Genomic DNA, 69,805 nt, shown 5'->3' with positions numbered 1-69,805 from the left:
GCCAGTAGTACATAGTAGCACAGATGTGGTTGCGTGTTTGGTGAAGGTGCTCGGTCAATGCCAGTTTCCTCCATCCTCTTGCCTACATTACCCCTTAACCAGGAGACTTTACCCTGATCAGCCACCAGCTGATCTTCTGAACCTGTTTCACACTCTTTTATTTGAAATTCTTCTTAGACCAACAGAGCCCATCTGTCCCACTGTCACTGGGCGACCTGGAAAGGATCCACTTGACACAGAGGGCATCCTCACACCTCAGAACCAAGAATAGGCGTTAGGAGACAAGAATAGGATCGTGGGAGCAGCTTTGGATGGGGGTGATGGACAGAGAGGTGGAATAATCAGGTGAGCTTATTCCTGTCTCCCCAGAGTTCTATCCCTGGAGGAGATAAGGAGGTAAGGACAGAAGGGAGGCCATGCAGAGGGGCCCAAGCAACGTGGCACAAAGCGCACTGGCGTGGCAGGAGGTCAAAGATCACCAACTAGCTAGAAGACAGTGGGCCTAGATAGGTGCTCCCAAGCTCTCGTCTGTCTGTCTGTACACACAGACAACATTACCTGTAACCGCTTCCCGGGGTCAGGAAGGTCATGAATGGGAGAGGGATTCTGGCTGCGGTTCCCTCAGCCAGAGGGGCTGAGGCAGACACTTACTTGTCTACCAGACCCCTGTGCTGGAGGATGCTGTGTAGCTCCCGGGCTGTCTGGGGCCCCTGCAGTTTCTGCCCGTTCAGCATCTCTTTCTCCAGTTGCTCGATGGACTGTGAAGAAAACAAGATGGGCAAATGGAAACGGGAAAAGAGGTGGAGGTGTGAGGTGGAGGGTCTGGGACTCAGATGAAGGTGGCGTCTCGAGAGAAAAGAAAGGCTGGGCGTGTTCACAAGTCTTAATATTGGTGCTTAACAGGTGCCTTGAGCTAAGCTCCTCTACCTTAATGCCTGCAGGTCCCACCTCCATTCTCTCCAGGACCCACCTTTCCTGTTTTGGCGAAGGCCTCGGCCACCTTGCGGTTCCGCCCTCCATAGCAGGTAGTGATGAGGTCAGCAACACCGCAGCTCTCCAGGAAGGTCTCAGAGGACACAGGGCCACTGCAGAAGAGCTTGGCAAAGGCGATCATCTCCATGAGCCCCAGTCGGATCACCGCTGCCTTGGTGTTGTCGCCGAAGCCCAGGCCATCACAGAAGCCGGCACCTACAGCCACTATGTTCTTTGGGGAGTGGAAGTCACGGGTGAGAAAGAATCCCTCCTGGCAGGCACCACTTGTAGCCTCATCACCTACCTCATACTCTTTCCATCGGCCATGAGGTGCCCCCTGAATGAGCAAAGTGCGGTGGGGAGGCTCCTGAACTGTCTTCACCGTTTGGTTGTTTGACTTGCTGGATCCCCTTCTTCTACATGGGCCTGTGCTTCCTAGCCCCCCCCCGCCCAACCCCATTCTTCATCCTTGAGGCCATTTCCCGAAAACCACTCTTGTCTCCAGCTGGCTGTCCCCTCTCCATCCATGACTATCCCTGTTCTCGATCCCTGAGGTTCTGTCCAGGATCTATAGTTCTGACCATTATCTCTCAGGGTGTCCCGGATGTCTTGTCTCCAACTAGCCTGGGCACTGTCCCTTGGGCCCTTTCCTCCCCCTGGACTAGCCCCTGGAGTCAGGGAGAGGGATAGCCCACGAGGGGTTGAGGGAGAAAGGGCTGTCGGCCCAATGCCTGATAGGGACTAACCAGCAGACCTCTATGACCTTGGCCTTACTTCTGCAGCTCTTCCTGTGTGGGGGCCTCGGTGAGGAAGGGGAGCAACTGCCCAAGAGGGCAAGCAACCTTGCCTAGCTAAGCCAGGCCCTGCTTTGGGAACTCCCCAGCCTACGGCTGTCTCTGTGCCCCTCTCACCTTTAAGGCCCCGCAGATCTCTACTGTGTCCACCTCTTGCACCACCGTGATGCGGAAATTTGGTGTCTGCATCAGCTCCTTCAGAAGCTGTCCCTGAGCCAGGTTCTTGCAGCCTAAAGTGGGGGGGGGGGTCAAGGCTTTGTGGGGGGACTGTTCTTCCCTAAGCAGGACCTGTAATCCTTTCCCATGGGGTGTCCCAAGCTTCCCTCACCTCAGATGCTTGGGTTTTCTTCCTTGCCTGCCTTATGGGAAGAAGATGGTAAAAAGTATATGTTGGGGATGGGGGGGAGAGTGGGGATGGGAGGTAATCATAGCTGCGCTGTGTGTGGGGGTGGCGGAGCACTCACTGATGGGTGCTGGGTCACTCACCGATGGTTGTCTCACAGAACTTCTCATCAGCCACCTCGCTGGCGATGTTGGCTCCCATCAGCACACTCATAGGGATGCCAAGGCGTTCTGCGATCACTTCAGAGATGAGCTTCAGCCCGTTGGGGCCCTCGTCCACTCCCTGGGCACAAGATGGAGCTCAGGCCTGTGCCCTTTATGCCCAGCTGGGGGCTTCCCACCCAGAAATGCTGCACCTTCCAAGTGCGCTGTTCGTCACTGTCCCTCCCCCAAGGCCCTGCCCCATCCCAAGCCAGGCAAAGCCTGTGGCAGGGAGAGTAGACAGAGTGTGAAAACAAACCCCTCTGAAAACTCTCCTTCTGTATCCCCTCAGCCACCCGCCTCTCCAAAGCAGCATATCCCTTCCACATCCCTCAACAGTGCCTCATTCTCCAAATCAACCTCTGTCTTGGCCACTGCTCCAGACTATCTTTTCACGCTCTTTAAGCCAACCTGCTCTCATAACCCCCAGGCAGCCCCGTGACCCTCCTAGACTCCCAAAGACACCTCTTAGCCATTCCCAAACAACCTCCCCAACACCTCCTGCATCGGAATATTTCTCAAGACTCCCCAAAGCCACTCCTCTTCCCAGAAAACTTAGTCTACTTCTGTCATTTTCCTCACTTCACCCACTCTAAGCCCCATAACAGTGGCTGCATCCCACCCACTTAGAGGAGTCCCTGGCACCTTGATAAGAGATATGCCAATGGTGTCTGCCTTCAGGTTGCCCTTGAGCTGATCACAGATCTTGCCGATGAACTGATGGGGCACCACAAAGATCAGGATGTCAGCATCCGCTGCAGCCCGGACCACATCTGGGACCGCCACCTGTGGGGTGATCAGTGCTCATGGCCCTGATAAACTTCTCCTAGCTCCTGCGGAATCCCATTCAGGAGATCTCGGAGCCAAAGAGTGAGTCTGGTGGGGGGAATGGAAGGGCAGTTTGGGGACTGAGTCTGGCAGAGCTGAACTTGGAGGAATAAGACACTCTCTTCCCTCCCCCTAGCCGTCACTCCCTCTAGCTCCAGTTGTCCTGGGCTCTTGAGGACTCCTGGAAACCTCCTTCCAGCAGCCTCCTAGCCCTTGGCTGTGGGACAGTGAGAGAGGCCAAAAGAGGCCTGGGCTTGGCAGGAGAAAGAGGCCAAGTAAGATTTCATCACTCTACTCCTTCAGGCCCCCAACTGGGAAGTGAAAGCTCCGTCTTCCTGCCATCTTCCTGCTCCCCTTTCCAGGTGGGAGCAAGTCGCATGGATTCAACCAAACCTGAAGTCCAAGGAGCAGCATGTAAGTCTACTAGTGACCCAGTGAATGAGTAACAGGATTAAAGCCTGAGGCAGGTACTACCCAGATCTGGGCGCTGGAGAACCTGTCTTGGGTTGCCACAGAGACCAGCTTCCTTGTCCTCTCCCCCTCCCTGTGCTGTCTGCGAGCCCATAAGTAAGGGGGTGCAGTCAGGTTCTCCTCAGTCCTAGAAAATGCCCAAGGGAGCAGTTTGGTGGCAGTATCAGGCTACCCTGTGCCTGGAAGAACCCTCCTGTGGTGCACCCCAAATGTGGCACCTGACACACCTCCCTCTCAGTAGGTGGCACCCCTCCGCCTCCCTCTCCCTCCCTTGTGGGGTGTTGGAGCTCACCACATTGGGGGGCAGCTTGTGCCCTGGCAGGTATTTGACATTCTCATGCTGTGTGTTGATGATCTCGGTCAGCTTTCTGCCCCCGACATCTTCCTCAAATACCCACATGGTCACCCGTGGGTCAAAGCGTGCCAGCTGGGCTGCATTGTTGCCCACAATCTTGGCAATGGCTGAGCCCCTGGCAGGACGGGGAGCACAGAAAGTGGAGGAGCGGTGGTATGACTAGGGGGTGGGGGCTGAGGGGAGGGGGCAGTGCTGCACCTCAGGGTATCACCAGATTATTTATTCTCCATGTTCCTCATCAACCCCATCCCCATGACAATTTGTCCAGAGTGAAGGAGACATAGTCTACCTCACGCTTTGCTGCTGCAGAAGGGGAGCAACCTTCTGATCTCCTCCCCGACCCCCAAACCCAAGCAGCCTTGGGGCAGCACGCCTTCGCAGGCTCCCTTCCAGCAGAAAACAGGTGCGGCTGCCTGGGCCGGCCAGGGAGAGGTCTGGGCACCGCTGGTCCTGCGGGGGTGGGCTCAGGAGATCCGGCGCGTGCAAGAGCCCCGGGGAGCGTTTCCTACCCACGGGCTACCTCCTGCCCACTGAGCCTCCTCCGCTCCCCCCGCTGTGTACTTGGGGGTTGCTCCCCTCTCCCCCGGAGCTCTTAAACAGAGCTGCTTACCAATTGCCAGAGCCTACAATGCAGACTCTCTTGCCGGCCATGGTGCGCTTCTCTACTGGAGCCGGCTCTGTGCCACGCTCCCCGGCGCCTGCCGGCTGGGAGCTTTTAACTCCGCCACACGTGGGTGCAGCCAAGCCCCGCCCCGGGGTGGGTGGGGAGGCGGGCGCCAGGGGACCGAGTGTCTGGCAGAGTCAGGGGAAGAAAAAGAGAAGCAGGTGGGGAGCAGGGATGGGTCTGAGGCCGGGTCTCGCTCTCCCTCTTAGGCTTACTATAGGGTGACACTGGCACGCACCTTCCCTAGTCTCAGCTCAGTTTCTTGCTCGCCCACCCTCCCCCCCAGCAGAGGTTTCATTTTGAGGTCTGCCAAGAAAGGGCCCAGATAAGGACCAAGTGGCCCAGTCTCTTTCACTCCCTGATGTCCCCGCACTAGAAGCAGATACAGGAAGGCTTTCTTTTCAAAAGCAGGAATCGCTGTGTTTACCGCCCCCCCCAGGACCCCAAAAACTGCCATGTAGGTTGGTTTTTTTTTTTTTTTTTTAAATACTTGAAGGGCAGGTTTATTAGGGAAGGGATAAAACAGTAAGACACTTGCAGAGACACAGCAGGCAGGAAGAGCTGCCCCAGTAGGGACAGGTTTGCTAAGAGAGGCCTGCATGGTCGTAAGGCCGGTGGCCTTGACAGGTGACGGGCAGGCAGGAAGGCTGCTGCCCTGCAGAGGGGAGAGTTGGTGAAGAGAGGCACCTGCATAGTCACAGGTGGGCAGTGGAATTGTTGCTGTGAAGGTTGATTCTATAGCAGTAACAGAGACCACATGTCACTGGCCCTATATTAGCTCCTTGGGGCCTCCCTGGTAGATACTGAGGGAGTGGTAAGAGCAAGTAAGAGATGAGGGCCTGCTTTGGGGAGAACCCAGCCCAAGGATAAGAGATGCCAGGAACCCCAAGAGACAAGGTCACCTCAGGGCCTTGTTAGTGGGCTTCTCCTACCTGTAAAGGATCCCCACCTGAATGTCTTTCAGGGCGGGAGGATGAGAAAGGTCACAGTTAGAAGCGGTGATGCCAAGTGGCCTACAATTGCACTTTTGCAAACTGTGGGCTTAAGGAGGAAGAGGACAGGAGAGAAAAAGCAGCCAAAGTGCTGTCTTTCAGAGGCTTTGAGGTTTCTTCAGTCCTCTCTCTTGGGTTTCCAAGCTACCACACTGGAGGGTTTCTTGGGCAAGCCATAAAGGGGAAGCAGAGCAGGCCCTTCGGGCCTCCCTTGTGGCACAAGAGGTTAAGCGTCGGTACTATGAAGCTATCCGCAGCCACTGCAGCACAAGTTCAATCCCCGGACAGGCAGCTGACCCACATGGCACAGCAGACCTCTCCTGACTCGCCTGCTGCTCCCCTCAGCAGTGTATTTCAGTCAGTCTGCCTGTTCTGTTCCCCACCGTCTCAGGTGAGTCCTCTCACCCCCCACACCTCTGGCCTATACCTTTGTACCTCAGTCCCTGTATGCATAAATACATCTTAAAAAAAAAAAAAGAGGTCCTGAGGCAACTGTGACCTCTGAGGAGCTTGGTGGTCTCAAATGTGATTGAGTTGTGATTGAGTAGGGGGAAGAGCGACAGGGAGTAGAAGGCCCACATTCAGCAGCACAGAGCTCTACACTGCCCACACCATCTGTTTGACTAAAAGGGGGAGCTCTGGTTTCTAGACTGGAGAGTGAGGCAAGAGGTGCCCAGCATTCCAGCTGTCTGTGCCCCTTGGCCTAGAGGACAGGCAACACTGTGTACACATGCTGACCTCTTGGCTTGGCTGACTACTAAGTGGGTGTTTCTATTCCCTTGGGCCACTGTTGACCCATAATAGTGATAAGCACTGGGCCAGAAGGGAGTCTGTATACAACCACTGGGTCAGGGTTAAGTGGGCAGAAGGTCAAGACTGAGAAGAACTGGTTTTCTAAATTCTAGGGTTTGTTTAGGAAAAGCCCACCATCCTCCTAGGGAGTCCCCGTAGGGAAACATACACGAAATCAGTAGTTACCCTTAGGAAGAAAGCTGTACCTACTGCGGAGCCAGCCTCCCACAGGTGACTGGCACTGTGACAAAGGCACGAGTGCGAGGCTGCCAGTGGGGTGCATTAAGGTGAGAGAGGAGAAAGGATGCTTCGGTCCCCAGGGCATATGGAAACCCCAAAGAATGAATGAATTTCCCCCTGAATGTGTCCATCTCACTTTGCCACTACAATTACTTTCAGTGTGGAGACATTTATACAGGAACAGTGTGCAGACTCAAGCAGAATTGGCTAGTCACAGGTTATCGATACCACTAGAATTCTTTTCCCAAGAGCGAACTGTAGATTTGCTTAAAATTAAGAGGTTCATCAATTACTCATTATGCACGTGGTTAGCCTGAGTAAGAAAGGTGCCACTTCAATGTCGTCTTGTTGAGGTCGATTTTTTTCCACTCCAACCCCCAAGTTCCAGACTGGAAGGCCTTATATCCTCGAAGTGCTTGACTGCAGACAGGCAGTAGAGTGTTCTCATCCATGGAGGCGAAGGGTGTTGAACTACAACTTTAGCAGGTGGGCGCACTAGGTCCTAAACCCCCCTTTTGGGTAGAACCAAGCTAGATAACAGCACAAAGGAGGAGTAATTAGCCACCAAGTGGGAAGCAGGCACATCACGATGGCAACTGCAGCAGCATTTCATGCTTCTGCTAATGGGAATGCAAACTCTGCCAATGAGGGGGTTGTCCATTCATTGTATAACAGCCATTTCCACTCAGTTCTTAAGAACAAAAGTCTTAGAGCATTGAAAATGGAACCTTAAAAGAACAGCAGGCAGAGAGAACAAAAACGTCTTTAGCTGTGTAAGCCCTGGCCAGTGTCTAGACAGGAGCCCTGAGGAGAGGTGGAACTTCTTTAAAGACAGTGCCCTGGAGCCAGCGGGTTCCCTGGGGTGTTCAGGATGACACCGGACAAGATGACAGTGCCGTTGGCTTCTTTCTTAGTATCTTCCTAGCGGAAAGTGGGGACAAGATTCTAAGATCCCAATAATACTGACCCGTTCCTACCCCATGTTGACAGACCAGTAGGGTTGACCGAGCAAGCTCTAAAGTGAGAACCTGAGAGCTACAGGGTAGAAACCTTGTTTCCCACCATATCCCAGCACCTGGCGCCACAGCTGACACACAGCAGTGCTCGATGTTTGCCACATACAACGCACGCCATGAGCATGGTTAATGGAATTCGAGGAGAAAGAGGCAGGGACGCACTCTCCCCCAGTAGGGAGGGGGCCAATCCTTCGGAAGATTTTTATTAAAACTGGCTGACATTGATAAGGGGACAGTACAAAAAAAATTTTGGTCCATGAAAAAAAAAAAAACAATAATTCAGTTAATAAAAACAGTTATCTTCAACAGGGACGCTGCAGGAGTGCGGAGCTTCCTTCTCCGGGTTTCTGCCCCACGGACAGAGGCTGCCCAGTGTCACTGTGGGGAGAACCTTTCAAGGGAGGGAAGGGGCAGGGGCAGGAAGGGGAAGACGGGGAGAAAACCCTGCCAGCTCGTCTGGAACAGGCAGGGCTACAGGGCGGGGGGATGTGCTCGCAGGAGCCTGAGGAGGGGTGGGGAAGCAGGGGCTTTGTCAGTTCTGTGGGGTTAGAGCCCATGCTGAACGGAATCCCCCCTCTGCACCCGGCTGTCTCCCACCCTGCTGTGTTGAGTCTGCGAGCCTGGGATATGCTAACTCGGAGGTGATGTAACCTGGAAGAATCTGAGGCTCTCCTGGCAAGATGCAAAACCATCTCAGTTCCAAGGGGCCAAGATCCCAAGGTTCTGCTGCTACCTGAGGGGCCTGAAGCTTTGAGGGCAGGGGCTGGGGAGTCACAATCCTGTGAGGCAGGGGGAGGGAAGAGTCACAAACCCAACTCAGAGCTATACTCCAGCCCTAGGCGCTTTCACTCCTCAGTGCCCTAGAAGTCACCAGTGGGTGATAACTGGGCAGAAGGGACAGGAAGACAGGGATGGCCCAGGGATTTTACCCGTTTGATTTTAGGCCTGTTTCTCGATGAAGCAGTGGGGGAGACAGGCTGGAGTGAATGAGTGAGTCATACCTCCAAGCAATAGCAGAAAGAAACAGCCTCCACTGGCAATGATGGTACCCCAGGTTAGATCCCTGGGACTCCAAACAAGGAAAGGCTAGATTCCTCCACCCAAATGCCCGGGGTGAGGACACACAGGAGGGAATCCTAAGAGCAGCTGTAGAGAGCGTGCTGGGAGGGAGCAATACAGAACAAACTCCAATACTGATGTGGACCCCCGACCAGGGAGTAAGAGCAGCACTGAGATAGCAGGCCAATCCAGAGGGCTGCGACTGACCTGGGGCTCAGTGGTGCCCAAGAGCCAGGGATCCTTTAGCGCTAGAGGGCAACAAGTGAGGGAGAGTGCTCCAAACCTGTGGAGGGAAGGAAGGAAATTGGGTTCTGTTATCAGGAGAGCCAAGATCAACTAGCTTATAGAGAGCCCCCAGGCCTGAGAAGGGGCTAAAACTCCCAACTTCTGGGTCTCAGAGGGAATAGCTGGTCCCCTGAAGACCACTTGGCCTTAGGCCCAATCCTTTCTGAGCACTGATTACCACTACAGGTTCTCTCTACCACTATCTAGAGGTCCTATGTAGACCAGGGGAGGGTAGAGGCACACGGGAACTTTGTGGGGCAAAGGGAAGCTGGGGGTAGGAAGGGATGGGGTGGGAGAAGAGGGTATAGATGTCTTGTGAAACAGAAATGTGAGACCCTCTTCATTCTGGTGTTGTCCTTGAACCAACAGCATCCCCTGAAAGGCCCCAAGCAAGACCAAGGCAGGTGCTATGAGGCAGGCAGCACAGGGCCCAAATAGAGAATCGATGCAGCCAAATCAGGGCTGTGGGAGAGGCCCTATGTGTTTCGGATTCCCAGGGCTTGTTCTAATTCTTGTCGTCTCTGCTGCACCTAAAAAGAAAATAGTGGAAGGAGTGGAAAATGAGATATATTGAAAGCTGGTACCTAACATCACTGACCCGTCAGGGTTGCAAATCCTTTGTCCTTTGTCAGATTCCCGGGGCATCCAAGCGCTTACCTTGGAGTAGAAGTATCGGCACACGGCCTCTTGAGCCCAAGGCTGGAAGTAGAACTCAGCTCGGCGTTCTTCCTCGGGGTTACCCACCACATCTGTCATGGTCTGAGGGAGGCAGGAGGGAGAAGAGAGGACAGAATTATTTCCTTCCTTCACAACTGTTACTGTACCCCTCTTCCCTCCAAAAGATGTCAGGCTCCTAAACCCCTAGTACCTATGAACCTGGCCTTATTTGGAATCAGGATCTATGCAGATCATCAGGTTAAGAGAGGGTCATTAGGGTGGGTCTAATCCAATAGAAGGCGGGTGTCGTTATAGAGGGGAAACGTGGGCAGACAGATGCTCACAGAGACAACAGTGTGAAGACCGAGGATGCCCTCTATACTCCTAGAAATGCCTGAGGCCATGGGAAGCTAGGAAGCTAGGAGATGGGCCTGGAAGATTGTCCCTCACAGCCCTCAGAAGGAACCAATACCGGCTTCTTGATTTCAGACTTCCAGCCTCCAAAACAACGAGACGATTTATTTCTGCTGTTTAAGCCACCCAGTTGATGGAAATTTACAGTGGCAACCCTCGCAAACTTCCAAAGTCACCTCCTGATAACAGGAAGTCACATCTGCTCAGGGATCCATTTAGATAGCCCCTGCCCCTGGCTCCACTGCTCAGCCTCTCTATGTAACGGCAGTCACAGCCACCACGGAGAGCAGAGAGCATTTTCATATATTTTGTGCTCTTTCCTATCTACTTGACTGAGCTTATGGTGCTCCCCTCTCTGTGAAATACCTCCAATCTCCAATTTTCCAGAGAGCCTTCCCCAGCTATTCTAGCCTCAGCCCACTCCCTTCTCCTATGAATTATCTTATTGGAACTGGTGAGTTCCTAAAATGTCTTAGCATGGTTTACTACTTTTATTTTTTATTCCTTTTTTTTTTTTTAAAGATTTATTTTATTTTGGTCCCTTACTTTCCCTCTGGCTCTTTCACCAGACAATACAGAAACAAAGCACATGTGTGCCTCGCTGACCCAAGTCCCTCTGCACCTTTCCTAGGTCCTTTACCTTGAGGTCGCGGCACTGAGACTGAAGCCAGTCGTTGATGAAACCCTGAGGGTCTCTGGCAAAGCTCAGCATGAACTCCCGCTGGGTCTTCAGCTGATTGATAGTTTCTATTGTCTCATGGATCTGTAAGGAAGACAGCAACTCATAAAATTTCCGAATTGGGGCAAAGCAGAAATACATGGCAGACAGTGTCTGACATCTTCATGGGCCACCACTGACCCAGGTACAGGGTGCGCCTCAGAAATGACACCACTGCCCAAAGCCCCAACTGCTCTGGCACTGGGCAATTCTTTCAGCAGGGACTTTCTCGTCTCCATATCCCCTACCTAAGGTAAGTTTTCCTTTTAGTTTACACAGTGTCCACTGTGGATGAAGCTACATGGTAAATCCTGAATCCCGAGCACAAACGGGTTCCACTGTTCCCACACAGAAAAGAGGTGGTGCAGAGGGCTGCTCAAAGGCTGTGCTTCCTGGATTTTGTTCTCTGCCCTCTTCTCATTCTCCATACTCTTTCTGGCAATTTCATCAACTTGTATGTCTTCCATTACCACTGGTAAGATAATGAACTCCCCGTCTGCAGACCGGATTCATTTTCCGAATGCCAACCTATCTGCTTGATATCTCATGGCACCGTAAACTCTCCGAAACAAAATTCATTACCTGACACGTGCTTCTCCTCTCGCTTCCCAACCCAAGTGAAAACTACCACCCACCCGAGTTAGATACTTGAGAGTCCACATGATGCCTCCTTCTCGCCTTGCCCCACAATGCCCACCAAACTAGTCTACATCCCTTCAATTCCTCTTTGACACCTCTCAGATCTAGTTACTCCCACTCTCGCTGTCAGTACCATTAAGTTAAGACCATGTATCTTACATGTGTTAGGGCACCAGCCTCCTAACTGGGTTTCCTGGCCTCAAATCTGCCCCTCTTACAATTCTTTCTTCATCATTCTAAGTGCAAATAACATCAGTCCCTCCAATCTTGGGGATGGCGTGTGAAAGCTGCTTCATGATTAGGCTCTTGCTTTCCTATCAATTTCCTTTCCCAAAACTTGCCAGCCCCTCAGGCACCTTTAGCTGTATCTATCTAGCACTTGTATTTCTTGAACACGCCCAACTGGCCTCTCTCATCTATGCACATTTACATACTGTTTCCTCCTTCTGGGTCTTCTGCCTCCCACACCCCTAACCACCACTCTCCTTTCTCCTTTTTTTTTTAAACTCCCCCTCTCTTCTTCAAGATTTAGTTGAGGCATCAACTAAATTGTTTGACAATGTGTACGATCACAGAAACCATAGGTGTAGCCATCACCATGTTTTTATGTGCCAGACACAGTGTCCTAACTTTACACAGTGTCTCATCTAGCAACCTTATAAAAAATAGGATTTAGAGTACATATCTACTATTAGGTCTCTATTTCACAGGTCAGCTACTGAGGCTCAAAACTTTCAAAAGGTATGGCCAGAATCAGAACTCATGTATATCTGGCTCCAACAAGCGCCGAGCACAGTACTTGGCATACACTGGCTGTCATTATATTTTGAATACCAATAATCAAAAGCAGCCTAGAACGGTGATAGAAGGTTGGTGATATCCAAACTACTAGGGCAGAGACCCTACCTTGTTGTCTAGAGTAGCAATCTCCTGCTGGCTGGCAGTAGACAGCAGAAAAGAATTCATCTGAGTCTTCAAGGTATCATCCACTTCCACATCAATGTCATAACAAGCTGTCTTTTTCTGATCATTTGGGTCAACACTGGGGAGGAAAGCAAAGAGGCCTGGTGAAAGGCCTGTCCTCTAAGACCTAATTACAGGGTCAAAAACATGGCCCAGAATGAAGAGAAAGGGGTTGATTACAAAAGGGCACAAAAGAACTGGGTGTGACAGAAAGGTTTTGTATCTTCTGTGCACTGATGGCTAAGTGGTAAATACATTTGCTGAAAGTCATCAAGTTATACTTTAAATGGGTGTGATCTATTGTATATAAACCTCAATAAAGCTGATTTATTTTTAAGTTAGGGGCAAAATCTTAAAGAGCAGAAAAAATAACCAATGATGAGTTTCTGCCTCCCTATAGGAAACCACTACTGCAATCTCTTATCTTTCTTCCTGTTAAAATTGACCCTATAAATAAATAAATAAATAAATAATTGAGGGGCCTCCCTGGTGGCGCAAGGGATTAAGCACAGCACTACAAAGCAATCCACAGCCTCTGCAGCACATGTTCCATCCCCAGCCGACCAGGGAGCAACCCACATGGCGAAGCAGACCTCTCCTGTCTCGCCCGCTACTCCCTTCAGCAGTGTATTTCAGTCAGTCTGCCTGTTCTGTACCCCACTCTGTCTCTGGTGAATCCTCTTAACCCCGCATCTCTGGCCTGTACCCCAGCTCTTGTATGCATAAGTAAATAAATCTTTAAAAAGAAAAAAAAAGAAAGAAAACATACCCCACAACACAGAAAGATTAAAAAATGATTTAATTTAGCAGACACTACCTGCTCCCTTGCAGGGTATTTCAGTAAATCTGCTTTTCTGTTTAAAAAAAAAAAGACTAAATTTTATGCACAGGAGTACATCACAGACCAGCTTCTAATGGCCTATTGCATAAACTGTAGGAGTTATGATTAACTGAGTCATAGTTCAGAATCTAAAGAAAAGAAGGGTCTTTTCGGAATTGCATAGAAAAGGGGAAAGAAGGCAAAGATATAAAATATCCCACCACAGAAACATGCTGCTTTGAGAAATAAGTGCCCTCCTTCAATCCTTATCTGCCTAGAAATGCCTCTTTCACCCATCTTCAGTACAAAAAAGTTGAAGGGAGTGGATTTGGAATCTCAGATTGGAAAGTCCTAACATCCAGAGACCAAACATCCAGAGAAGAGGTGGTAGCCTACTGCTGGTGCCACAAAAGATGGTAACAACTGCCTTCAAAGGAGGAAAGGAAAAAAGCTCTGATTTGTAGCATTTGCCAATTTCTGTGGTTTAAATATTTCCAACAAATATGTCACTGTTGGAGACTTGGGGGAGGTATGTATTATAACACATCATTAGGTAGTTATTTCCACCACACTGTTGTAACAGACATAAGTAACCTCAAAAAATAAATACCAGTAAAATAATTAGGGGATGAGTTTTGTGTATACAGTACCTTCTTTTTTAATGGAATGTTATTCAGTTCTAAGTTTCTATAACTTAATTTTAAATAATGGCTCTTTAATAATAATGTTTGCAAAATTCCTGCAAATCTGACAATTGCCTCCTACAAGCTGGTACTAACCAGCTCCAGCACAGCACTGTGTCCTATACACACGTTTACCTGATAACATGATTAATAATGATGGGCTCTGGTGGCATAAGCAAAGCATGGAGCCGTTGAGGGATCTCTGAAAACTTCATACGTTGTGATTCAAAGATCTGCAGAGAAGAGAAGTGGCTAAGAAGTTGGCATTTTGAGCACTAGTCCCCCATCAGACTCTAGCAAAAAACAGGTCCTTTTCTTACCTGCTGGAGGTACTTGTCACAGATGACAAACTCTCGTTCATGAGGGTCCTGGAGCTTATGCGTCTTAATATATTGCCACAGTGCTTGGATGATCACTGGACGGGTCTGGGTATGGATACCCAAGAGCCGGGCCAGGCGAGGGTCTAATTTAAACTGGGGCGGCTGCAGAGAACCAAAGATTATAGAGATGAAGATAGTGACCTCAGTCTGTATTCATTTTGGGGTGCTTAGCATGACCATACCGTCAAGCTGTAGTATTATAGTACTTTTTTCTGGGTCAGAAAAATATAAGGAGGAACTCAAGAATGATTAAGCTCCCACCCTAAAGTCTGGTGGCAAATTATCCACAACTTTGTTTAAACCTTTTAATGTGAGACTGCTGATGTGACGTGGCAGTGAATATTGGATCCCCTCACAGTACCACAGAATACCTGGTAATCCAGCATCAGCAGGACAGTACACCGGACGTTCACATCTCCTGGCCGCTTCACCTGGAAGCCATCTGTCTCCTGGGTAGTGGCGGTCCTGTGCCACTACAGAGAGGAAGATGTCAGGGGGTGCTCTCCCAGAGGAAGAGCTGGGGCGGGAGGGAAGAACTTCTGTAACGACTGAATATTCAACTTTGATTACTGAGGCTATTAGAGAAGAGCAATAGCATGAAACATTTTAAAAGATGGTGCATGGGTCTGGGATTACTGTCTGTGTATAAGTGGATCAATCTTTTAAATCTGTTTAACATCACACTTAAATTAGTCTGCATTTCCAGTGATCAACTTATTCACAAAATGGACAATATGTATCTATATCATAAAATACGTAGCTACTGTTTATTGAATACTTACTATATGTGAGATTATTCTAAGACATTTACTTGGGTCGTCTCATTGAATTCCTACAACATCCATACACGATAGGCAAAGTGAAACCTTCTTCACAGATGAGAACACTAATGCTTAGAAGAGTAAAGTGACTTGCTGAAGGCAAACAGCTAAATAAGTGGTGGAACTGAAATTTGAACTTGTGTGACTGATTACAGTCCATGTGTTTAGCCACTATGCTCTACTGCTGTAAGTTAAATATATTTACAAATTGCTACTGATTCTATGACTTACTTCCCTTATTAGATGATAAAGACCTTCCCATGTCTCTTAGTGGTTGAGGTTAAAGGGCTGCAGCTACACTAGCAACGAAAGGAGCAGGTGAAGTTCGCTTGGAGAACTGGACTATCTCATTATGGTTTTGATCGTATCTCAAGAACAGTGTAGTTACATCACCTTCAGAAAACTGTGTCATGGTAAAGGATTTCTATGCTTTGGAATGTGAATTGAAACAGAGCATGGACCCAAAAGAAGTCCCAGCTCTATAAAGGTAACCTTGGCAAGTTAACCTCCTTAAACTATAGCAACTGCTATGCTACCAGGTAAAAGCATGAAAGGCATGTGGATATCTATGCCTCATCATTACTAAAAAGCATGATGCAAAGATGGCCTGGTAGGTATTAAGAGGCCTCCACTAGAAACTCCCTTGAAAGTAGGCGCAGCAAACAGGACTGAAACATGTAAAAGTTGGATAAATTAGGCTGCAAGAGCTTTTGGGTCCAAATAGCATAAGAACTAAACAAAGCTAGTGCCACCTGGAGATCAGTGTGTAGACTGCAGTAGTGGTACTGGATACCTGGGGGGTAACCCTTTGTTTATACCTCCCCACACGCTAGACATTAAATGTTGGTTCCCAGGTCCATCACATCGAGACAAAGTCTAGAAGGCAGAACTACTCACTTCTACCAGATGGTTGTCTGGACCATACAGGTCTTTGTCCAGTTCGATCACCAAGGACTTAAAAAAGGAAGAGAACTTCCTCTTTTGTTTGGTGGCATCATATTTGGACAAGGCAGACTAGAAGAGAGAAGAGAGATCATATTAGAAAAGGCCAGAAGAAAATTCTCCAACAAAAAGTCCCATAAAAAGGAAACCTACAACAGCAAAGGGAAAAAACTAAAAAACTGAGTATCGCTTAGGAAATAGCAAGGTCTCTGTGATTAATAAACAAGTCATGGTAGCTACAGCACCCTGAAGAAGTAGCCCATAACATACACAGGGTCACTGACTTACCTACCTCATTTCCCAAGGGGAAATGACGCAGATTAAGCCAAAGCATTGCACAGAATAAAGTGAGAGTGAACGGAGAAAAGTCTTACTTTAGAGGAGAAATGAGTCAGGCAATAAGCAGCCAAACAAAACCAGTTTTATTTATTTTTTAAACCAGTTTTATTTGGATGGAATGACAGCACCAGCAGGTGGACTGGACCTATATTGAAGAGGCTCTGACACTGAAAAATGGATTAAAATTAGCTTGCTTGTGAACAGCTAAAAATAGAGACCCAGAGAGGGTAGGGGAATGAAAGGTGAGCTTCCCCAAGGAGCTTCTGGGGTGGGAAGTTTAGGGGCTATCACCTGTCAGCTGATGCACCCCATGAAGCAATGAAGAACCTGTCACTTAAACTGTGAGATGTCTCCATTGAAAGTAAGGGAAATGAGCCTCCTTGGTGGTACAAGGGGTTAAGTCTCAACACCATGAAGCTATCGACACCCACTGCCACATGAGTTCAATCCCAGGCCAGGGAGGTGACCCACATGGCGCAGCAGACCTCTCCAGTCTTGCCTGCTGCTCCCCTCAGCAGTGTATTTCAGTAGAACCCCCCTGTTCTGCTCCCCACACTGTCTCTGGTGAATCCTCTCACCCCCCGCACCTCTGATCTATACCCAGTTCTTGTGTGCATAAATAAAAATAAATCTTAAAAAAAAAAAAAAAAGGAAGAAGAAAAAAGGGCCTCCCCGGTGGCGCAGTGGTTGAGTGCTGGGTTGTGAAGCTGCCCGCAGCCTCTGTGGCACCAGTTCGATCCCCAGCTGCTCCCTGGCCACCAGAGGAGGGTCCCGCATGGCGCGCAGACCTCTCCTGCCGCCCGCTGCTCCCCTCAGCAGTGTACTTCGGTCCTTCTGCCTGCTCTGCTCCCTGCTCTGGCTCTGGTGAATTCTCTCACCCTCCCACGCTTCTGACTGTACCCAGTGCTTGTATGAATGAATGAATGAATAAATAAATAAATAAATCTTTAAAAAAAAAAAAAAGAAGAAAAAAAGAAAGGGAGAAGGAGATGTCACAGTTGAAGTCAAGTACCTCAATAACTCAGAGAAGAAATAATGGCTGCAAATGGTAAGTGCAAACTCAGTTGATTTAATAAAGAAAAGAAGAAATCGCAAGCGAATTATCTGCAGATACTGCTAAATCCAATGGCCAGCAGCATCAGGAGGAAGGTAAACAACAAATCAAGTCCCAGGACAATAAGGTTCTTGATATGAGACCACAGTGAGGGCCAAGCCCCGGGAGCCAGACACAAAGAACCATTGTCTCTCAGTGCATGGAACACAGTGACTCTCTCCCTGCTGTCCCCAACAGGAGCTGTGAGCACCAGCCAGGCTTCCTGCCAACCAGACAACACTGCTCATTCCCAGCAGCTCCCACCCTAGACGCCCACCACAGTGGACCTTGAACTCACATCCTCCAGGAGCCGTCCTTCTACCCGAAGCTCCCAGGAAGCCACCGTCCCTTCCCCATCCTCGGCATCTGACTTAGCCGGATTGAAAGTGTTAGAAATGAAAATTCGCAGCTTCCGTTTTTGCTGAGGGAAGGCAGAAACAAAATTGATGGTGGGGATTCAGTAGTTTGATGCTGACAACAAGGGTCTCCCCAAACCCTAAAATTACTCCTAACAGTGTAGCTACTGTTTACCCAGTGCCTGGGGTGGATGCATTAATCTAGTACCGGCCACCGGCCTGAATACAAGTGCAGACACCAGGATACCAGGTGGACAGTCATACAAGTGCCAGTTTCCCACGGTGGCAGAACAGTTATAGCAAAAACATGGGCAGGGTATATTTCTGGTGCAAGAGAGATCAGCCCCTCCCCTTTGCTGTTCTGTTCTTATGCTTCTAATATAATTCTCAGTTTGTAGGCGGAAGGGAGAGATGTAATTTAAATGCCAAAGAGAGCTGTGCTGTGCCTTTGATTTCCCATTCTAGGCCTGCTGAGGTTCGAGTCCTCTCCTTTGGCTCTCTGCCTAGCATTCGTTCTTTCGTGTTACCTTGATGGGACGTTTTAAGGCTTCCTGGATATCTAGCCGTTTCCTCATGATAGTCTGGTCCAGTTTCCTTTCAAATGCCAAGAGGTCCATATAGGCCTGGGATTCCGGTACCAGCTCACGAATCTTAGGAACAGCAAGATAGCATTGGGATCCAGAACTGAGTATCTCTGTTCTCAAAGTCACCACACTCTCAAGAAGACCTACCACCCAGACTCACCCTTTGAGGTAGAATTTTGTCAGCCATCTTCTTTTTCTTTGCACTGTTCAGAATAAACACTGTTATCAGGTTGGGATGGAACTAGTCAGAACATGATGAGGGCTGTCAGCACCTTCATTTACAGTAAAGTGAAGGAAGTATGAATCAAGACACCTTTCCCCACCCCCTTACCCCTGCCTCCCTCCCCATCCCCACCACCTCCTCCCATCACATGAGGAGTTCTCAAGAATGAGCACTGCATGCTCACAAAGCACCACCTCTTCTTGGTTTAGGTACTCCCACCACCTGTGTCCTCACAGATCCCCCTCCCTCAACCCCACCCCACGGGTCCTCTTACTTGTGGTTTCGGTTTTGGACCGCCTGCTGCTGGACCTGCTGGATCTGCTGAGGCGCAGGTCTCTTGCGGGACTGGTCCATTCCTGACTGGGCCAGGCCAGGTCGGACTGAAGGGTTTCCCCCATAGCCAGGGGGTCCCATGGAAGGTCCCTGAGGTGTCATTCGGCTGCCTGGCAGCATACCTGGTCTCTACGGAGGGGAGAGGACCCAGAAATGTCATGGCCTCCTCTATTAATCCCATCAAGAAAGGGATAGCAGGAGGGGGGGGAAGCCCAAGTTCTTTGACTGAAACAGGCTGGAGGGTGAGGTGAAGGACAATGGGAGGAGAGCCCTCTGGCACTTGAAACACAGACTACTGGAGCTTCCTCTGCTCCTGTCCTGGTTCCATAGGAGAACACGGCACAAAGGCCACGAGACAGCCAGCTTGTACTTAAATTCTCCCCCGTCTATTTTGTATGAGCCTTAGTTCCATCTCCTCTGGCTCCCCGTCTACTCGGTGCTGCCAGCTACTTAGAACCGAACTCATCTGCCACGACACCTTCTGTGCTCCTCTGGGCACTGGGGCGGCCCGAGCCCTGGTGCCCTCCAGCCTCGCTGATCCACCCAGACCACTTCATCCCGGCCCTGCGCCCCGACCCCCGGGGAAACAATGCCCCGGGCGCAGGTGGGGATGCTGCCTCCCCGCCCTCCCTCCGCGCCGACCCCCGCGCCCTCCCCAGCCCAGGCCCGGTCCCTCCCCGAGTCCCTCCTCCTCCCCCCACCCGGCCGCTCACGGGCGCCCGCCGGCCCCGCCCCCGCCCGCGCGCCCCTCCTCCTGCCCCGCTCACCGGATAGGCCGCTCCCGGCATCGGGGAGCGGTACAGCCCTTGCCCCGGCGCCGGGCCCATCCGCACCGGAGGCCCCGGAGTCCCGCCCGGGCCCATGGCAGCCGCCGCGCCCGCCCCTCCTGACGCTCCGGCGCTGCCGCTCGGAGCCACAGACTGGAAGCCCGCCCGGGCCGCCATCTTCCCCGGAGCCGCCGCTGCAGCTGCACAAAGAACCGGAAGCGGAACTCCCCCGGCCCCCCGCGCGCCCCCCGCGCGCCCGCCTGTCCGCCCGGCCGGCCGGCCGGCCCGGGAGGCTGAGGGCAGCGAGACTGCGGGCTAGAGGGGGGCAACTAGCGGGAAGAGCGCGCTGACCACTCCCTCCCGCCTTCTGGGTCCGGGAGGGAAAACCATAGAGAGGAGCTCTGGGCTAGAGAGGCCCCGCGAGCGGGCGCCCCCAGGCCGACGGGAGGAAGACGGTGACCTGGAAACCGGGCGCCCCAACCCAAGCCTGTGATGAGAGGTGCTGGAGTGCTGCTGCTTCTAGGCTCAGTGCGTTTAACTTTTCAGAGCACTCTGCTTTTCATTCCCGCTCTTGGTGATGCGGCACTGTTAGCTCCGCTTTACACAGCGGGAAGCTGCCCTCGGAGAGGAAATGACTTGGTAAAGGGCAGCCAGCAGGCAGTGAAGGCAAAGCCTAGAATCCAGATCTCTGGTTCCTAGCCCAGGGTTCATGCCACAGAGAAAATGTCTCAATAACGGGGCCTCCCTGGTGGTGCAAGGGGTTAAGCACCAAATTGTGAAGCAATCCACAGCCTCTGCAGCACGATTTCGATCCCCGGCCCCCCCAGGGAGCTACCCACATGGCTCAGCAGACCTCTCCTGTCTCGCCAGCTGCTCCCCTCAGCAGTGTATTTCGGTCAGTCTGCCTGTTCTGTTCCCCGCTCTGTCTCTGGTGAATCCTCTCACCCCCCCCCCCCACCTCTGGCCTGTACCCCAGTTCTTGTCTGTAAAAATAAATAAATCTTTAAAAAAATATCAATAACTACTTCATGCTAGAACTTCAACCCAACGTCATCTCTGACATTTAACCTGACCTTCCAGATTTCAAGTTCAGGTTTGTTTTGAATTTTGACCCTGTCCCATCTCCAGAGAATCCTTTGAGATCTTTGTTGCCTTTGACCCCTCCCTCTTTCCGTGCCCAGTGGTTTAAAGCATTCCTGGTGTGACCGCCAGTCTGCCCCATCCAAAGATCACCAGCGGGTCTCTGCTCAAGCCTTTCCCCTGATTGTTTGGTCCCGCTTTCAGCACTCAGTGGGAAGGACTAAGTGTTTTTAAATAAAAGAAGAACGAGACTGAGAGGAGATGGTTGAAACCCAGTTTATTAGACCAGAGGCATGCGTCACCCGTTGCTCTGCCTACTGTTCCCCATCTGCTGCACACCCTTTGGCCTTGTTCCTACTTCTCTCTGGAGAGGCGTGATCTCTAAGGAACTCCTAGGAACCAAGAGTTCTCAAAGATCCTGTTGTCTCACTCTCTAGCTCCAGGTCAATGCACCAGTGACCGGCCACAGGTCCTGTTCTGGGGTTGGAGACCAAGAGACAGCTGGGCAGAGAAGGCCTGGGAAGGGGCTGGGCTCTGGCCCTGGTGCCTGGTGGGGGTTGAGGCAGGCCTTCTACTTCATTTGGCTCTCTTTAGGTAGGAAGTGACAGAACAACAGAGCTTTCAACTTCTACTCCAGACCTGTCTCTTTCCACCCACAACCAAACCCTACCTCACCAGAAAATATCAGTGGCGGGCTTGGCTCTCAGGTGAAGAAAGGGGGTTGGGTCCTTAGAGAGGAGGGGAAGGCCACTGACTGAGATCCTCAATTTCTGCCTGTCAGCACCCCGCTGTTCCAGCTGTGGGAGTCACCAATCCACCATGCCCTCGGTCTCTGACACCCTTAGCTTAGCACACAGAGCAGATCTCTCTCAGCCTGACTAGGGGCTCTCTCTGTAGCAACCCCTTCCCTAGGGAGGCCACAGTCAGCCAAGCAAAGGGCATGGGGGTGGGTGGAGCAGGGGAGGGAATGTTAAGGCTCTAGGGATGGCAGACCGTGCCAGGTTGGGGGAAGAGGGTGAGGCCAGAAACAGGCAGAGCTTGTGATTCACAGCTTCCTTTATGTCGCCACCGAGACAGTGCGAAGGTTACAATGCGCGTGTCGTCTCCTTGTGCTTCTCAGAGGGATGTGTGTACACAGTACAGACACCAGGGGAGAGAGTCCAACTCTTTATACAGGCGAAGGCATTCAGAGACCAGGGAGGGGGCAGAAACACAGAAAGGGGAACTTGGGGGGGAGGATGGTTCTCAGAGACAAGAGGGGATGGGGTGAAGACACGGCTGGGGGAGAGTATATACAGAGGTATAGCAATATAGAGTCTGTATCATATAGAAATAGAAAATGCAGATGAGGTTGTTGAGAGAAGCAAATGAAGTTGGGGGAGAGGATTTGGGAGAGTTCCATAAGAAAATTTATGGATGTGGCCCTCTGCAGAGGCCCCTGGGAGAGGGACCAGTGAGGTTAGGCACCAGTGTCCCTCTCCCTGCGCTGGAAGCCAACCAGCTGGATCTTTTATGGGATGGCAGAGAAGGGCTGCCTCTTGGGATTTCTCTCCAGCAGCTCAGGGGTGGGTGAACTTGCAGGTGTCAGGATGTGGTCTACAGCACCAGGGCCATATCTTGTCCCCATACCCACTTCTTCAGGGCTCCCCCACTCCCGCCTCTCTGGAGATTTCACATGGTAATGGGGAGAGGACTTAGGGTCTTAATTCCTGTCTCGAGATTTGGGGTTGGGGGGGTCACTGGGCTGAGAGGGTCTCTTAAGGCTGGGGAAGCCCCCCCCCACTAGCCCTCCCCTTCAAGGTACATTCTCTGGTTGGGGCCAAATTCCAGACCCCAGGATGCCCTTCACCCCCCACTGGGAGGGGGCTTTGGTGACTGGTGGCAGCAGAATGTAGGTGGACACTCATGACAGACAGACAGACAGACAGACAGAATTCAGGCTGGGAGCTGGGGGAGGCAGCATGGAGCAGAGAGGGGCAGACTGAGGTCATGTGCCCCATTCTCTCTTTTTTAGTTTCTTTTTAAGATTTGTTTAGTTTTGTTAAAAATAAACAAGGGGTAGGAATCTAAGGTCAAGACTCCTTCCTTAGCAGAGACCGGAGGAAAGAACTGCCCAGGAGTGAGGGGCTGCCTTGGGAGTGGGAGTGAGTCCCCAGGGCAGGTGTTGGGGCCTGGAAACTGGGGGTCTCTTTGCTCTCCTAGCCCTCCCCATCTAGGCCTTTGGTACAGTGGCCGGCAGGGCTCAGCAGGTAAAGTCTTCAAAAGTGCCTCGGGCTGGATGGTGAGGTAGGATGTTGGCGGCATACGTCATCCCGGCAGGATGGCCCCGGAGGCTCTCACACGGATTCTGGGTGGAGGGCACAGGACAGGGGCTGGTTATTCCAAGCGCCACTGTGGCAGCGGGGCGTGGGGGAAGCAAAGGAGAAAGAGTGGCAAGCGGGGTGGTCCCGGGGTTGTGGGGGGACGGGGCAGGGCTGAAAGGAGTCCTTCTCTCGCTCCCTCACGTGTCTCTTGACGTCGTCCAGGCTGAGGGCTACGCCCTTGTCCGCGCTGCTCCTTTTGGTCTCCTTCTGGCACTTCCCTCTTCGGCACAGCTTGTGCTTAATGACCTGGGACAGAGGTGCGGTGGGGGGTGCAGGGGGTGAGCGGGCGGGGAGGACCCCTCCCGCGGCCCTGGCCCTTGGCCCCGGCCCTCTCACCTCGTAGGCATAGTCGAAGAGCTCCAGCACGGTGAGGATGCTGGCCCCGATGAACAGCCCCATCTGACCCCCAATGTCACCTGCGGGGGGAGCGGGGTGGGGGTGCGCAGGGAGGTCAGTGGGGTCAGGACACCGTGGGGGCGGCAGAGCTCCCTGGGATGGGGCACAAGTTATATTTGCAAAGTGATTCACAACCTTCCTAAAGAAGGAGCACAAAGCGATTCTGCACAGTTTTCCTTTCCTTCTCTGCTTTCTGCATTTTTCTACTTTTCGAAAACGAATAGGTATTATTCAGAAAAAAAAGTTATTTGTAAAATAACTCAAAATTCTCCATCCCTGGGCACATTTTCAAGGGCATGTGAAATAGTTCCCCGTTCCACTACCTACCCCTGGTCTTCACGATAGTCCTGTCTCCACTTGGCCCTAAGAGAAGGCTCCATCCCTCTCCCACCACATACCAAGACAAGAGAGTTTGGGGCCAGGTCCCTGAGGATGGAAGGGGGAGGAGTGTGTGGGGCAGAGGTGAGCAGCAGAGGTGTCAGGCCATGCCCATGGCATGGGAAAGGGTCAGGTGCCATCAGCAGCTCACCCAGGAGCCCTGCAATCTCATAGGCCTTCTTCTGTTCAATGGTCTCATAGTTGAGAACTTCAAAGAAAATGTCCAGCACCAAGATGTTCTCCCTGCAAAGGGGTTGGGGGAGGAGACCTAGGTTCAAGTCATATCTCTGCCCCTTACTAGTTAGGTGACCTTGCCAAGTTATCCCGGAATCTCAGTCTGCTTGTCCATGAAATGAGATGCTGAGGGGGATACCTGCCTTATGGGGTTCTTGTGAGGATTAAACGTAATGGCTTATATGAAAAGATATTTTGCACATTGGCAAGTTTGAGGTGATTCCAGTTACAGCAATGAGGATGAAGAGAGAGGATACAGCAAAGAGGGGAAGAGAGAGAGCTGCCTCCCCTGCTTGCTCCAGCTTCATTTCCCCTCCACACCCAGCCCAGATTCTTTGGATGCCTTCTCCGTGTTATCTCAACTTCCTCCTGCCCCATCAAAGCCCGCACTGCTGCTCGTACCCTTCAGAGTCCCAGCCCCAGGGCCCCGTCCTGCACGGTCACATCCCTTACCCTATGTACTGCTCAGACTTGTTGAACTTCTTGGCCAGATACTTGGCTGACGCTTTGCTGGGGATCTTGACCATGGACAGCTCCTTGCCGTAGCGAGTCAGGTTGCAGGGCATTTCACACACACAGTACTCCTGGTCCTTCTCCACCAGGAAGTCTGTGCCCAGCCAGGTGAGAGCCACCAGTTGAAAAGCGCCCTTCTGCCAGCACCTTCCCAACACAAACATCCTGGCCCTGCTCATGGGAACCCTGGGCCCCCTTCCCGGCCCAGGTACCTGTCCTTCACCTTGTGCTGGTCCCACCCAGCCTCCCCATGGATAGTTCCTAATCCTTGGGAGTCAAACAGCTGAGGTGCTGATGAGAAGGGCGGGGGGGGGGGGCTCCTCCAGTGCCCCCTGCTCATTTGTCACAGGGAGTCCTGGAGATGCTTTCCCCAGTCTTGCTAAAGTCGGACACAGGGAGTGCAAGCTTCTCTTGAAACTTTTGGGAACTTGGTCTGAACCCCTCTGCATGTGACTGGCAGCACCTCCTTCCCTCCCCTAGACTGCTCCAGGACAGGGGCCCTCACCCAGAGCAGGATCCGCACACTCCTTGTACTGCTCGGGAGTGCAGTATGGGGCATCCCCTACAGAGGAGAGAAGACATTGGTGCAGGATGGAGATTAAAGGGGTCTTGTGATGGTGACGATACCAAAGGCTCAGAAACCGGAAGCTGGGAGAGGATGGAAGGGTAGGACTAGCCAGTGCCAGTCTGTCCTAGGGGTGAACCACCTCCACAGCCCATCCCTCCTGGAGCTTTCCCACCCATTCCAGGGGTACAGGGCAGGAATTGAGGTTAGAGAAGCAAGGGAATGGGATGGGGCTGGAACCAGAGAAGAGAGAGTCCCGGAGGTCTTGCATTCATGTTGGCAGGAGGCTGATATGCACGGGGAGCTGGTGAGGGGCACCGCTGGGGGGGTCCCAGGATTATTTGGACCGTGGGGCCTGACCTGGCATGTGCACCATGCGACAGTTGCAGTTCTCCACCAGGTAGCGTGTCTCACAGTCGATGCGGCAGGCGGTGATGCTGTAGGAGTCGAAGAAATCCGAGTCCATGGTAACAGCTTTGCAGGTGCCCCAGGGCGGGGGCAGGTAGATGAGCTGCTGGGAGAGCCAGGGAGCTGGGGGGTGTGGGGACTTCTCCCCGAGTCACCTTGATGGACTTCTCTGACAAGACACGGAACTCAAGAGTCCTGGCCCCTCTCCTCTCTGTAGCCTCTGGGGTCCCAGAGTCTGTAGACCGTTCCTGTTCTTTAGATCATTCATGCTTCGGACTAGTGAGGGGCTACCCAGACCCTGGTCCACATGTCCCTCCCAGTATGGGTTGCCCACCTCTCCATCTTGACGCAGCCAAACCCCACCCTGGGACTGGCCTCTCAAGGCCCTCTCACCCGCTGTTCCTGGCAGGCCACAAAGGTCTGGAACCCTGGGGCCACTCCAAAGCCCAACTGGTCGATGAAAGGAGGTTCGTCCTGACTGTGGATCTGCACCTTGATGCCTGCTTCGAAGGACGTCTCGTCTGTGGGAGTGAGGGGTGTGTGTGTTGGGAGGCCTTCTGACTCACTGGGCCTTTTGAGACGGGGGGCACCTTTCATACATTAGGATGGGGTGGAGGAAGTTTATGGGGCCCTAACCTATGTCCAGCCTCCTCCTGGGTTCACCAGCCCAGTGCTGCCCTGATGATCCCTGCATTTTAAGCAATTCTTTTTTTTTTTTTAACCTGGCTTCAGCCCTGCATTAGGTGTCTCCAGTTCTTTCTCACCATCTCAGACACTCCTTTCTCCCTTCTCCCCACCACCCTGTGCCCCAAGCCCCCTCCCTTAGACCAGACAGATGGCAGGCAGCCCCAGAAGAAAGGGAGTTATTTATAGAGTCAGTGGCGGCCACTGATGGATAAGGATGGCTGGTTACCTTGGAGAGTAACTGAGCCAGGAAGGGGGAGCAGGGAAATGCGAGTGTGGCAGTTAGGTAGAGTCAGAGATGGAAACAGCGAGATGCCGGGAGGGAGAAGCACTGCTTCAGGTCCCACAGTAGAACCCAGGAGTCCCCAGTAGAGGTTGAGGGATGGAACCGTGGGGTGGGGTCCCCTGAGAGAGGTGACGTACCGGTCTCCCCCCAGACAGGCAGGTACTCGTCCTGCTGGATGTCCAGCATGATCTCCAGCCCATTGCCCGTTCCACCCTTCATGGTCTTCAGCCGCGGCCTCCCATCTCGGCCCGAGTTGAATGTGTAGCATTTTCCGTACCGCGTGAAGACCTGGGCAGAGGCAAAGTGGACAGCCTGAGAGTCCTGCCTGCACCCCCTACCCACGATATGCCCGGACCCCCAGCTGCTGGAGTCTTAACACACTTCAGGAATGATGCTTCTTGTGTGGCCCAGTCTCCACTTGGTCCCTTCCTTGCCCTGGAAAGCTGCTCCCTGGGGGGTACACTGCCTGGGCCCTTTTGCTACCTGGATGGGCTTCCGGTTGTGTTTGGCCAATGGAAGGCATCAGTAGGGAGCAGAAGGCAGAAAGAGGAGAGGTCAGGTACTTAACCCTTCTCCCCCCGAGAATGTTCTGGCAGTGGCTCAGACCCTCAGACTACAGATCCTGCTGGAGTGCTCCCTCACCGGTGCAGGATAACAACTCCCCACTATTGCTAGGTGACACAGGTCCCCTTATAGTTTTCCTTAACCCTGCCACAGCTCTGCACAGTCCCTAGGTTAAAGTCAGTCCCTTGCAGTTGAACTAGCTGAGTGGCAATCTTTTCCCCGCTGAGGCCCTGACATACTCATTTCCATTACCAGCATCCATCATGATTATGCTCCTGGTCCCTTCTTGGGACCTTGTCCTCCAGGTCCAGCCTCCTGAGATATGTCATCCTCTTCCTGGCTTTCACCCCAGACATCTGAAATCCTGTTCTCCCCAAGTCCCTTCCTCAAACCAAGGCTACTTTTTTCATTTCCTCCAGGTGTTAGCCCCTATGTCTATCAGTGTCCGTTGTCCTCAGCACCAGTTGCCGTGTCAAAGGCCACACTCACCCAAGCATTAGTGCCTCTTCTCCCAGCATTTGGTACTGAATGTCCAGGATGTGGCCTGTTTGGCAATACTTGTGCAGAATTATGGGGCTTTCAGGAGAGATCTCGGCCCGGGGGCATCTCCCTACCCCATAAGCCAGCACAACCCTATTGCAGCTCTGATTATACAGCCACCGAGAGAAGAGCGACCTGATTCTTATGCTCCCCCTCCCCAGCTTCCAAGAATGTCCTCAGGTTCCTACAAATGGGGTGAGTGCGCTTTTACTACCGCTGGATGGTGACAAAGTCCACAGAATGAGTCATAAGGTGAATATAGACATTGTCCAGAGAAAGAGAGAGGATTTCAAAATGGAGCGGCAGGGGGAGTGGGGGTTACTTGGAAATACAACCCTTGTTCCCTTCCCCCTCCTAAAATAGCCTCTTCCACCCCCACTCCAGAAAACATGCTCTCCCCCATGGGGTGGGTGAGGTCCAGAGATGAAGTAGAAAGATCTCTGAGGACTTCTAATCCCTACCCCACTCCTGGGTTTTGTAGATTTCAGCCACAGGCTCCAGGCTGGGCACAGATCCCAGCCTGCCTCCTGGGAAGGTGGCAGCGGCAGGTGGGAGCATGGACCGCACGCCGGCCCCCAGGGCCCCACGGCTGAGGGGTGGACCGCTGCCGCCCCCTGGTGGTTCTGCATGAGACGTCTCCACTCTCCCCTCAAGTCCAGAGGAAGCTACCCTCACCTCTTCCTTGCCCAGGTTGCTCTTTCCTGGCCTGTCCAGGTCCCTGACTGTCGACAGTCAGTCCACAACGCCCTGATGGGGTGACACCCACCCGCTCCTGCACTGGTGGGGAGGTGGGGACTGAGGTATGGTGTGTGGGGAGCGGAGGCCTGGTACCAGACACTTGGAAGGAGCAGGAACACTCAGACAGAACTGGAAGTTGAAATGAAGGGAGGGTGGGAGGGGACCAGGTTTCTCAGCAGGGAAGGCCCTAGACCCTGGAATGGGAGGGCAAACAGGCAGAAACCTGTTATTCTCCCTCAAACACACACACACACACACACACACACACACACACACACACACACACTACACACTGTAGGAGGCGCACAGGAAGATCAAGTGAGGATACAATGAGTCCCTTGCTGTGGGAGCTGCTGACACAGGGAGGGGGTGGAGGAGGAGGTGGGGGCTGTCCCCACCCTTCTGCCTCCCTTCCACACCCTTCTGTACCCTCACGCACCAGGGAGCACCTACTCCAGATCCAGTCCAGAGGTGAGAGCCAAAATAGCTGAAAACTGGCTGGGCACAGGTGCTATGCCACAGAGCTCGAGTAAGGTCCTGGGCCCTGCTGGATCCCAAGGAGGTCTGGGAGGGGCTGGAGAGGCTGGAGGACATTCGGGGTGACACCAGGAGCCTTGGGGCAGCAGCTAATTACTAACTAGTACAGATGTATTTCAGGATTCTAACAGGAAGAGCAGTCTTGCGGGACCTAAGAATAGTAACCTAGTTCCAGACCCTGGGGCACTGGGGAGAGTCTGGCCAGGCCTCCTCGGTCCAGGGGAGGTGGGGGAGGAGCAGGAGGGCACCGGACCCACCCCAGGAGACGATGGTCAGGGTGAGCCATGGCAACACTCTTGGGATGCCATGCCAGGCATGGGCCCTCACTCACCACTGAGAAGTTGTGAGGGCCACAAGCCCCCCCGCGGTAGGAGCAATAGAGCAGCATGTCCTCCAGCCGGTGGCAGGAGCGGTTGTAGAAGCGGTGCAGGTTAAAGGGCTCCCCCGAGAAGGCCTCCGGCCCTGGGGGGGCCAGAGGCACCCCAGGATCATCACTTTCATCCAGCCCCAGCATGGGGGCCAGGTAGAGCAAGTCAGGGTAGCTGAGCTGGGACAGTCGCACGGCATTGGTGTTACAGAGGGTGACCGCCGGGAAGGCCAGCTCCGTGGTGGCCACCTCGTCTAGCAGAGTCACGTGCGGGTAGCTGAGATAATAGGCAACTCGGTCCCCTACCTGGCAGAGGAAGGCACCCAGTGCCAGGACAAAGGCCACTGCCCACAAGGCCTGCCTCAGTCCTGGACCCCCTTCCACAAAGACGTGGCTCGCGCCATGAAGGGTGCAGCTGTTGGCAAAAGCCACTAAGTCCACGGGCAAGTCACCCTCTCTGGCCTTGTTCCTCGCCGCCTCCCTTTCCTTCTCTTCTTCTTCCTCTTCTGATTCTGAGCTGTCCCGCTGCTGCCGCGGTTGGGGACCCCAAACATCTCCCAAGGGTCCGGGGGCCTCCTCGCCAGAGGAGAACGACACTGAGCAGAAGATCTGGATGGGCATCTTTTCCGGGGGATTCCTGGCACCAGGGAATTGGCAGGAGGAGTAGGAGGGAGATGAGATCCCACGCAGGGTGTAGCAAGGCCGCCCGGCCTTCTGTCAGGTCTCAGCCAGCGCAGCTGCCCTCCCTCACCAGGGCTGAGGTGGGGCGGGGCGAGGAGGGGAGGGCAGGCCTGCCCGGCTGGCCTGGGAGGGCGGGCATCTGGGCTGATGAATAATTGATGGCAGTGGGAGAGGGAGGCTGATGCAGAGGACAACTGGACCCCCCACCCCGTCACCAGCTCCAGCAGGACAGGGAAAGCTGGAGACAGAGTGCAAGCCCAGGAGTAGCCTCCGGGCTCCCGGTAGCCCCTTGCTTGCACGGCCAAGGTGACTTCAGCCTGCACGCTCGCCCCTGCCCTCACTCCCGGACACACACTCTAGCTCCTGCCCATCCTCAGCATGGCCCTCAGGCTCCCCATTCCAGTCCTGGCCCTTGCCCTCCTCAGGCAGGCCTTTCCCTGGGGCAGGAGTCCCCACGCTCTCCCAGACCTCTCCATACCCTCTCTCAGTCCCCTTGACATATAGTCTCCTCTAATTACTTCATTGACCCCCAATTCTCCCAATACACTCTTAGTGCCCAGCCCCCCTCTAAGTATTCCTCCGATCCCCAATTCCCTTCTCATTACTGTCCCGAATCTTACCTACTTTCAGTTACTTCCTGAATCCTAACCCCCTTGTAATACGCCTTAAACCTCTGATTTCTCTCCATCCAGGCCTCTACCCCACTCATCCTTCTCTCCCTCCCCTGGTCACCCCACTTTAAGTCAGTGCCCTCCTCCAAGCTGGGCTGCTCTTAGGTCACTTTCTCCTCTTTCATTCCTTTCTGTGGCTTGGGGGGCAGCCCAGTTCCATTAGCAGAGGTCTCTTGATGACCACAGACTCATTTATGGCCAGTTCCTGGCACTGGGGGGAAGGACCCTGTCTCTATCAGCTGAAAAGCTTCCTGGCAGAGAACCACACCCCCCTCCCAGGGAGCCACTTCCCCCCTCCCCCACCCCACAAATCCGGGAGAGGAGTTCGAGGAATTCTCTTCTGTAGGTAGAAGAAATTGAAATCAGAGCAGGGAGAGGTCTGGTCAGGAGAACCAACCTATGGCATCCCCCAAAACCCTCAACCTCAAATGCCCCTCGCCCCTCAATCCCTGAGGCTCCCTTTAGCACCTGTTTATCACTGCCTGCCCCCCGCCCCTGCCCCTCTGTGCTCTGATTACTCAGGGCCACTGGTTGAGGAACTTGAGCCACCAGCCAAGTCTCCAGGGCCCGAGAAGGTGACCTAATAGGAGGAGAGGAAGGGAAGGAGGCAGGAGAAGCAGATTAACTCTTGCTCTGCAGGGCCAGAGGAGGGGCTGCAGGGGTCAGACTCGTCTACCTGGGCCTTTCCACCCTTTAGTCATCCTGCAGCCCCACGCCACAATCACCCCGTCTCCCCTTCCCTCACTGCTCCTACACATCTTTCCTCCCCACTAGCAGGGGCGACCCTGGGATGGGAGGCAGGGTGCCAGGGATGAGCAGAACTGACTGATATGGGACCTTTGGCCTCTGTTTTGCTGCCAAGGACACAGAGGCCTCAGAAGAGGAGCTTTTTCCATCTGGCCCCTCTCCATTCTTGTGCCACTGCCCTCACACTGCTCCTCCTCTTTTGCCTGCACACCAGCCTCCCAGCTGTCTCCTTGACTCTCCATGTCCCTGCAGATTCTCCTCACCCTCAGTCCATGTTGTGTGATTCTGCCATTCTCCTCCATAAAGACTTTCTCTAATCCCCACTGCCTCTTGGTAAAATGTAAACTCCCCAGGGAGACTACAGGCCTTTGCAAGGTAAAAGCAAATTTAGCATCCAGCCTCACCTCCCCAACCCTCTACTCCAGCCCAGTGTCTGGCCACCATGTCCTCTCCCATTCCACAGACACACTGGACTTATTCACATTTCCAGACCTTCCCTGGACTCCAAATGGAGGGTTTTTACTCATTTTGTCAAGACCCTATTCACATGCTGCTTCCTCCAAGAAGCCTTCCCTGACTGCGTGGGAAAAAATTAGTGCCCATCCAGGGAGTAAACTGAAGGGGCCACTTACGCTCAAGGCCCTTCAGCCAAGAGTAGTAACCAGTACTTCCTTGAAGACAGAGAATGTGAGAATGAAAGAGCTGAGCCCAGACATCACAAGGAGAAACAGGAACTGACAAAGACCAGGAATGCCTTAGACAACCAGAATGTCACTGCAGAGATGAGGAAAAAACACCTCAGCTGTTGTCTCAGGTTTCTGTAGGAATCTGTGGGTCCCTTCCCGCTTCTTGCCCCCTGAGCATTTCCTTCCTGTCCACCAGATCCCAGCTCTCAGAGGGCAGGGTCTTCCTTGGCATGTGCTCAGGATGGTCTCAAAGGTTGCTGACCTGAGGCTCAGGCTGGGACGCGCTAGCCCATGGGTCACGCACCACTAGAGGGCACTGTTCCCCTCCTTCAGACTTCCTGAAGGGGAACTCGCTTGGATGTCCAGAGGTTAGGAGCTACCACAGCGGGGGCTTCCACGGTGGGATCTCACCAGAGATAAGGATGTGCACACACACAGCAGCTTCAAAGGACAGTAAATATGTACGATTGGACACTTCTTCCCCCACACAACACTAAAACCCACACTGCACACCTGCACCTCCTACATGCAAGATACACACCCTCGTGTGGGGTGACAAAGACAAAGAGCCACAGGCTCACACCCCAGTGGCATTTCCTCCCTCTTCCAACAGTCTCTTACCTCATTTCATGCCAGTAGGCAAATCCAACTTTTTCCTATTGATGGGGAAATGAGGAAAGAATTGAGCAGCACCCACAGACCCCCAAACATAGACCCCTCCTCACACACAGAGGGCCCAAGGAGCAGTGGGGCCCACAAGCACACTCAGTTCTGAGCTTACTGACTTAGGAAGCAGCCCTTCCTCACGTCGCTCCCTGCCCAGCTCACTGCGCGGGGCCTTTCCTACAGGCTTTCTGAAGTCCAGCCACACCTCACATCCGGGGAATGCCATGGTTCTCAACTGTTGTCTCATGGGATTCTTAAACAGCCCAGCAAAATAATCAGGTTTGAGTACCTTCACTGTCATTTGCAAACGAGGGAACTGAGGCATAGTCACCTGCTCAAGCCTGGGTGTGGGGGTGGCTAGAGTTATGTCATTCCTCTCTTCCCATCATCCATCCTTTCTTTCTTCTTCCTCCTTATCTTTACTCATCAAATATTCCCTACGTCCCTATGTGTATATGCTGAGGACACCTGGAAACCAAACAGTGGACCTGGATCCATCCCTCATGGAGTTTACTGTCTAATAGGGGAATCAGATAATGTTTTTTTAATCATAAAAATAATTAATTACAAACTAGGATGAATAGTATGAAAAAAAATAATGCCGTTCCATGGTGGTGAGTGACAGGAGGTCCTGACCTAGATTAGGGAAAAAGGAAGGTTTCTTTTTTTTTTTTTTTTAAAGATTTATTTATTTATTTATTTACACAAGCACTGTGTACAGTTAGAGGCATGGAGGGTGAGAGAATTCACCAGAGCCAGAGCGGAGAGTAGAACAGGCAGACTGACGAGGTACACTGCTAAGGGGAGCAGCGGGAGGCAGGAGAGGTCTGCGGCCATGCGGGACCCTCGCGCCTGGCAGCAGGGAATCAAACCGACGCTGTAGAGGCTGCGGGTCAGCCTCGCAACCCAGTGCTCAGCTGCTGCGCCACCAGGGATGCGCCCCCCCCAAAAGGAAGGTTTCTTTAAGGACAAGATAATGATGTTTGAATTTGCAATCTAAAGAATAAAGCGGAGTAATTAGGTAAAGGTTTGTGTGTGTGGGGTGTGTGTGCAGTGGGCATTCCTGAGAACAGCCTATGCAAAGGCCCTGAAGGTAGAGAGCTGAGAGCTGAGAGGAAGAGGTAGCCAGAGAACAGGGTTCGAACACTTGGAGAAGCAGGCAGGATCCAGACTACTCCGAATCTTGATGCTCACACAAGGATTTTTTTTTTTTTAATAGAGGCATGTTTTATTTATTTATTTGTTTGTTTGTTTTGTTTATACATGCACTGGGTAAAGTCAGAAGTGCGGGAGGGTGAGAGAATTCACCAGAGCCAGAGCAGGGAGCAGAGCAGGCAGAAGGACCGAAGTACACTGCTGAGGGGAACAGCGGGCGGCAGGAGAGGTCTGCGCACCATGTGGGACCCTCCTCCGGTGGCCGGGGAGCAGCCGGGGATCGAACCGGCGCCGCAGAAGCCACGGGCGGCTTCGCAACCCAGCACTCAACCGCTGCACCACCGGGGAGGCCCCCCACACAAGGATTTTGATCCAAGAACAACAGAAGACTCCCTATGGAAGGATTTGAAGCCACTGGAGTGGTGTTTTGAAAAGACCCCTCCGGAAGAGCCAGGAGCACTGTGGAAGGCCTGTTCTGTCTAACACCGTGGCAGTCCAGATGAGAGGGATGTGGAGGATGGGGTAGCTTGCAACAGGACTACAAAGTTTTGGAGGCAAAACTGGTAGATTCTATATAAGGGACATGAAGGAGATGGTGTGTTGGGGTGATTCCTAATTTGCACAATTGGGTGAACGGTGGGTGGCTCATGAGATCAGGAACACAAGTAAAGGGCTCGTTTTGGAGTTATGATGATGGATTTTGTTTTGCACATGCTGTTTTTGAGGAGCCTTAGGGACATCCAAGTGGGGATGTTAAGTGGGAAATTGGCCACTGGGGCCGATGCTGAGAGGAGAGATCTGGGCTGAGACACAAATTTGGCAGTTGTCGGTATGTCGATGGTAATTGAAGTCATGAGTGAAGATGAGACTGCCCAAGGATAGAATACAAAGTTTTTAAAAAGATAGGAAAAAGGTCTGATTTGGCAACATCCACTAAAACTAAACAGAATCCCAACCCATGACTTGACCGTAGCTCCTTAGTTTTATACCCAAGAGAAATGAGTACAAACGTTAAGAGAAAGACATGAACAAGAATTTGTTTATAAAGCCAAAAATTAATAACAACCCAAATGTCTAGTAAGAGCAGAATGGCTAAACTAATTGTAGTCCATGGCCTATTTATATAACTACTTATAGGTACATAAGTATTTATCTATTTAATAATATATATTATAAATATATATTTATATAATAGGTTGGTCTATGTACATGATGAGTTACTATACAGCACTGAAAAATCTGGCCACTGTCACTTGCCATGTGTATAACATGACTGAATCTCATAGACAAAAGAAAACAGACACACGCGTGTACATATATAAGATGTGGGGAGGATGCATCTACTCTAGCAATTTCAAGAACAGATGAAACTCATCTATACTGAAGAAGTCAGAATATTGCTTAAACTTTGTGGGGTAGTATTGTCTAGGAAAGGGCCTGAGGAAACTTTCCTGGGTGTCGGAAATGTTTTACACTTTCATACCAATGTAAAAAATATTATTGTGATTGGTAGAATATTCTCTTGTAAGATATACAAAAGTAAAAATATACTAATTAATCTGTGTCATTAAATCAAGATTCAAAAAAGAGGAAAGTGGGCCTCCCCGGTGGCGCAGCGGTTAAGCGCTGGGTTGCAAAGCTGCCCGCGGCCTCTGCGGCACCGGTTCGATCCCCGGCTGCTCCCCGGTCACTGGAGGAGGGTCCCACATGGCGCGCAGACCTCTCCTGCCGCCCGCTGCTCCCCTCAGCAGTGTACTTCGGTCCTTCTGCCTGCTCTGCTCCCCGCTCTGGCTCTGGTGAATTCTCTCACCCTCCCGCACTTCTGACTGTGCCCAGTGCTTGTATAAACAAACAAACAAACCAACAAAAACCAAACAAATAAATAAGTAAATAAAACATGCCTCTATTAAAAAAAAAAAAAAAGAGGAAAGTCTGGGATTGACACTGAGGACAGTTAACATTTAATGGCAACAAGGAGAGAATGCAGGGACAGAGAAATAAGGGGTGCTTTATAAAGGGGGGACCCAGAGTGTGATCATTAGCAAAAAGAATAGTTCAAAAATGATATGGTGGGCCACTAGGGTGAATGTTATTGGGGGATCAAGGATAAAGAATGTTTGGTGGATTTGCCAAAGTAGAGGTCACTGGCGTCCTTAGTGAACAATTTTGGTGCAGTGATGGGGACAGCGGGAGAAGGCAGACTGTGAGTTAGAAATGAGGAAATGGAGAAAGTGGAATATAGACATCATTTTAAAAAATTGGTCTGTGAAAGGAAGCAGAGAGATAGTGTGGGAGCTGGAGGGGGCTGAGGAGTGAAGAGATGTTTGCTTTTCTAAAAAATCTTAACCCAGGGACTCCCTGGTTGTGCAAGGGGTTAAGACGCAACCTATGAAGCTATCCAAAGCCTCTGCAGCATGAGTTCGATCCCCGTCCAGGGAGCTACACACAAGGCGCAGCAGACCTCTCCTGACTCACCCGCTGCTCCCCTCAGCAGTGTATTTCAGTCAATCTGCCTGTTCTGTTCCCCACTCTGTCTCTGGTGAATCCTCTCACCCCGCCCCACCATCTCTGGCCTGTACCCTTGTTCTTGTATACATACATAAATAAATCTTTAAAAAAAAATCTTAACCCAAAACCTGGTATGCAGTAAGTGCTCAATAAATGTTAGCTGTCATTATCACTGTGTATTTTAAGATAGGAGAATCTTAAGCATGTTTCAATTTTAATGGAAAAATTCCACTGGAGCAGGAGGGACTGACTATAGGGAAGAGGCGGCATCCTGAAGCTGAAATTCCTGTAAAGGCAGAAGGAGATCAGATAGAATAGATTGAGATTTTAGCTGAGGTAAGATCAATGTTCCCTTTTGCAGCCAGCTATCCAGGGGAAGGGGGAGAGCTTGTCTTATCTTCCATCTTCTCTGTGAAGTGGGAGGTAAGGTCATCTGCTGAGGGTGAGATGGGGGTTAGGAAGGGTGGCTGTTTGAGAAGAGTAAGTTTGTGGTCATTGCTGGGGAAAGCAAGCTGACCAGGAACACACAGCAGGGTTTCGGGGCAGAATTGCACAGGCCAATTAAGGAAGTTGTTCATGAAAACAATGTGATTCTAAACAGTGTGGCTCCCACTGGTAGAGCCTGGCTGTCCTAGAGACACCCTCAGGCAATTTAGAGATAGATTCATCTGAGAAGGGGACTTGGCCAAACGGTGCAACGAAAAGGCAGAGGAGTCAGAGGACTTGGGGTCCTCAACCTGAGTCTGGGATTCCCTCTCCTTCGAAAACTTCCTTTGGCCTGCCTGCTTCCACCTGCTTCCCTCCACAGTATGGGCAGCTGGGAAGCCTGGGATACTCTCCCCGCCACACACACTCCTACAGCCACACACAAAGACCTGAACCCGGGAGATCTGAAGTCGAGGTCCCACTCGGTCATTCACCAGCTGTGTAACATCAGAAAAGTCACCTAACGCCTCTGAGCCCCAGTTGCTTCATCTTTCAAATGAAGATATTAACATCTCTCTGCCTCCCAGAATTATGAGGCTCAAACGAGCTAAAGTAAAGGGAATTCATAAATTGCAAAGCACCACTGAAAGAGATGATTAATTCTGCTGATATGTGCTCTGCATGCGACCAGAGGTTCGCCGGCACCCAATTTCTCTCCCACAGCCACACATAGTGAGCTGCGTGTGCCCCACAAACATCCACTCTCCACCCTAGTCTCCCTCTACGCTGTCCCACATGCACACGGAGGTACACGCACGTGCTTGGTGCCTGGGCCCGGGTGCCATCAGGGCCTGTGAGGAAAAGAGTTGGCTGCTGTCCATGGTCAAGGCCACTGCAGCAGTCTCTCCCAGCCTCAAGTGATGATGCGACACCCCAACTCGAGATACACTACACGAAGCCACTCAGCCCAGCCCTCTGGACCGTGGGGATATACTGGGTGCAGATGAGAGCGATGGGAGAGAATTTTCTTTCCAAGAACTCATAGGAGCTCAGAAAAACCACAACTCGCCCTTCCTCCCTCTTGGAAGTGGCTGGGAGAACCCGGGATGGCAGAATGTCTGTCCTCATAGTTTCTTAAGGGAACTTCCCTTCAAGGTGATCACACAGCACTTTCATGCTCGTTTTAAAATTTTTCATGAGGAAGATGCCTGCTCCCTGCATCCAGGAGAAGTCGGTGCCGTATGTCCAACTATACCTGGGCCAGTGTGCCCCAGAAATGAAGGAGGGGCTGTCCTTGACAGGGAGTAACTAATCCACATAGGGCGCGCTCTCCCCACAGGAAACTGGGTCTGGAAACAGAGAAATGGAGCCAGAAGGAACTACGCCTCAAATGGGATCAAGAGGCCCAACGCCCAGCCCCATCCTCTACTTCGACTTGGCACACTTGTCATTCTTGTCACCTTCTTTCCAGCTTTGCCCCTCAGAATTCCCACACGTGGGGTCCTGGCTGGAAGGTTCTAGACTTCCAGGAGCTTATAGACTCCAGGAGTGGTCACCTTGGACATACAGTGAGGGAAGTTTCATGCTAAGAGGCCTGGCCCAAGGCAGGCAAATGGCCTTTGCTGGAGAGAATCAAGGTGATCATTGGCTGGTGGGGTGTGGGGGAGAAAACTTACATTCTATAAAACTGAAGTTTTTGAGGAGCTGAGCTGGGCTGGGGTGATGGAAGACCCCACCTACATGTGTAGGGTCCCCCCATGGAGAGATTACTCCTCTCTCTGTGACATCCTTCAGTGCCACCACCTCCAGATCTGAGCCTCCCCAGGACACTGCACGTAACTAAGCTCCCTGAGGGCAGGGGCAGGGTCTGCCTGTTCCCCACCGCACCCCAGCACCCAGCAAAGGGGGAGTGTCTGTCATGGGAATGAGTCAAGTGATGTTTGACACACACACATCCGCCCCAGCTTTTCTTTCCTAATAGTATCTCCTCTCAGAATTTAAATTTCTTTAACAAAGCTGAATCACACTCAGGGGCAACCTCCACCCACAGCAGAAACGTTCAGGCCTCAACACAGCCCCCTCTGCTTCCTGGGCTCACACCAGGGGTGGCAGCCTTGCCTGGCCTTCCACACAGGCTGGGGCAGAGAAGGCCCAGGGCTCCCCGGTGCTCCTCCCCAGGCCTCCACTTCCACTTCCGGGCCTGTCCCCAGAGGCACTTACTTACATCAATTCCCTATTACTTTAGCCAACAGCCAGGAGATCAATTAACTTAGAGTAGCCTCTTAGCTGATAGCAGTCTGGGAGAGCAGTGGAGTCAGAAAAGGCCGGGTGAGGGGAGGAAGACCCAGAGGAGGTAAGAAAGGAAACTAAGTCACCCACAGAGAGCGTGTCTATGTGGGGGGCGGAGGGGAAGGGAGAGAGAGCCCAACCCCGGGGCTGATGACTGTCTCTGCCTGCGTGAGGGAGACGGAGAGGGAGGAAGGGGTGGGAGGAGCATAAGGCAGGGGGCAGGTATCCAAGAGCCCCTAGGGCCAGAGTTGACCCTCTGATCCGGCCTCTCCTATCCTTCTGCACCTGTGCCTGCTCCTCCGTGCTCCCAACCACACACGCGCGTGCACACACGCACACACACCCACAGCACCTCTGGTAGGGCGGCCTTACCCTCCTCCCTCTGGCAGCCTTTCCCCCGACAGCCCCTCCACTCCCCATCAAGTTGGGGGGCCAGGTAGTAAGGTCAGGCTCTCCCTGGGACTGGTGGTCTGAGATTCTGTGGGGTGCAGTCGAGGCAGGAAGAGGGCAGGTGAGCCTGCTGTATGAGGGGAGGGGTGCCAGGGAAGGGGCAGCGCCCACCCCGGGGTAAGGTGGCTCCCATGCTCCCAAGCTCACCCGGCTCTCCCTCAGCCAGCAGCCATCCCCACTTTAAGGCAATCTCTGCTGCCACTCTGTGGGGCCTGGGATCGCCCAGCACACACCTCTGCGCCGGCATCTTACCTCTGAGCCGCTCCAGCAGATGCCAGTCCTGCTCCAGAACCTGGGGGAAATTTCTCTGCCTCCCTCCCTCATTCCACCTCTCCTCTGGGGGAGTCCTGGGCCGACCCCAAGGTCCTGGGGGGACTCCTATGGGCCCTGCAGGGATTCCCATCCCTTTATTCCCTGTCTCCCAATTCCACCCCCTTCTGAGAGAAAATACTACTCCCCACTGCACAGCCACCCCCAGGATTTCCCTTTTCTTCCCTCCCGCTCCTTCTCTTCCAAGATCCAGAAATGAATTTCTGCTTCTCTCTCCCCCGGGCAAGGCTCTGGATCTCAGCTGGAGGAGGGGGGTGGCATAGGGCAGACTGGGCAACCATCTGCCAACCCCCTCCCCTCCGCGCTGCTCAGCATTCCAGCCACATAGGCGCTCCCACTGCCAGGGACAGATAAGGTGCAGCTGGAGGCTGGCACCAGCTGCGCCTGTGCTCCCTCCCTGGCCCCCGCCCAGACCCGGACAGGCAGCTGCACCCCAGCCTCCTCCCTGGAACCCCTGCCATCACTTGGCCTGGCTGGCCTCAAGGTGGGGTGGGAGCGAGGAGCTTTCAGAGCCTGTTGTCCTGGCAACCAAGCACCACCCCAGGAAGAAAAAGAGGTGGCCAGAGAAGAGGGTGCCTCACAGGCGGGTCTTTGGTTGCGCTTTTGGTAACTCGACTGAGCCTGCCCAGCCAGACTGCTGGGGGGACACGCTCTCCACTGCCCTCTGCCTCAGCCCCAAAGGGTTTTCAAAACATCTTCTCATATGAAGCCAGGCTTGCCCATACTCACCCCCACTTTCCTTAGCTGACTCAGCCACAGCTGGGGAAGGACCATCCAAACACTCTGACCACGAAATCCATCCCCTGAGCATGAGCTGGATCCAGCTGGGGGGAGTGCCTGTCACTGCTGATGCCCATGGGGCTATCTAGGGACTTCAGTGTGCCAGTCCTATGGGGCAGGTTCTTATTATTGGAGGAGGGTTGACCTTAGACACTTGAAGAAGCGTTCACATGTGCCACCCCCTATGGTACTTTACAAATTCTGAGCAAGGGCTTCGACCTCACAGTTGAGACCCTCTGCTCTGTTTGGCAGCAGAAGATACAACGTTGTCTCCCCAAGTTCTGAGCCTATAGATGTTTCTGTCAGTGCCATGATTGTCCAGAGTCTAGATAAATGCCTCCAGGGCAGCAGAGAATAGGAAGGATGGAGAGGCAGATGTTGACTATGGGCCAAGGAGGAGAGAGACGCTTGGGCACTAGGCAAGCAGTGCCTTCGGGGCAGGTTGCTGGAGGAGAGCCAGGGCCTTCCTCCACCAGGGCGATGTCAGACGTGGACGCACAAGCAAAATCCCACCTCTGGAGGAACATCTCCATGGGCGGAAGTGCTAGAGGCCGGCACAGCGAGCAGGCAGCAGCGAGGTCAACCAGACAGGACAGGAGAAGGGCATGAAAAGTTTGGGTCTGGCCAAATTCAAGGTGAGTTCTTTGATATACTCTGAGAGACAGCAAAAATCTGTTTTTTTCTTGCAACTCAGAACCAAGAAGCTAGCCCATGTACCTCTCTGTCAGCAAAAGGAAGAACTTGGTTGGCTCCAGAACCTTGGGAACTAATCACATCTGCATCTGATTGCTTAGAATTGTCCCCTCACACAACATGGACCAATCACACCTTAGCATCTCCATTATGGTGACCCAGACATGTTTCAGCATTGCTACTCGTAATCCTTCTGAACAGGGGGGCAAATGGACTAATCATACCTTAGTAGCTTATACCTTATAAGCTTTATACTTTAGTAGCTTCCCAGATTGAGCCAAGCAATAACCCCCCTTCCAGTACTAGAAACCATCCAAGCTACAGGGCTTTATCTTTCTTGGTGACCCCTTTTGTTTGTGTTGGGCATGATGAAGGGGTGGCATGATGAGCGGGGGGTGGGGGGGGCTCTGGCTTTTACGTCTGTCTTCATCTTCAGTGCTGCAACTCTTGGGAACATAGTGGCTGAGCCTGGAAACCCTTTGGGCTCATGTTTTGGGGGATCCAGGACTCTTCTCTTTTGAGGAAGGGAACAAAGGGAAGCAAGTGGTTCTTGCATCATGCCCTGTCAGCTTGGCTCAGCAAGGAGTGTGGTCATGTACCCTTTGCCCTACAGGACTGACAAAGGCCCAGGAAATCCATCCACAGAGCAGGCCTTAAAGAGATTGGGGAGTCTTGTATAAGCTCAACAGGAACAAATAAGCATGACCATGGCTCCAACCTTTCTACACAAACAAATGCAGCTTATGCTCCCGCAGTGCTATGCGGGAGCCGCAAGTCAAGTCCGGGAGAAGGTGGTCAGGGAATAAAGGAAGGATCTGAGAAGCGGAGAACTGGTGGGAATTGGTGGCAGGCAAGGACAGGAAACGATGGTTGTGGGGAGCTGGGGGTGGGCCAGGGGAGGTTGGGTTTTTAAAGACCAGTGACCAAGATTGGAAGCGAACATCACTTCAGGGTCAGCAATATTAATGCAAAACACACACTGCATGGGACTTAAGAGACATGAATTCTAATCCTCAGTCCGTCCCTAACTAGCTGCGTGAGCTGCGGCAACTCACTCTGTGTCTCTGTTAATGTGTGCAGAGGTAAGAAGGGGCAGACAAAGTTTAAAACCAAGCCTTGAAAGCTGACCACAGATCTGAGGCATCCTGGAGGGGAGGGAAGGGGGGGGCGCTAGTGAGGAGGCAGGGAGAGGTAAGAGGTGGGGAGAGCCTAGGGGGCTACGGTGGAGGACTAGGGCGCTTTGGTGGAGGGAAGGCTGCAGTGATCACACCTGAGGGTAGAAATCCTATATCAAAAAATTAATAAGGATATAAAACATAGTTCATTGCAAATAAATAAATAAACAAATAGAGGTAATAGATGGCCTTTTACCAAGGGGATTGAGGGAGAGTCTAGAAAGCTTCTGAAGAATTGTAAGCACTGTCCTCCGATTTGCTGCTATCATTCACATTTAGCTCTAGGGCCTTTGGTGCCTTTTCAGCCTCTGATTCTAACCCCTCAGGAACTCAATGAGTTGTCCAGGATCATCTGGGACATGAGATGCCAGTTACTTCTGCTAACTCTCTCTGGGGCGCTGGCCTGAGGCAGCTCCGTCTGTGGGGCACTCCCTTCTAAGAAGCAAAGAGAGCCTCCACCAGTTCAGCCATGACTGTGTACCCCAAATCACCTCTTCTTCCTCAGACCCTGGCTCTGTGCACTGCTGGTACAGGGGGGACCTGACCAAACAGAAACAGTGTGCTGGCTTGTGTGTGTGTGTGTGTGTGCATGTGCACGCGTGCACACACACTTATGGGGTGGGGGTGGCACAGAGAGAAATATTTGTCATATTATTTAAGACAAAGCTTACCTTACTTCTCCCAGGTTTCACAGTGCTTTTAAAATTTTAATTCAAATCCCCTGGGGCTCTAGTTAAAATGCAGATTCTGATTCACTAGGTCTGGGAAATGAGGGCAAAATCCTGCATTTCTTTCCTGCAAGTTTCCTTGGACCTCATTTAGAGAAACAAGGCTGCAGGTTACCACCCCCCTACCCCCAGCTCTGACACATGTGGTCTGGAAGGTAAGCTTGATGACAGGCTCTCTCTCTCTCTGTCTCTTTCTGTCTCTCTGTCTCTGTCTCTCTGTCTCTCTCTCTCTCTCTCTCTCTCTCTCTCTCTCACACACACACACACACACACACACACTTGCAAACACATATCTGTGCATCCTCTGTTGCGTATGCTGTGCATCCTCTTTCCTGCCTCCATGGACACAAGGCTGAGGTCAGGCCCTCACACAGAGCAAATATGCCCCTGGGCTGAACAAAGTCTCCTCCTGCCAGAAGCAACCCCAGGGACACTGAGCTTCCTCTCTCAAAGTAGCAAGCACAATGAGAGGCTTCTCTGCTCTCAGTCTCCTCCTCCTCTGGGGGCCCCGGGATGACTCACTGCCGTGCACCAGGGGAGCCACTCACCACCTTGAAGTCTTCAGCGCTGCAGATCTCCCCCCGAAAGTGGCAGGAGAGCAGCATGTCTCTAATGTCGTGTCCTGCACGGTCGTAGAACTCCCGCATGTTGAAGGGCTTGGGCTTGAAGCTGCGGAAGTTGGCCTTGTCCTGCAGTATCTCCAGCTGCTTTTCATCTGCCATCTGTGTGTCTGGTATCTCATACCTGGAGCCCCGGGAGGGGGGGGAGCAGCCCATGCATCAGCATAACCTTTGGCTCCAGGGTCGCATAACCAATTTCTGAGGGTGAGGGGACAGCATCCTGCCCTGGGGATCAGGCCTGGGCATGGGCGAGGAAGGAGTGCTGAGTGTGTTCAAAGGTTCTGCCCCTTGGGCTCTGAGAGGACAGAAGGATCTGCAAGTGCTGTCCAGAGGTGTCCAGAGATATCAAGGAACTGTGGCGATTATACCATAGTCTCTTCCCTTTAATAATGGTCTGTCCCATGTCTGAAGTGTGGTGAGACCACAGCGGCACGAGAGTGGGTAAAGGGCACTCCAGAAAGGGTGACAATGTCTCAGGCTGGGAAGGGGCAGAGCTATTTTGGACTATGATGGGACCGGGGATTGGGTGCCCTTAATTGGGTGCTCAGCTTTGCTGTGAGCGGCAGGTTTGAAGGGGCTGGAGGTCAGGATTCGCTGGGCTTCATGGTGGGTTAGAGAGGCAAGTTCTGTGATGGGGAGTTGGGGTGCATGCAGCTCTAGGAAGGAATGGAGGGGTGGTTGGGAGCCACTCACCTGTTGTTGAGCAGGGCCAGCAGCTCCCCTGCGTGGTACAGGTCATTCTTGGAGACTTGGCTAAAGCGGAACTCGTTGAGGTTGCACAGCGTGACGGCAGGGAAGGTGAGCTGGGAGGCAGCCACTTCGTCAAGCTTGGTGACATGGTGGTAGTGGAAGTAGTACTGCACACGCTCGGTGCACACACACAGCAGCACAGCCAGTGAGCCCAGGAAGCACAGAGCCCAGAGTGCCCGCTTCAGAGACAGCCGCTCATAGGAGAAGATGTGGGCCAGGCCATGCAGGGTGGAGCTGCTGGCGAAGGCCTGGATGCTCACGGGCTGGACGCCGCCCACCTCTTCCTCCTCAGCCTTCAGTTCCATGCTGGCCGAGGAGACCCTGGGGGAAGGGGCGGTACACATGAGGCCCCTCCACATGTGTCCATCTGGAATTCCCATGTCCAGAGTTCACTGCCCCAGGGCAGAAGACTTGCCTGTCACGCCAGCCCAGACCTGTGATGGGGAGCCGGGGTGCGTGCAGCCCCCAGAACAAGATTTCTCAAATACTGGGGCTCTGGGGGTCAGCTCAGGCCAAGAGAACACTCTCCAAGGGAAGCTTCCCCCAGGCCAGGGAAGACTCCAGATGTAGTCATCACAGGGAGAGGGAAGTCCCAGTGTTCCCACAGGGAGGCACAGGAGTTCCCTCCAGATGTGGGGTCACTATGGGACAGGAACGCCCACCCCATTCTGGAGATGGAAACTACCCGGAGGGGTTGAATCTGGGGGTGAGGAGCACTTGGTCATGGATGTCCCCAAGACTAGACATTTGCCTCGCTGAGCCAGCCTGGGCCAGAACCCCTCCAGGGAGACAGGTACCTTTGGGGAGCGGCCCGGCCTGAGTCCTCACCTGCTCCAGTCCTCGCAAGGGCTGCGGGCTGCGTGTGTGTGTTTGGGGCGGAGGGTGGGGCAGCGGAGGGCGGCCCGCGGTGGCTGCATGTGTGTGTGGGGGGGCGCGGTTCCCCATGACAGCGAACTGTCCCCGCCCCGACACAACGCCCCCCCCCAGTCCAGCTTCTCGTTGCAGCCAGATCCCCTGCTCGGCCCCCGCACCCCTCCCCAGCCTCCGGGCCACCCCTGCTAGCAGCTGGGGAGAGCGAGCGCGCAGGGAAAGTCCCGGCTTCGGGGCGCTGGGGAGTCCTGAGCCCGAGGCGGGGTGGGGGATCAGACACCCACCTGCGGGGGCTTCGGGAACCCGGCAACCGGCGGCGGGTCCTGGGGCGCGGGGCCAGCTGCGGGCTCAGAGCCCGGCCGCGGAGGGGCGCATGGCCGGGAGCCGGGGCCGCGCCGCCGCGCAGAGCCCTGCAGGGAGCGGCCGCCTGGCCCGGCCGGCTCGGCTCGCTCGGCCGCGCTCGCCGCCTGCTCGCCTCTCGGCGCGGAGCTCCCGGCGGGCGCGGGCGCGGGCGCGGCGCGGTGCTCTCAGCCCCGGGATCTGCAGGGATCCATCGTCCGGCCGGGAGGCGGCGGGCGGGGGCGGGCGAGGGCGCGCGTGCGCCTACGAGCGGCGGCGAGGGTGTCTCCGGCCGGGGTGCGCGACCGGACGGTGGGCGCCCGCGGCCGCCTCGCCCCCTCCTGCCCGCCGCTCGCGGCGGCGCTGCCTCCCCTGGCCCGGAGCCGGCTCCCGCCCGCGAGGCCTGGGATCCGTGTGGTTTGTGTGTGTGTGTGTCGCGCACGCGTGGGGAGGTTGGGGGGAGGGAGGGTGTCTGCCCCCCGCGTCCCCTCCCCGCGCTGTCTCCTTCGGATCGATGCTCCTGCCTCTTGCCGCTGCTTCCTCTGGTGACACACGCGCGTGCACACTCGCACACGCACACGCACGCTCAGGCTCCGAGGCACACTTGGCTGATTCCAGCACTCGCCCGTGTGGACACACACACAGACAGACACACGCACACACACCGGGGTCACGCCGTGCCAGTCACAGCCACTCACAGCACCCCACAGACACCCGCACATCCACAGGCCTAGCCCAGCAGGCAGGCGCTCACCCACTTCACGCAGTCACCTGGTCTTAGCCCTGCTCTTCACATGTGACAGGTACACGCATGCACACATGCAGACAGGCACACAGCCTTGGCCACCCAAACCCCATCTTTGGAGGCCTGGGCTTGCCTTGGGGTGTGTGTGTGTGTGTGTGTGTGTTTGTGTTGGGGTGGGGGTTCCGTGTGCAGTCCTTCACCATCAAACCTCTAAAGAAGGAGCAGAAAGAAGGAAAACAAACAGAGGTCAAGGAAATTTGGACAAGAAACAGGGGAGCAGGCTTGGAAGGAGGGGGTGTGGGGGTGGGGATCAGGATAGTGAACAGGATGAGGAAGGATGGAAGGGGGCTCTGTACTCAGGGATGGAGCAGAATTCTGGGGCGCTGGCCCAGGCCAGGGGCTGCTCCTATAGCTCTCACCTCTCCTCTCCCTCCCTCCTCCTCTCTGAGAGGCCTTGGGGGGCCCTCCCTATCCAATTAACAGAGAAGGAGCAATCAAAGCGAAGTTGTTAATTTGCTGATGCTCATTAGGGGCTCTTAGCACAGAGACTGTTGAGGTCTGATGGTGTCAGATGATGGGGAGGGGGGTGTGGGGGCCCATAATTCTATCTCTAGCAACTCTTTCACTCCACTTGCAGCCTGGCACAGCTCTGGGGGAAGGAAGGTGTGAAGAGCGTTCCCAGGATAAGGTGCTGGGCTTTAAGATAGAAGAGTGACCCTGTAATGAGAAGAGGCTGGAAAGTGGAAAAGAAGTAGAGAGAAGTTGAACAAGAAGCTGTGAGCAGGGGCACACGGGAAGCGGGGAGAAGGAGCTGGAGATCCCTAGAGGGACTCTGGATTTAGGGAGGTGGAGAAGGGAGAGGCGCATCCATTTACTAGGGGCCTGGGTGGGCTGCTACGCAAGGAAGGGAGGCCCTTGGGTTCTGGGTTCTGGCTGGGGAGCTGTCCAGCAGCACCAGGAGGGGCAAGAGGGCATCCATGTCTCTGGGAAGCCACTGGGTGGCAGCACTCCCTCAAATACTTAGGGTAAACCCAAGGGGGTATTTGGGAGTGGGATTCCCCCTGGGAGGGCCCTGAACAGGGACTAGAGGAAACATTAGGCAGCTTCTGATTCCTGTATTCCAAGCATCCTTGGGGGAGGGGAGGATCATCTTGGAGCATCTGTAATTCCCCTAACTCCCCACCCTGGCAGGCTGAGTGACACATAGAGCTTCTTCAAATGACTGCAAATTGCTTCAGTCACTTGAGATGTTACTGAGGGAGCAGTGGCGGGGGTGGGAAGAAAGTGATGAGGTGAGGTGGGGGCAGAGAAAGACTGATCGAGGCCAACATGCAGCCTCGGGAGGAATCTGGGGAACATCGGGTATGGGACTTAGTCAATCTCAGCTTCCAGACTTAGCCTTGCCATTTATTTGCTTGGGAAGATCCCTTGAGCTCTCTGAGCTCAGTTTCCTCATCTGTGAGATGGGTATAGTATTTATTTCACAGATGCTTTTTGAGGATTATATGAGCTAATGCATGGAAAGTGCTTAGCACACTAGCTTTATTAGTAAATCCTCCGTAAGTGGTATGCATTATTATTGGCATAAATATTTGCGTCAATTGGTAAAACCACCAGTACAACCACATCAGAGTAGTGGTTCTCAGCTCAGGCTGCACATTTGAATCACCAGAGGGGCTTTTTTTTTTTTTTTTTTTTTTAATGTGGATGCTGTGGCTCCATCTTAGATCAATTAAATTAGAATCTCTGGGGCTGGGGCCCAGATTGCCCACTTTTTGGGACCTCCACTGTGCAGTGGCCAGTCTTGAGAAAACTTGCTCTTCAGAACCTGAAGTCTGAATCAGGTTTCTGTCCTTAGAAATTCTTTCTCATGCATAACCTCAATCCCTCTTGCTATTGTTTCCTCTTGATTTGAGGTGAGATGGATCCCTGCACACATCCCCCTACTTCTGCCCTGTATATTTTAGCAAACCTCCACTCAGGCTTTTCCTATGATGAGCCCCATGATTGGCCCCAGGAACATGATGGGAAGGGGCTTAGTCCCTGCCTCCAAAACCTCTGATGTCAAAGGAGAGATGAATGTGTTGACAACTGACTCTAGCGGAAAGGCCAAGAGTGAAATTGAAGGACGGGGCAGTACTGCCAGCATAGAGTGGCAGAGGGGCAAGTCTTTCTGACAGGGCAGGGGCATTGGGGTTACTAGGGCCTCCATGACGTTACACTTACAGGATCCAAGAGCTGTGACTAGTGTCCCACTGCTCTTGTCTGCTTCTCTGTGCCCACCTTCCTCTTGTTCAGGCCCGGGCAGGTTCTAGCTTCTTCAGTCTCCTCCTACCTTTTTGTCTACATTTCTTTCCTCTCTGGCCCCTGCAGTTTCTGGACACCTGTCCCCTAAGCTTAAGGGGAAATAGGCCTGCAGAGTTTCTTCCCTCCACTGGCATGTGTGCAGGACCCTCCAAGGGCTCTGGCATTATGCTGACCCAGATTTAAATCCCACTTCTGTCACACCAACACTATGTGGTGCTAGGAGTTACTTAACCTGTCTGAGCCTCACTTTCTCTGAAAACTATAACATCTAGCTAAATGCCCTCGGAGATGAGGCAAACTGTCCTAGTAAACAGTAGGTGTTCCATCCGTAGTAGCAAGGATTATCATCCCTGAAAGACCGATAGGGGCCAATTCCCCATGGACACTTTCCTTGCAAATGGCCCCATCTGCTCTAGGTGAAGAAGCACCCTCCAGCCTCTCAGAGACAGGAGTGAGGGGGGTAGTGCAGAATTGGGGTTGGGTGGGATGAGGCCCCCCGGGACTCCCAGGCAGCTCTTCTCTGCTTCCCCATGCGTGAAATCACAGGCGTCTCAATCTGTTTGCATCCACTTCATCTGCCAGCTCAGCAAATACAGAAACAATTAAGGAGTTAATTAGCAGATGGGTGGGAAGGGGCTTCGGACCTGCGGCTGATGGGGCCCGTCAATACATCCCTCCTCACCCCTCCAGGCTCCTCATCACCCCCAGACTCTCATCTTCTCTCCCTGCTCGCTCTTCTGGTTCAAATGCTTCTCTTTCTTGTTTCTTTGCTCCCTCCCTCTTTCCTTTCTGCTTCCCCCATTCCTCTCTCTCTCTAATCTCTCTTCTCTTAGCTTTCATCTAGTCTCTGCCTTCTCCATCCTCGGGAACTCATTTCACCCTCCTCATTTCATCCAACATTTTCCCCCATCGCCCCTCCCATGCAACTAGAATTTGGGTCTCAGAAAATGTGCCTTGTGCACTAGCTCACGAGTTTAGGGTTCGTGTCTCTACGGGAGCCGGTTGGTTCAGAGTTGCCTGCCCAGGCTGGGTCCCCTCTCCGCGGACCAGAAGGCTCTCCTCTGGCCCTTGCCATCTCGCTGCATCTCTTGCTCCTGGCTCTCGGGTCTCAGCATCTCTTTCCTATGCTTGTGCATCTGAGGGAGGGGGCTGGGGGCCTCTCTTGGGTCTTGGCACTCCATCTGCACCATGAGGACCAGGCTGGACCCTTAGTTTTTCCTCCCTAGAGGGCTGGCAGATGGCCACCTTCCTTCCAGCACTGGTACCAATTTGTGTGTCAACATGCCATTTGGAGTCAGGGCTTCAGAAGGAAGGGACGATTAAAGAGATACTATATAGAGACTGAGACACAGAGAAGGGCAGAACGCAAGGGAGAGATGGAGAAAGTGGGGCCAAGACAGATTAAAGGGCAGATGTGCGGGAGAGAGGGGTGGAAGGGAGAGAGGGAGGGAGGGAGGGAGGAGGAGAGAAAGGCAGGCGAGGTGGAGACAGGGAAGGGAGCGCTCTCTCCCTCTTCCAATGCTCTGGGTCTTGGAAATTTAGGGTGAACAAAGGAAACCGAAGCCCATGGGGTTTCCCTGTCCTTGGGAAACTGCCCATTAATCCCCCACCACTTCCCTCCTGCATCAAATGTCCCAGTCTCTTTGTTTGGGGGGGTTCTGGCTGTCCTGGGAACAGGTCTATCCTGTTTTCTCTGTGACCCTCACCCCTCACCCCTCAGTGGGCAGCATCTGTGTTGATAGCCAGAGGAGGGGAGGGGAGAAGGGTCATGGATGCCAGGGAAGTTGGCTACACTCAGAGCATGGATGGCAGCACCTTGAGGGCAGGGCCCATATCTCCAGCTCTCGGATGCCAGGACCTGGCTGAGCCTGGCCATGGCAGACACTCAACAGTCTTTAGTGAGTTGCATCCATGAAGAGCACCCTGGGGCCCATGGCCTGGTCTTCAGGCCTGACGGACGCCTTCCTTCTCCTGCATCAGTTGGTCCTGAGGGGCACTGGTCTCTGAGGTGCGCCCCAGCACAGGCCTTCCCCTCTGTGCTCTCCCACCGGAGAGGAGGGCCCCTCTGCAGCAACAAGGATGCCTTCCTTGTGGACACTCCTCCCACCTACCCAGGCCAGTCAGGAAGGCTCAATCTCAGTGCCCACGGCGGGGCAGCCAGCCGGAGGAGGCAGTGTCGGTGAATAATTCATGGGGCTGGGAGGCCCTTATCTCCCAGGCCGGCCCCACCCCGGGCCCCTACGCCAGGCCGCCATCCCGCCGGCTTCCCGCTTTATCTCAAGGCCCAGCTTGTAATGCAGCCCGCCATATCACAGGCAGAAGGGGAGATTAATTTTCTGGTTTTGCATGGGAGGGGAAAAGGAGGGGACTCGGGGAAGTGCTGGGGAGCAGAAACCAGGATCTTTCCGATTTCAGACTCCAGCGGCTTAATCCTCTCCCAGGCCTGCAAGAAGGGGAGGAAGAGGGTGTTGCCAGCCAAATTTCATCATCAGCGGCAGCCCCAACAGAGGGAGGCGGCGGTGAGGGGCAAACAGACGGGAAAGGCAGCAGCGCTGGCGCAGAAAGGGGAGTTGTTTGGAAACAGGGTAAAAGGCGGCCCTCTCAGCCTGGGCTCGCAGACGGCTGGGCTCTCGGGAGCTGGGAGGCAGGCTGTGGGGATGCACACGTGGGCGCATGTATGTCCACTTGGGCTTCCGGCACCGGGGCATACTCCCCAGGGAGGTGCAGCAGCCTGGTGTCTTCCACACCTCATACAACCTGGCATAGTGGAGTCTAAAAAATGTTGACTAATGGGGGGCTGTGTGTCTGGGGGAATGCTGATGAGCTGAGCAGATACAGCTCCACATGCTCCTGGAATCTGGTTCTGCCATCTTTCCATCTGCCCCTGGGGCCCTGGCACATGCAGACTGCTGGCTCCCCTTAGGCTGTTTCCTGAGCACCCCCTCCCAGGACTACAGAGGCCTAAGGGGGCTGGGGGCAGGGGGGAGCTTCAGGTCCCTGATGCTTTCGCTTAGACAAACAACTAACCAGCACTAGAGGAATCCCCGCCCCTTAGCTGACTATGTACCATGATCTGGGCTGGGCAGCCATGTGTTTTCCAAGATTATAAGAAGTGAGTCTCGCCGTCAAGGAGCTTATAGTCCAACCGGATAACCAGACACATAGGTAATTGGCTCTGATGCATGACAGAAGGTGATGTTTGCCAGGAAAGAGCTACCAATGAGGGCCTCCCTGGTGGTGAAACGGGTTAAGACACAACCTTTGAAGCTATCCCCAGCCACTGCAGCATGAGTTCTATCCCCGGCTAGGAAGAATCCCACATGGCACAGGAGACCTCTCCTTACTCGCGCTCTGCTCCCCTCAGCAATGTATTTCAGTCAATCTGCCTGTTCTGTTCCCCACTTACACACCTCTGGCTTTTACCCCAGTTCTTGTATGCATAAATAAATAAATCTTTAAAAAAAAAAAAAGAAAAAAGAAAGTGCTACCAATGACATGCTCCAAGGAGGGAGGGAGTTGATGGTGATGAGGAAAGTGTCATGGAGGGTAAAGCATTTGAGATGGGTTTTGAAGGATGGGTAGGAGTGTGAATTGGTCATAATGATATGGGAAGGAGGCAAGACATTTTAAGAAGAGGAACAGTGTAGAAGAGATAATAGGGAACCAGGGTAAAACAAAGAGATAATAACTTTGTGAGCCTGGTAGTTGAGTGAGCTTAGTCTGGGAAGCTAGCAGAGGTAGGACATAAAGGCTCCTGACATTGTGTGGAGGAGGGTCACTGGGGAGCAGTTGAAGGGTCTGGAGCAGGAGATGGCACAATCAGGGTGGGGTGGCGGAAGATAAAGATAGCCAAGATTATTTCACACTTGTGTCCCACGTATAGGTTGGAAATGCCTTGGGAGGAAGGATCTCATTAAATCCTCACAACCACCCTCTTAGATGGGTCATAATAGCATCCCATTTATAGGTGAGGAAGTGGGATCACAGAAGTGTTAGCAATAGAATGGGATTAACTGAGGGCCTCCCTGGTGGTGCAAAAGGTTAAGCACCGCACTATGAAGCTGTCTGCAGTCCCTGCAGCACAAGTTCGATCCCCAGCCCACCAGAGAGCAACCCACATGGCACAGCAGACCTCTCCTGTCTCACCTGCTGCTCCCCTCAGCAGTGTATTTCAGTCAGTCTGCCTGTTCTGTTCTTGGTGAATCTTCTCACTCCCCTCTGCATCTCTGGCCTGGGATTGGGCCTCCCTGGTGGCGCAGCAGTTGAGCGCTGGGTTACAAAGCTACCCGCAGCTTCTGCAGCACTGGTTATATCCACGGCCACCGGGTGAGGGTCCCGCATGGCGCGCAGACCTCTCCTGCCGCCCGCTGCTCCCCTCAGCAGTGTACTTCGGTCCTTCTGCCTGCTCTGCTCCCCGCTCTGGCTCTGGTGAATTCTCTCACCCTCCCACGCTTCTGACTGTACCCAGTGCTTGTATAAATAAATAAATAAATCTTTTAAAAAAAAAAAAAAGAATGGGATTAATTGGTACAGCAGAAATCAGAGAAGGGAAGTTTAGGATTACAAATTCTTTAATGTCTCAGGCAACTTTGGACATGGAGAGGGAGGAATCCTTTTTTTTTTTACTTTAATGTCCCATCTATTTTTTTTTTTTTTTTTTTTTTTTGGTGGGACCCTTGCTAGTGGCTGGGGATTGAACCGGCGCTGCAGAGGCTGCGGGCAGCCTCACAACCCAGTCCCATTTATTCTTTACTCAACTATTACACATTCTCCTAAGAATTTTCATACTGCTTATATAATCAATGAATCAAAACCTTACAGATTTAGCAAATTATATTTCCCCAAATATTTAAACATTGATTGCAAATAAAACCAAACTCTTCATAAATCAGTTATTTTTAAAAACAACTTTAAACGTCTTCAGAGCCTCCCTGGTGGCTCAGGGGTTAAAGACAGTGCTATCAAGCTGCCGCAGGTCACTGCAGCATGAGTTTGATCTCAGCCAGGGAGTTGACCTATGTTGGGCAACAGACCTCTCCTGTCTCGCCCGCTGCTCCCCTTCCCCCTAACACCCTCAGCAGTGTATTTCACTCCATTCACCTATTCTGTTCCCCACTCTGCCTCTGGTGAATCTTCTCACAGTCCCCCCACCCCTCCGGCCTGCACCCCAGTTCTTGTATACATAAATAAATCTTTAAAAAAAAATCTTCAAAAGCAGGCAAAATAAGGAATATTACAAGGGAATTTCCTTTTTTCCCAGTGTTCCTAAAATTAGTTTCCTTAGTCTTTCTTTTTTTCTTCCTGGAGTAGCATTTTCCTGACTTCAACTGGCGAGTCCAGGCTCTCCTGCACTAGCAGGATGAAACTGCAGAGGGGCTTGGCTGGAGGTGATTTGGAATGGGGCGCACAGGTCCTGGTGGGTCGGGCTTCCAGGGAGAGTCTCCTGTACTTCATTATGCTGCTCTTCGCTTATTTCGTCAGTGTCCTCTTTGTGCTCAGGCCAATCACAGATTCTGAATTTGTGTGTGTGACCCTAATCTTTTCCCCAAAATGATTCTGATTCTGAGTGTCTTATCTTTACAGTGCAGCCCACTGTGTTCCGAGTGGGGCCTGGTCTGGTTCAGTTAAGTCTAAAGCCCCTGGTCAATTGGTTAACTGGAACTCCATCCTCTCCTTCTCATCGGCCGCTAAGACCTACGCTATTGTCAGCGAGGGCACTGAAGCAAGGTTCTAAGACGAGGCATTAAGGGCTTGAATTAGGGCAGAGGCAATGAAAATAAAAAGGGAAGGACAGTTTTCAGAGGCTCCATGAAGGCAAAATTGACTTCCATTAAATGCGAGAGAGTAGTTCACCTCCTAGAATAAAATGAAAATACACATGTAGACCCTTTGTTCCTTATATAGCACCACTAAATCCTACTTGTTCTTGCTTTTGTTATTATGTTGCCATTATGAGATGGTTAAGGACAAAATCTTAGGGAGTTCACCTAAATTTTTTTAAAGATTTATTTATTTATGCTTACAAGAACTGGGGTACATGTAAGTCAGAGGTGTCGGGGGAGTGAGAGGATTCACCAGAGACAGAGTGGGGAGCAGAACAGGCAGATCTACTGAAATACACTGCTGAGGGGAGCAGCAGGCGAGGCAGGAAAGGCCTATTGTGCCATGTGTGTTACCTCCCTGGCTGGGGATTGAACTCGTGCTGCAGTGGCTGAGGGTAGCTTCATAGTGCTGTGTCTTAACCTCTTGCACCACCAGGGAGGCCCCGGGAGTTCACCTAAATTTAAGGGGTGAACAGAAGGCAGGGGGCATGAAAGACAGCTAGAAAATAAAGGCGACTGAGAAAAATGGGTTGAAGAGAAGGAGGCCAGACAGGTGTCAGCAGACAAGAGGGTGGAAGGCAAGCGGACAGTTGAGTTTATTTTACCAAGGTCCAGGAGAGAAGAGTTGAGGGTCTAGACTAGGGTGAGAATAGTATGGGTGTGTCAGGAGAGAGGGAGGACACAGAAGAGGTAAGTCCAATCTTAGAGACAGGGTGGGAAGCTAGTGGAGCCAGATGGAAGGGTGGTGAGTCTAAGGTCATGCTCCCGGGCGTGGGGGGCCTGGCCCAATGCAGGGAAGGGATGCTGTGGTGCTCTGGGTGTCTACAACGCACAGGATGAAATTTCCCATAGTGACCAGGTTGGAACCTCCTTTGCCAACAGAGGCTAATAGCTCAGTCACATGACTTTCCAGCGATGCTGTCACCCTCAACTCACCCTTCACCCTTCTCACAGGAACCAGGATTAGAGAAGTTTAGAATGGGCAGGGTCCTTCGAGATCATCTAATCCATCCTTTGCCATCAGCGACCACTATTTAACAGAGGAGGGATTGGTGTGATCCAGATAGGCAGAGGGGGCGGGGAAGACACAGATCATTTTGATGCATTAGTTGGAGAGTGAGGAGATCTGATCAGAAGTGAGAACCATCGAGGAGTCCCATGGAGATGAAGTTTGCAGTTGGAAGCGGAAAAGAAGTACATGGAGGTACAATTCATCCATGCAGGGTTCTAGACCTTCCAAAGCATTCCCTGTGCTAAACAGGCAAAGTAGTATCATCTTCTTTAAAAGATAAGAAAACTATTGAATGAAGGGATTTAGAGATCGGCAGCTTCCCAGCCCATCCTTGGGGAGTGAGGCCTGGGAGAAGCCTCAAGTCTTCTGCTCCAGTGGGGGGCAGTTTGGGGTGAAGAGGATGGTGCACCTAAGTCACAGGTCCTTCAGCTGATGACAATGGGCAAATTATTCAATCCCCATGTCCATTACACCTACTTTTCAGGCTGGGGTATGACCAGATAGCATATGAAAAACACTGTGTGGTGCTTGGACATGAACGTTAATTCCATGCCTACAGAGCGCCCATCTACTTACCCGGAGGCCGAGCAGGCTTGTCTCGCTGGCTTGAGGGCAGACCCACCATAGTGCACAACTACAGGAGGCACCACGTGGACAAGAGGGTGAGATGAGTGAAAGCAGGCTACCAACCTCCCCTCCAGAACGTCTTTCAGGACTGACTCCTCAATTCAGACTCATCCAGTTTCCCCAGAGAGACCAATGCCCTCCACCCACCTGAAGGGCAGGGCCCAGAGCCAGAATCCTAGGGTTGAAGGGCACCCCGTGGAGCTTCTGAAAGACCCTCAGGCCCATCCTTCAACCAGGGAACACACCAAATAACCAGACCACACCATCTTCACAATTGTTTACAGCTTTTATAGCTGCTGCTTTACTGCTCCTCACACCACCCCAGGACACGGCCTCATTACTTGCTTGGTCCTCTAGGGAGCTCAGAGAACTTAAGTGATGTTGCCCAAGACCACTGAAGTGGCGAGTGACTGAGCTGACCCCAGGTCTCAAGTTGTCACCCCACGTCCCAATGCCGCAAGGCTCAGAGAGGCTTCGTGACTTGCATGAAGTCCCTATTTGGATGTAGTAGAGGGTTAGACCCCAGGCCGCCTCTGCAGCCCCTAGAGCACTGTTCTTTCTGCTCTATCACCCTGCGCAGGGAGAAAAACTGCTGCGGGAAACAAGTTTGGCAGTAGAAAGGGAGAAATGAGGGGGGGTGGGGGGTGGGGGGCGAGAGGAAGGAGCGGGAGCCCGGTGGGTGACTGCGGAGGATGGGGTCGATAAGGAGATGGGAACACCAGGGTCCCCAGTTGGCTGGCGCTTGGATCAGCCCTCCCCACTCTGCCAAGCCTGGGGCTGCAGGCTGCCAGTGCGCCTCCATAAAGACCCCCAGAGAGCCGGAAATCAAATATTCCTCCTCCCCTGCTCAGGCAGCCTTATTGCCATTGACAGCAAATGTATTGCTCTAATCTTTTCTCATTTTGCCAGGATGGGCTCCATTCTGACCTCCCTCCCAGCCCGAAGCCTTAGCAGAGGGGGGAGGGATGCACTGAGCTGGGAGGGAGATACAGCCGTTGGGCTGTAAATGGGGCAGCTGCTGTGATCCCAAATTTGATAGGACCTGGTCTCTGGAAGGCTGAAAGGGCTCAAGAATTTACAGATCTCAAGGGGGAATCCATGACTGAGGGTTCCCCTGTGAAAGCAGATGGGGAAGGTTTGGTGGACAAAGAGGAAAAAGGCCCTGCACCCCAGGGAAACAGACTTCTGCAAAGCACAGGCGTGTGTGTGTGTGTGTGTGTGTGTGTGTGTGTGTGTGTGTCCGCGCACATGTGTTGAAACTAAAATTCTAAGTTTGGGAGATGATGGTGTTGAAATACAGTTCTTGGATAAATAAATACACTCTTGTATAAATAAATACCACTCTTCAGAGTGGTCAGCATGGTCCACCTGTCTGGATGTCCACTCTGCAGCCCAGAGAAGCCAGGCCAATATAAATGCTCCCTGCTCCTCTGGCTGCCTCACCTTCTGGTCTTCCCTGCTTAGATGGGCACTCAGGCTTGGCAAACTTCACTGAGGCACCACGGAAGCACCAGAGATGTAGAAGGAAGGGAGGTGAAGGATTTGGGGGGCACTCAGCCTACAGATCAAAGCTGGTGCCCTGAGCTCAAGGGAAGAGGGGCCAGGTAGGGCAGTGTGATTGTGGAAAGAAATTTGTTACTCAGAGTCAGATGGGTCCAGTGCTCTGGCCTAAGGGAGTGAGAGGCTCTGAGTCCTTTATTTGCTCTGCTAAAATCAACCCCGAGTGTGTGTGTGTGTGTCTGTCCCAGCAGAGGTGCCAGCTGAGTCCATTCATGGTGAGCACCTATCTGTTTGCATACAGCTGCAGGTAGGCCTGCAGACTTTTCTGAAGCTTGATAGTTACAAGTATGACAGGGCCTCAGCCTCAGCATCGGGAGTCCACCTTTTTTATTTTTTTTTTTTAAAGTTTTCTGGCCCCTGCAAGGGGGGAATTCCTGACTGGAGAGGTTGAAGCAGATCAGAGGTCTGCTCAGGGTTCAGCAGGGCTCAGTGGGAGTGACCTAGTGCAGAAAGGATGCTGGACGTTCTTCCCTCCGGCCATGAACTGCTGTCTCCTACTGAAGGTTACGTGTCTTCTCAGCGACGGAATGAGGTGGCGGTCTCTTTTTGAAAAGAGCTTGGAATCTGGTGGAGATGAGTTCATACCCGCTCTCCCAAACAAAGCTCTTTGGGGCCTGGGCCCCTGGGAGAGGCACATGTGTGTTTCTGAAGGGCACCTGGCTCTCTTTGAGTTTGACTTAGTTCAACACTGTTCATTTCAATAGGGTCATTCTTGGGTGTGGGTAGAAGTCATGGATCTGGGACTTTATGTTGTTGTTGGTTTTACTTGTTAATGAGAGGAAGATGGTTTTCAGAAGAGAGAGAAGACAGGGAGGAACAATGGCTCACGGTGTGCCAGGGGCTATGCTAAGAGTTTGGCAAACGTCTCATTATTCCTCCCAACAGTCCTTTACATTATAATTATCACCCCAAATTATTTTTTTTAAGATTTATTTATTTATACAAGAACTAGGGTACAGGCCAGAGGCGCAGGAGGTGAGAGGACTCACCAGAGACAGAGTGGGGAACAGAACAGGCGGATTGACCATTGACTGAAGTACACTGCTGAGGGGAGCAGTGGGTGAGACAGGAGAGGTCTGCTGCACCATGTGGGTACCTCTCTGGCTGAGGATTGAATTGGTACTGCAGTAGCTGTGGATAACTTCATAGTACTGATGCTTAACCCCTTGTGCCACGAGGGTGGCCCCAATGTCTCTTTTTTCTTAAAGCTTGCTGACTGCTTCACTTCGACTTTTCTCTCCATTGATATCTTACCCAGCCTTCAAAACGTTCCCATCTGGGCCTCCCTGGTGGCATAGCTGTTGAGCGCTGGGTTGCGAAGCTGCCCACAGCCTCTGCAGCGCGGGTTCGATCCCTGACCACCGGAGGAGGGTCCCACATGGTGCGCAGACCTCTCCTGCCACCCGCTGCTCCCCTCAGCAGTGTATTTCGGTCCTTCTGCCTGCTCTGCTCCCTGCTCTGGCTCTGGTGAATTCTCTCCCATCCCGTGCTCCTGACTGTACCCAGTGCTTGTATAAATAAATAAGTAAATCTTAAAAAAACAAAAAAAAAAAAACAAAAAAAAAACAACCAATCAACCAAACAAACAAACAAAAAACGTTCCCATCCCTAAAGGGCTCCCTCTTGGGCCTCCCTGGTGGCTCAGGCTGTCTGCAGCCTCTGTAGTGCAGGTTCCATCCGGGCCTGCCAGGGAGATACCCACATGGCATGGCAGACCTCTTGTCTCCCCCACTGCTCCCCCGAAAAGGGCTCCCTCTCTCTTGACCCTGAGATCTCAATCCCTACCCCTCAATCTGCCCAGTTTGTACCTCACCCCACCCACCCCATCGCTGAGCCTAACACGCTGCCTGGCAGAACACGCAGAATCTCAGCTCTCCACGGAGGGAACAACAGCGGTCTGGAGAGCGACCTCTAGACACCCGAGAACAAACCAAAAGGAACCGGAGGGAGAGGCTGCGTGGGGGGGAGAGGACAAGGACAAACACTGCGGGTGGCCGCGCCGAGGGCAGCCAGGGACTGAGTGCCCCCCTCTCCCCACTGCTCTGGGAACCGGGGCGCGACTCCTGGGCAAGTGGCCCGCTGCTCGCGAGTGGCGCGCGGGGGCGGCGGGCGGCGGGCGCCCGGGCTGCCACCCGCATCCTCCCATTAGCATAAATTCCATTAGCGGCTCGCGGCGGGGGGCGGCGGCCAGGCCGGGGGAGGAGCGGGGCGGACGGGGTAGTCGGGCCGCGGGATCGCCCTCCCCTGCGCCGGCTGCGCCCGCGGCGCGCGACGCGGCCGAAGCCTCCTCCGACGGCCGCGCGTTCCGGTCCACAGAAGCCCTTTTACAGCCATTGCCTCGCTGGCACCTCACAACCACCCGGCCGGGGGGGCCGGGGGCGTTCACCAGCGCAGGGGATTAAATAACCGGGTCAAGATCTCTGTGCTAATAGCTGGCAGGGACGGGAATCCGAGGCTTGCTTTGTGTCACCAGATCGCAGACTCTTCCCGTTATGGGTGCAGCCTTAGAGGGCCTGCCGACCCAGAAGAAAGGGGGTTAGGACTCTCTCTTCCCCTTATGATCGTGGCCGTGACACACACAATACACACACACACACACACACACACCTTTCTTGTGCTTTCTTCTCACTTTGGAGGAGCGAGGTGTAGGAAAGAAGGTGTCTTCATTCTGGACACAGGCACTGGGTGTTGGGGTGGAGTGGAGTTCCTTCCCCTGAGTTCATCAGTCCACTAAAATGGCTATTTATTGGAGTTGCAAAAGCAAAAAAAAAGAAAAAGAAAAAAAAGAAGAAACAGCAAATTAGAGGAATTCCATCCCTTGTTCTCTGTGAGTTTATAGTGTAGTAGGGAAAAGCAAGAATATTTACTGAGCTTTTACTGTGTGCCAGGAATTGTGTTTTTGGTGGACCTCTCATTTATTCCTTTCAACAACTCTGTGAAATTGGTATTATTATTTCCAATTACAGAAGCGTCGGCAAAAGCACAGATGACTTGTGAAAGGTGTTTAACTGGTATCTGAAAGACTGAGGGAGAAGAAACAAATGAAATGACTTATGTGTACGGAGAGGAAGAGGGTGCTAGAGAGTTTACAGCAAAGGCTTTAGTCTGTTTTTTTTAAGTTGTCTTGGAAGGGATAGGGGGACTCACTAGGTTTTCACTTGGCAGTGCTGGTGGGGAAGAGGAGCCGCAAGTGCCAGAGGAGGATCAGGAAGTACAGGCCCAGAGCAAGCAAGGGCCAGGTTAGGAGAGCCTAGTTAAGGAGTTGGTCTTTCTTTCTTTCTTTTTTTTTTAAAAAAAGATTTATTTATACAAGCACTGGGTACAGTCAGAAGTGCGGGAGGGTGAGAGAATTCACCAGAGCCAGAGCGGGGAACAGAACAGGCAGACTGACGAAATACACTGCTGAGGGGAGCAGTGGGTGCAGCAGGAGAGGTCTGTCCTGCCATGTGGGACCCTTGCCAGCGGCTGGGGATTGAACCGGTGCTGCAGAGGCTGCTGGCAGCTTTGAAACCCAGCGCTCAACCGCTGCGCCACCAGGGAGGCCCAGGAGTTGGTCTTTATTGAGGAAGTTAAAGTTATTAATGGCTTAAACAAGAGTGACACCAGATTAGAATTATATTAAAAAAAAAAAAAGGCTACTCAAAATGTAAAGAACGCAAATGAGGAGGGAACAGTTTCATTAGTGGCTTAAACTACTGCGTTGGACCAGACTGGTGACTGTAGGAAGGAGAAAAGTGAGCATGTACAAGAGATACTTAGGAGTTTCACTCAGTATTGGATAAAAGGTGACACAGAAAAGGAGAAAACTGAGTGATTTTACAAATACTCCCTTCTCTCCCTCACCCCTGAGGTCTAATTATTTAATGAGTCCATTTCATTTTATTCATTGATTTCATGAATATCTTTCCCACCTGTCCTCTCTTTTCCATCCCCTTTGTCATTGGTATAATTCAGCTCTTATCCTCCCTCCCTAAGAATTCAGATTTTCTCTCTCAAGACCATCCTCCATCCATCTGAACATATGACCTATGCATAATGCAAACCTAGTAAAATCAATGCAAGCCCCATTATCTGTCTTGTGTTGATTACAGGAATAAGTCCAATTCCTTTCTAGTCTGGTCCCAACCTACCTTGCTAGTTTCTCCTTCCCTTCCTTAGGCTAAAGTTCTCCAAGAGACATTGTACCCACTGAACCCCCAATATCACCTTCATGTTCAGGTAAATGTTCCTTCACAAGTCAGTTGCTTGTGTATTTATTAAATATACATGTGACACATTCCTGAGGAGTCATATGATCTTCCCATTGTCAGGAATTTGCCACCCCCTTCTATATGGTACATTCCTATTCATACTTCAAGTCCTAGCTCAGATATCAAGTGTCTGTAGTCTTTTCTAACACTCACCGCTCCCTGGATAGGATTAAAGGCTTCCTCATCTGTACTTCTAAAGCATTTATACATACAGCATTCTGTATTAGGACTGATTTCATTGTATTACAGGCATCTAAGGAGGCACAGGCAAATATAATCGAGTGCTTCTGACCTTGAAGGGTTGTTGGGAGGATTAAATGGGAAAATATATGTAAAGTCAATATGTCTGTTGTTATCTCTTTCCCAATAATAGTAATAATCTGTATTGCAATTTACAAAGTATAAACTTTGATAGTGTTCCCCATACCCCCTTGTGTGATCTGGGAATAATCTTGTTATATAGGGATGGTACTATTCCTTGTTTTACAGCTAGAGGAAGTACGGATGGGTTAAAAAGGGTAATGCAGCTGGTTTGATGGTATGTCTAGCAAACCAAAGTGTTTTACTGGTATTTGTTTTAATGGAGTCAGTCTTAGTATAAAAATCTGTGGTTTTCCCATAAAACCACGCGGCTTCTTGTAAATTTTAGTATTTTTTTTTTTCAAATTCTAGGTAGTCACTCATTGAGTGATATATTCAACGAGGTAGGGACAATCATGGGGCAGGGCTTGGTGGAGAAAATAGAGAATTTCAAATTACATACAAGCAATAAGGATAAACAGAGTTCTGTGATACTTGGTTTTAACATAAAATATATTTCTTATTGTGGGTCTGCATGGAAATAAAGTATGAAAACCCATGCTAGCACAATGCCAAGTTCTAAATGAACGTTTATTGAATGGAATTATAGTACTTTCATTTTATAGCTATTTTTATTCTCCGAGCCGAAGAGAAAAATGATGTGAACGTGTAAAAGGCCGGGTTGTCACTAAGGCTAAGAATTTGTGTGGGGAGGGCAACATGTCGCCTCGGCTGGCCCACCTGGTCACGCAGTCCACTGGCTCTCCTCCCCGCTGCCCGGGCCTCGCAAACCCTTTTCCAAAAGGAAGGGGGTGTCACCCACCCACCCCAAAACGTAGCTACTGTCAATCACAGATCACACCATCTGTATTTTTCCGATTCCTAATAGACTGCTTGGTACGAATTGGCCACACTTCATAAATTGGGAGTCAAATGAAAATTCAGGTGACTGCATCCATGCATGCAGGCATTACAGAGTAAATATGGTTGCAGACGACTGTTCTATCTACTGCAGGAATTCTTTCTACTCGACAGCGAGAATGGCCTATTTCCCATTCTAGGGAAACGGTGAAACCACGAATAATTCGGCTCAGGAAGGATAAGTTGCCCTTAGTTAGCATGGCGTTCTAAAAGGCTTCAGCAGAGCGTGGGGAGGAGGACGGGAAAGAAGGGGGCGGTGGTTAAGGGAGGGTGGGCGTGGGTGGGGTGGGGGGGGGAAACAACTTGTGACCTTAGTCAAAATGGCGACTTTTGGCTTCGCTCTGTCATAACGCGCACGCCCAGTCCTGTCCCCGCCTCTCCCCCTTGGCCTCACGCTTGCGTCGCTGCGTACAGACGACAGCGCGGGAGGGATAAATTTCCCTGTGATTGGCTACTGCGAGATTTCGAACCCGAGCTGGCGGGCTGCGCGCTCTGCCGTTAGGTCAAGCGTGGCGGGACGTCGGCGGCTGCCCGGCCGGGCCCCTGCGGACCGGGCCGAGTGGCGCCGGGAGCTCCGAGAACAGGTGCGCCTGCCTGGGTCTGAGGTAGGGGGAGTCTGAGGTGGGGGGCCGTGGCCCGCGGGAGTAGGGGGGGCCGCGCTCCCAGCCGGTCCCCGGGCTCCGGCGGGCGCGGGCGGGCGGGCGGGGGCGGCGCGGCCTGGAGGGGCGGGGGCGGCGGGTTGGGGGGCGGGGGCGCCTCTCTCGGCTCCGCGCTTTACGGGAAGCTCTTTCCGAGGTGGCGGCCCGAGCAGAGCGTAGCCCCCCAGAGAACTCCTAAATCCGAGTTTGGGGGTGGGCGGGTGACACGCCCTTCCTTTTGCAGGAACGGGGCGTTTCCCTTTCGACGGGCGTTGGCGAGGCCGGGGCGGCCCGGGGCAGAGCGGGTGTTGGTCTGCACCGGGGGCTGCGCGGCAGCTGGGGAAACGGGCCTTAGAAGACTGGGGCTCGGGCAGTGCCCATCTCGCCGTTAAGTAGAAAGAATTCCTGCAGAAGCTAGAGCAACAGTCGTCTGCAACCATATTTACTCTGTAACGCCTGCATGCGTGGATGCAGTCACCTGGGTTTTCATTTGACTCCCAATTTATGAAGTGTGGCCAATTCGTACCAAGCAGTCTATTAGGAATCGGAAAAATACAGATGGTATGATCAGTGATTGACAGTAGCTACGTTTTGGGGTGGGTGGGTGACACCCCCTTCCTTTTGGAAAAGGGTTTGCGAGGCCGGGCAGCGGGGACGAGAGCCGGTGGACTGCGTGACCAGGTGGGCCAGCCGAGGCGACATGTTGCCCTCCCCACACAAATTCTTAGCCTTAGTGACAACCCGGCCTTTTACACGTTCACATCATTTTCTCTTCACAGGATTTCATTGGTAGGGGGAGGGTGCATGTAGGAATGTGGGGGCGCGGCGGGGGGGGGGGCTGGTGGTGGTGGGGAAGATAAGGCCATAAGCAAAAAAAGAAATATCCTTATCTTTTTCTTCAATATGTGGGGTGAGCTTTCGAGTTATTGAAAGTGTTTGGAGAAGGGGCCTTTCGCGTAGTTTAATCATTCAACAGGTGTGAAGTACAAAATGTAAGTACAGGACAATGTTATAGGGCCTTAGAGGAGCTTGCAGTTTATTTGGGATGCTAGAACTTAAAGGAGATAATTGTGACACCGGGTGGCCGTTTATACTGTTGAGAGTACTGAGCATTAGTGCAGCTCTTTAAGAAAATATTTTGGCAAGGAAATATTATTTACCAAGGCATAGTGATTTTCACCCTCTAATATAGTAATCCCAGTGTTGGAAGTCTGTTCTGAAGAAAAACACTGTTTGCAGTGATACTCTGTTCCTTCATGCTTTCAAAGAATATTTATTAGTCATTTACTAAGTGTCAGGCTCTGTTCAAGGCACCAAGGGCTTGGCAGTGGACGGACACAGACAAAAATCTTTGCCTTCTTGGCACTGAAACTTAGTGGAGAGATGGACACTGTAAGTTAATATAAAAGTCTGTTAGTTGTTTATAGGTTTTTTGGAGCCAAATAAAGCAGAGAAATGTTGCAGGGAAAAGGCAGCAATTTAAAATAGGGTGGTCCGGGCCTCCCCGGTGGCACAATGGTTAAGCGCTGGGTTGCGAAGCTGCACTCAGCCTCTGCAGTGCCCGTCCCGTTCGATCCTGGCTGCTCCCCGGCCTCCTGGTGAGGGTCCCACATGGCGCGCAGACCTCTCCTGCTGCCCGCTGCTCCCCTCAGCAGTGGACTTCGGTCCTTCTGCCTGCTCTGCTCCCCGCTCTGGCTCTGGTGAATTCTCTCACCCTCCCGCGCTTCTGACTGTACCCAGTGCTTGTATAAATAAATAAATAAATCATCAAATCCTTTAAAATAAAATAAAATAAAATAGGGCGGTCAGGAAAGGCTTCAGTGAGAAAATGACATTTGAATAAATACTTGAAGGAGGTGAGGGAGCGACAGTGCAGGAGATTCCAAAGAGATGTAATTCAAAAGCTGGGAATTACCTAAAAGTTCAGAGAATTGTTAAATAATTGTTAACTACATTTTTTTTTAACTTAATGGGAATGTGTTAGGAAAACACAAACAATGTTATATATGATCTGTGATTGAAGTTCTATGAGATATGAGTACATAATGGGCCAAAATTAGATAAGGAGGTACATGTAGTTGTTGGGGTGGTGAGGTTTTAATTTCATTATTAAAAGTAAAAAATTTGGGGCCCTCCCTGGTGGCACAGAGGTTCAAGTCTCAGCGCTATCTAGATATCACCAGCCACTGTGGCCTAGCTGGTCAGGGAGCTGACCCACATGGTGCTGACAGACCCTCTCGCCTGCTGCTCCCCTCAGCAGTGTATTTCAGTAGATCTACCTGTTCTGCTCCTCACTCTGTCTCTGGTGATTTCACTCGCCTCCCGCCCCCATACCTCTGGCCTACACCCCAGTTCTTGTATGCATAAATAAATAAAAATAAATCTTAAAAATATGTTTTTGAACCTAGAAGTCCAACAGCATGAGGTGTTGTTTTATATCTGCCAAATGAGTATCACAGATAATAAAGACGGGATCATTTTGGACTGCTTTAGTGAATTCTAAGACATTGAAGAATGGAACACTTCAGAGTTGAAATGAGTTTACAGAAGAAAAAAAAACAACATACTAAACTGGTAATAATTTTTGGAAAAATAATAATTCAGTTGGTCCCTTTCCTAATTTTAGCCTTTATTCATGTTGGACTGAAGGCATTCTGTTTACTCTTTCAGCAGTTGATTTGCTCATAAGAACATTTGGTTTCAAGATATTCCTTCTGCCTGCCAGTTGTATCGAGGCTTTTGATATGGTGGGGAAAAAGCTGAATATTTGAGAGAAAAAAACAATTGTTCTGAAATGCTTTCACATGAAAGAGTCTTGTAGTATTGAGACTGGCTTAGAGAATGGTTTTCTTTGGCAGCAGAAAACGTATATTGTTGATTTCTTGGGAATCTCCAGATTTAGCAATGCTTGTGACAATGTTTTTCATTGAAACGTTTTCCTGAAAAACTCAGGCAACCTTTCATTGCTTCATCTTGAAATATTTAACACCCTTGATGCATCTGAAAAACCTAATGTGTAGGTCTTTTAATAATGTTTGTAGGGCCTCCCTGGTGGCGCAGCGGTTGAGCGCTGGGTTGTGAAGCTGCTCGCAGCCTCTGCAGCGCCTGTTCAATCCCTGGCTGCTCCCTGGTCCCGCATGGCGCTCAGACCTCTCCTGCCGCCCGCTGTTCCCCTCAGCAGTGTACTTCGGTCCTTCTGCCTGCTCTGCTCCCTGCTCTGGCTCTGGTGAATTCTCTCATCCTCCCGCGCTTCTGACTGTACCCAGTGCTTGTATAAATACATGAATAAATCTTAAATAAATATAAATAAATTAAAAAAACAAACCTTTAAAATAATGTTTGTAGGGAGAGGAAGACAAGGAAGAGACTTTTCCCAGGATCCTCTGCAGTAAGATCTGTACCAGTCTGTTATTCTGAAGGAAGAGGTTTGTCTCTTGGCTTGGTGATTGAAATTAAAGTGGGGACTCAAAGCAATCACATCTAGCTGAGACTCTTTCCTGGTGATGTGGAATTGCTCCCTTAGGGATACTCACAGATTGGGAATCTGTAACATAGTGACTTCTCCACCTCTGGGGCTTCTCATCAATAATAGCCAAGATTCTCTAGCACCTTTTTGTTTAAAGTGCTCCACAAACTGTATTTCTTGCTACGCAGAGGAATCATTTCAGCTTTCCCGAATGGCAGCCGCCTCTGTGGTGAAAAGTGACAGCTGTTTTACAACTGCAAAGCAGTGTACTACAATATGACTTTGTTTTTGGTTCCTTTCACATTAATATATCTTCTAGCTGTGGAGCTAAATAACAAAGGGGGAGAAATAAAGAAGTATTCGTGACGGTGAAAATGTGACCCAGTAGGAAAATTAAGACCATATTTAATTGACATTGACTAGGATGAGTAAATTTTAACTTTTCAAGTTACAATTTGGCTGAGATACCAGTTAGTACCGATGCAGAAAGATACGTTTTTGTCATCTCTAAGTAATTCCTGAGCGTCTCTTCTACAGAATTCTAATAAACATGGTTTCTAGCATATAAAGAGAAGAGAATTATATTTTGCCAGTGCTGTTTTTGGATTACCATAAGTAAATCTATTTAGAGTAGAAGCTATAATACTCCTCATAGGCTATAAGCCTTATGTCGAACAACTCATTTAAGAGCTTAGACCTGGTTGAATTTGCTATCACCTTTATTCTTCTGGGTTCTAGCTGTGATTTGGTAATCACTGTTTAGAATGTAAGTAACAGGCTATCAGACTAAATTAAAAATATTTATACCCATTATAATAATACTGTTTTTATAGTAAGGTTCAGTTTATGTTATAAAACTTTTAGCTATGTTAATTGATATTGTGTGAGGTAAATAGGGCAAGTATTGTTCCTGTTTATAGGTGAATCTCAGAATTTAAGTGACTTAGCAAGGTTATACTGCTAATAATAGCTTGAAGAACTAAACCTTTATCCTAAGGCTTCTGCCCCACATCTCCCTTCTAACTATTCTGTATGTTTTCATCTATATTGCACATTCTCAGGTGAAATGGACATTCTTTTGGCAGTAGAGTCACAGGTGTTTGTGTGTTCTCTGACTTGCATTTATCAAATATTTTTATTTATTTATTTTTAAAAGATTTATTTATTTATGCATACAAGAACTGGGGTACAGGCCAGAGGGGGGGGTGTGTGTGTGGGGGGGAATAGGATTCACCAGAGACAGAGTGGGGAACAGAACAGCCAGACTGACTGAAATACACTGCTGAGGGGAGCAGCGGGCAAGTCAGGAGAGGTCTGTTGTGCCATGTGGGTTGCTCCCTGGCCGAGGAATGAACTGGTGCTTCAGTGGCTGCGAAGAGCTTCATAGGTTGCGTCTTAACCCCTTGCGCCACCAGGGAGACCCCAAATGTTTATTTTAAAGTAGTGTTTGTATGTGTAACATACAGCTGTAAGTGCTAGATGTGAGATTTCTCACCTCAAAATTAAAATCTACCTGGGACATTGGGTAGGCCATGATAAAGTTAGAGTGCAAGATTTATGTGTTTGAGTGCCAATTGCTTATGCCAGTTGAGCAGAGCATTGGGAGAAAGGTCAGTGGGAGTTAAGAAAACCTGTGATAAGGGGGTGGGTATAATACACTCAAGAGAAAAGTCCACAGGTTTGGTGATTGTACTTGTAGTGAAGTTAGGTTTGTATCTGAGAGGAAAAATGCTAAAAATAAGGAAATCAATACTATGTAGATTAGGGGTGGAGTAGGTATTTGGTTATATTTATGTATATATGTATGAGGAATAGGTATTTGGTTATATATATGCATGTATGTATGAGGTGGGAGGAGAGAACAGTGTCTCAAAATCAAGCTCAACATTTAGGGCTTCCCAAGCAAATTGAGAGCTATTGGATTGGAGTTAGGAGACAGGGTAGAGCTGGAGTAACACACAGTTGACTGTTGTCGTAGAGATGCAGTGACTAAAGTGGGATCGTTTGATAGTTTGACAGGTTAGAGAACTGGACTTTGGGGATTAATGTCTGGTGTTGAGAGGAGGAATAAAGAGAAATCCATAATCAAACTATTCATAAAACTCTAGTCCGTAGACTATGATGGTCTGACAGAGTTAAGGGTTACCTTTTTCTGTGACAGAGCACTGGGAATCAAATAACTATCTTCTAGGTAGGT

General features: G+C 51.8%; 3 protein-coding genes across 8 annotated transcripts in view; all 3 read right to left on the bottom strand.

Moving 5' to 3' along the window:
- GPD1 (glycerol-3-phosphate dehydrogenase 1) overlaps positions 1–4,649 on the bottom strand; it is a gene marked incomplete at its 3' end in the record, with an annotated part of 5,021 nt that extends 372 nt beyond the window's left edge. Inside the window, exons 1-7 of the mRNA XM_084256121.1 lie at positions 4,574–4,649; positions 3,901–4,078; positions 2,955–3,095; positions 2,253–2,391; positions 1,884–1,996; positions 971–1,204; positions 652–758 (exon numbers count right to left, since the gene is read on the bottom strand). Coding sequence (XP_084112247.1) covers positions 652–758; positions 971–1,204; positions 1,884–1,996; positions 2,253–2,391; positions 2,955–3,095; positions 3,901–4,078; positions 4,574–4,614 — 953 coding nt within the window. The 5' untranslated portion in view covers positions 4,615–4,649. The remainder of the gene's footprint in view (positions 1–651; positions 759–970; positions 1,205–1,883; positions 1,997–2,252; positions 2,392–2,954; positions 3,096–3,900; positions 4,079–4,573) is intronic.
- A 4,838-nt stretch (positions 4,650–9,487) lies between these two features.
- On the bottom strand, positions 9,488–19,920 carry SMARCD1 (SWI/SNF related BAF chromatin remodeling complex subunit D1; the record flags this gene model as incomplete). Of its 3 annotated transcripts, XM_084255152.1 has the most annotated exons (13): positions 9,488–9,541; positions 9,669–9,770; positions 10,723–10,845; positions 12,346–12,481; positions 14,041–14,138; positions 14,226–14,387; positions 14,657–14,758; positions 16,004–16,120; positions 17,779–17,901; positions 18,364–18,486; positions 18,581–18,623; positions 18,918–19,105; positions 19,744–19,920. In XM_084255152.1, the coding sequence occupies 13 exons, from the start codon at positions 19,918–19,920 to the stop codon at positions 9,488–9,490; spliced, it is 1,548 nt and encodes a 515-aa protein (XP_084111278.1). The 3 variants fall into 3 exon arrangements, with proteins under 3 accessions (XP_084111278.1, XP_084111280.1, XP_084111279.1); XM_084255154.1 differs by lacking the exon at positions 10,723–10,845; XM_084255153.1 differs by lacking the exon at positions 16,004–16,120.
- A 3,145-nt stretch (positions 19,921–23,065) lies between these two features.
- Positions 23,066–45,056, bottom strand: ASIC1 (acid sensing ion channel subunit 1; the record flags this gene model as incomplete). Of its 4 annotated transcripts, none has more annotated exons than XM_084254604.1 (11): positions 23,066–23,170; positions 23,328–23,432; positions 23,523–23,602; positions 24,112–24,203; positions 24,648–24,801; positions 25,213–25,269; positions 25,633–25,786; positions 26,074–26,201; positions 26,788–26,938; positions 43,930–44,125; positions 44,695–45,056. In XM_084254604.1, the coding sequence occupies 11 exons, from the start codon at positions 45,054–45,056 to the stop codon at positions 23,066–23,068; spliced, it is 1,584 nt and encodes a 527-aa protein (XP_084110730.1). The 4 variants fall into 4 exon arrangements, with proteins under 4 accessions (XP_084110730.1, XP_084110731.1, XP_084110728.1 ...); XM_084254605.1 differs by having other exon boundaries at positions 25,633–25,783; XM_084254602.1 differs by lacking the exons at positions 43,930–44,125; positions 44,695–45,056 and adding an exon at positions 29,361–30,017.
- Positions 45,057–69,805: the final 24,749 nt, after the last annotated feature.

The sequence above is a fragment of the Talpa europaea genome, assembly GCF_964194135.1.
Source record: "Talpa europaea genome assembly, chromosome: 15".
In the NCBI taxonomy this organism is placed as follows: domain Eukaryota; kingdom Metazoa; phylum Chordata; class Mammalia; order Eulipotyphla; family Talpidae; genus Talpa; species Talpa europaea.
The sequence above is the reverse complement of the archived record's forward strand: the minus strand, read 5'-3'. Positions and strand labels throughout refer to the sequence as shown.